The following is a 70,704-nucleotide window of genomic DNA, read 5'->3' on the forward strand; positions in this document are numbered from 1 at the left end:
TTCTAAACACAGCAGGCCAAGAGTACCAATGATAAGCTTATTGCTCCCATGCAAACTGTCAGTGCACGCGGTTAGAATTACTAGAATGAAGGAAAGCTCCATGTCATCATAACCAAATACACTTATCCGATACAGACAGGTGGTTGGCACCGGAGCTGTGGACGGCTTCCAGGTCGAGGTGACAGCGACCCAGGGCCTCCTTGGTCCTTGCATTTGCGAGCTCACCACTAGAGATTACAATATATACACATACTAGAGATGCTTCGTTTTGCCATTGTCTATGCTCAAGTGGCAACTTTGGTCGACCTGTATATATAAACTATAATCTGACGAGTCCCTCTATGAGACTATGACCGTACCTTTTTGAATAATACAGAGCGCAACTAAAATAGTGGGATCTGCTCAGGATCATCAGATCATATGGGCATATGTGTTCACAAAATATTGCCACTTGTCCATGTCTACATGCACCAGCCTTAAAAACTCATCAGACACAGGAAAAGGATGTAAGCTTTAGATGACATACGCACACCACTAGCAGCACTAAAAAGCGGCGGGCTAATCATGCTATAGAAAAATAAAAGGCAATCTGGAGCATAATATATGTCAATGCACTTGCTTTTGTCACACCTTAGTTCCACGCTGGCAAGCATTTTAGGACTGATAGGACGTTGAACACATTATAATTACTTAAGTGGCCAAACTTGATGCAAGTTGTGATCTGAATGCTGCAAGTTGCAAAACTGGGAAAGTTACCCTCGGTAAAATATATATATATATGTTTTTCAAGATGTAAAGGCTATCCATCGGGAACAAATCTCAATTGGTTTCAGGTCTGCCAGAATTTTACTTTTGTGCCAACAGTCCACACATAAGAGTAAGCTGTCAGCAGTCAGCACTTGTCTGATAAGTACTCTGGAGACAGAAGAACGAACCATGAGAGCAGCTGCATTGTGTGGCGCTCAATTTTTTTTAGTGTTTTACAGAAAGTTGTGAGAAAGATTTAGTCAAAGAGGAAGTGATGCAAAAAGCCATCCACTTTTCTACTGTTTCTTGTTTCTACGGCAGCTCTACTGGACAACTCGGCAGAAGGAGATTTAGACGGCCTTGATATCAAAGGGCATCTTTCGGTTCCCTTTTTATCTTCCCCAGGGTAAGGTAGTAGCCTTATTTCAAGGATCATGATTCAAGAAAAGAAACAAGTATCCAATGTATATCTATCCCAGTGATGAGTGGGTCTGGCATTTGTCAGTCCTATTGCTGCAGCAAGATGGGAGGCCTTTTGATGCTCCTTTACACGAGCGGGGAACTAGCATAAGCAATTCAGAGATATGTAAAACAGTCTTGTGGCTAAACAATTGTGTGCACAGAGAATTGTTTGTTTGATCACCATCCACTGGGCAAGCAAAAAGGTAGGTAGTACATGGAGCTAAAGTGGGTTATTAGTGGTACCAGGAAACAAAGAGTGCATTGGTCTTCGATATTATTTCACACTTTGTTCAGTAGCACTTCACTACAGAGTTTAGAAATTTTTTAGTCCATTCGTACCTTTAAAACACCTCAGAGTTCTGTTCCATTCTTGGAATTTCTCTCCACCTCCGTCCCTACCAAAGTCGACCAAAGGACCAGTTGGGCCAGGCCATGGAGGCCCAGGATAGCAGCAAAAATTTGACCTAAAAATAGATACTTCCTCAATTTCAAATTATAAGTAGCTTTGATTTTTTTGTTCGTCTATTTTGCTTATCTAAATACATAGCAAAATGGATGTATCAAAAAAGTCAAAAACGACTTATAATTTGTAACGGAGGGAGTAGCAACGAACACTAGTGTTAACCACCAATGATTTCCTTTTCGGCACCAGCAGACTATGGGCGTAGGAGATACCAGAAGTGACACCTTACCTGCCAATAGATCACACACTTGGAACGAGGGTCCATCTTTGTACGCTGTACGTGTAATCGGATGTAGCCGTAGCTTCATCAAAAGTCCCCACCTTTGGTTGCTTCATGACCAAGTTTTCAGGGAAGCTACAAGTCCTGAAAACAGTGCAGCTTTGGGCTTTTCTAACTTTGTCACTGCCTAGGAATGATGATAGAATGAAGAGCTAAGAGCAAATAGTTTTTTTTTTTTTGCAAGGAAAAGAGAGGCTTTCTTATTACTCAGGAAAGTTGTTACAATCCTGAGCTATAATTTGTTTGATACAACCGGCACCGCAGACTGCCAAATGGCAGAATGACCCGTTCTTAATGCTAGTTGTGCGAGCTCGTGGGCAGAATTACCATCTCTTCTCGTGTGGACTAATCTCCACTCAGCTAATAGACTCCTAGTCTGAACCACTTCATCTAAAATGAACCGGACTCTGGAACGATTTCCAAACGGCCGTTGTAGCATCAAACAGACAGAGGTACAGTCGGACTCAAGGATAACCGCCCCCCGTGCTCATCAGCAGCAAGGCGAAACCCTTCTGTCGCCGCCATTGCTTCCACCTCCTCCGCGTCCCTCGCCACATTCACTGCTGCAATGCAACTAAGAGGACCGCACCATTGTCATCCCTAATAACCACGCCAATGCCACCCTTGCCTGTTTCGCTGTTCAACGCCCCATGCATCCACGTTCACCTTGCGCCATCCTGGATCCAGCTTCCTCCAGCAGCAGGGATATTTAACTATTTGCCATCTTACTGATGTCACCTCTCTGTTTGTCAGCTTTAGACGTGCTCCTACAGATTTGTCATGGCAAACAGTAAACCACCTACGCTTTTACCACCTTTGCGATGTGGCACACCACGTTGGCAAGCCAGCGCGACAGCACACCTAGGAACCCCAACTTGACATGGGAAAAGACCTATTGAAAGGTCCTAAATGGCTAGAGGGGGGTGAATAGCCTATAAAAATTTCTCTATAAATTACTAGAGCAATTAATTAGATAGCTAAATGGCGAAATTGCTTTTTGCTCTAGCTCTAATAGGGTTGCAAGCCACGTACCCACAATTCTAGTTGGAATATGATCTCTAGGCACATAAGAACTAAGTCACAACTCTCTAAACTAGTGACCTAGCAAGAACTAATTACTTCTAACAAGACAACTAGCTAGCTAACTATTTCTACACTACACAAGAGAGCTATACTACTCAAACTACCTCTATACAAGATAAAAGAATGTAAATACAATGAGAGGCAGAGAGTGATATACCAAACGTGGCAAGTAACAATATATGATCACCAAGTGAAGACCAAAGAGCCAATTGACACACGGTTTGTCCCAAGGTTCACTTGCTTGCCATCAAGCTACGTCCTAGTTGTGACGGCCGATTCACTTAGTGGTTCGTGAGCCACTAGATGCTCAAGCTAGAATCACTCCCAATCTCACTTGGATGATGAATTAATGAAAGAGATGAGTGAGGGTGATTGGATTAGATCACAAGGATGTATAATTGATCAAAATGTCCAAGAGAGTGAGCCCAAGCCGACCAACATCTATTTATAGAGCTCAAAAGTCACACATACCCATTGGCCCCCTTCATGTGATGTTTGCGCACCGACTGGACGCACTACACGGGTGCACCGGATGCGTTTGGTGTGCCACGTGTGAAAGGTCCTAAATGGTTAGACGAGGATGAATAGCCTATAAAAATCTCTACAAATTCACTAGAGCACAAGGTTAGTAACCTAAATGGTAAAATATAATTTTGTTCTAGCTCTACAAGGGTTGCAAGCCACCTACACCAACAATTCTAGTTGTTATGATCTCTAGGTTCACACAAATGCTATGTCACTATTCTTTAAGCTAGCGAGCTCTCAGAGACTAACTAAAGAGCCTCACCAACCAAACTAACAAGCTCTCAAAGACTAACTACACTAAAGAGCTTGACTAGGCAAGAACGAAGATAAAGTAAATACAAGAGTGTGTAGGAAGATTATACCGCCATGGAAAGAGAGATGAACCAATCACAATGAATATGCAATCAATCACCGGGAGAATACCAATCACAATGGACATAAGATTTTTCTCCTGAGGTTTACGTGATTGCCGGCACGCTAGTCCCCATTGTGTCGACCAACACTTGGTGGTTCGGTGGCTAATAGGTATCAGACACCTAGCCAACACTTGGCGCCGCAAGAACCTACCCACAAGTGAGTTAACTCAATGACATAAGCAATCCACTAGAGTTATCTTTCGGCTCTCCGCCGAAGAAGGTACAACACCCCTCACAACCACCGGGAGATGGCCATGGACAATCACCGACTCATGCCAATGCTCCTCCGCTGCTCCAAGTTGTCTAGGTGTCGATAAACACCAAGAGTAACAAGAAATCCACGGCCACACCGATCCTCAAGTGCCACTAGATGCAATCACTCAAGCAAATGCACTATGAATCAGTCACAATCTCACTATGATAATGAATCAATGATGAAGATAAGTGGGAGGTGTTTGCTTAGGCTCATAAGGATGTATCACTGGTGAAAATGCCAAGAGAGTGAGCCCAAGGCGCCCCAAGTCTATTTATAGAGGTCCAACACCTCCACTAGCCGTTACACACTCGGGGCCGACCGGACCCTATGACCGGACCCAAAGTTCGGACCATCTATAGGGTGGATCCGATTCTTGGATTCGCGCCACATGTCTCTCCTTTGAATCTCCCTCATTGGATCTTAAAGGTCACTTACGCGTGCACTAAGGACCTCTGGACCGGACCTAGAGGACAACGACCGGACCCAGCGCCTCCTCGGGTCCGAATCTACACAGTGTGGCAGAACCGCCCGAAATAACTTACTTACGGAGGCACTTGTCTTTGACTAGACACTAAGCACCTCGAGGGTGAGCTTCATCAGGCAGTTCTATCGAGCACACCCTAAGAGAGAACTAAAAAATTCATAGTTTTCCGTCAGGATCACAAATGAGAAAATAAAACTTACAACATTCTTAAGTTATTTCTTACACCCCCCCTTCCATGCAACATCAAAGTATAATATTTATTGTTTATAACAGCGGAATATAACCATATTATCAGAGTCTCAGCAAAAATAAAATCATTTAATGACAAGTTAAACATTAACATGATGATCTGTTATATACATCATAGCAGGTTATAAGTTTTTCCATTGTAAAACATTTTGGGTGAAAGTTTTAAATAAACTCTATGTCCGCAACGTTAAGGAAATCCTTGCTGAGCCCACTAGGAGATTTCCACACATAAGTGTCAGCTCCACATGTTCCTATCACCTGCAACAGTGTAGAACAAACCTCGAGTACTCAATTGTACTTCATAAGGCTTACCCATCAGGAGGAAAGAAAAAACTCTAAGGATATGCAAGTCTATCTGGCTCGTGGGTTGTTGCATCTGCAGGAAGCATTACCAAAACGTACGTCCTTATATTCAATTTTATTAGCAGTCATCATTAGTTCGTTAACTAACAATTCTATGTAAGCACCAATGCTATTTTCAAGCAGGTGGTAAGCAATCAGGACCATTTTACCATCTTTTATCTCTCAGTTCTTACTATGATGCTAGATTATAGACAGGTCATACCGGATTACCCAGCGATTCGTGAATCAATATGCCTAGCTGGGTACCCCAAAACATACGTCCCGCTTGCACCCCAGGCACAAGTAGAACCAACCCACCACTCTCATGTCAAGGGATTCAGATCTCCGTCCAAACTTGGACTCCAAACCCCCACACCTGAGTCCCAGACTCATTGTGGTGCTTAGACCTCCACCGTCCCCGCCTCCAATCAGTCGGTTCAGAAAGAGCCGGAACCCACGATAAGAGAGTAACGAGCCTTCCCTGCTCCCATAAACAAGTATGTGCTCAGGATAATAAGTCTGTGACCTCCAATGCAACGGTCGGTCCTTAACCGATACAGGCGGAACACAGTGTAATCCGAGCCTCGCTCGAATGCCAAACTAAGTCCAGATCCAAAGTACCATTCCGCCCGGTCTCCAATATATATATATATATAATGTAACAACAACAACAATATATTTCTTATCTCTCGCGAGTGACAGGCAACCACTCAATTTTTATCGGAGTCCTGTAGCATAGCAATCTACACGATCCTGTCATACTAGTAAGGCTCATAAGATAAGGAGTTGAATAAAAAACCACTTGCATATATATATATATATATATATATATATATATATATATATATATATATATATATATATATATATATATGCAAGTGGTTTTTTATTCAACTCCTTAAAACTTAATGTACAAGCATAAAATAAAGTGTAGAATAATAGGGGTCATACACCAGGGCTTGCCTGGGTAAAATATAACCAAAAGTTAGCATTACATCGTGGTGACATGATCACCAAGGCACCATCTTTTCTGCTACTCCGGTCGACTCCACGATCCATCGTTGTTCCTATTATGATATACGTGGATGCAATGCAGAGACGCGTTTGTACCCTTGTTTTGTATCAAAATTATGATTTTGCCCCTATATTTTTTGACTTTGTGAATTTACCCCTACTGTGCCATTCATGAAGCACCGGTTTGCCCCTGCTCCGTCATCCACCCTTAACGGTGTTAAACTTTGTACAAAAGACATGAATGCCCATGCAATTTTGCCCCTTGTTTTTATGACTAATTGTGATTTTGCCCCTGTCTGGCGAATGAAGCGAGGCCGGAGGACGGGCGGGGCAGCACAGCTAGCCGACCGGCCGACCGAGCCCACGGGGCGGTGAGCTCATCGGCGCAGCGCAGCAGAGCCAGGCACAGTAGCCGGTAGGCGGCACCACGGCGTGGGGCGCGTCGGATCAGATCGATCAGCGAGCGCTAGCGTCGCCCAGCAGCCAGCGTTCCAGCAGAGCGGGAGCCTGCACCAGCCATCCAGCCCACAGCGCGACAGGGCGGGGTGGGCGTGGCGGCGTGGCGACGCGCGACGCGCGGCCCCTGGCTTTTGGCCGGTTCCGGGGCAAGATGGGCAGGCGCGGCCAGGCCGGCCGGCCGGCAGCGCGTCCGTCCGTCCGTCCACCGGTTGTCGTCATCGTACGCGCCGCGCCGCGCTGCACTGCCGCTGCAGAAACTCGCTCGGGGGCCCCCCGGCCCGCGCGCGCCCGGCCGCGCGTCTCTGTCACTGGCTCGCCGCACGTCGCGGAGCCGGGCGGGCGGGCATGAGTCACGACGGGCACGGGCAGGCGCAGGCCTATGGATGGATGATTAACGGCGGGGACCTCCTGAACCGCAGCGACGACGTGCTGCTGCCATTGCGATAATAATGCGGCAAGCCTAGGCCATCCCCGTCGCCATGCGTGCATGGTCCAGGAAGCCTACCTCTCGCGGTCGGTCGACCCGTCACCTCGGAGGAGGCCCCCCCTCTCTCGCTCGCTGTCGCGCGCTCGGGATCTCGTGACGGCGCGCTAGCTGGTCCAGGCCGGGCTTTGTCGTTGCCTGCCGGTGCCGACTGCCGCCGCTGCGCTGCGCTGGTGGCCCGGCCGGCATGTGCAGGTCCGTACGGGGGGAACGTGGCCGGCCGTGGCCCACTCTAGCTCTGTCGTTCTGCGTCGCGCCCGGCCGGCGCCTCGGTAGCTACTAGGAGTACTACTACCGGCCGGCGCTACTGTTGTCAAGTGCACCACGTACGTACTGCGTGCTGCTGGCAATGGCGTCCGTGCGTCATACATACCGGTAAGGAATCGATCTGCCTTCAACGGTTCCCCGGCTCTCCGGCCACAGGTACGCGTGCCGTGCCCCGGCTCGGTGGCCCCCCTCGCGCTGCTGCCTGCTTGCTCGTTGCCCGTTGCTGACAGCGTGCTCATGCATGACCTCATCGGCGCCGTACACCAACCCCACAACTCCTGGTGCCACTGCCCACTGGAGGTAAAAACAGCGTCGCAGTCACTGCGCAGCCACTTGCCGGCCGGCTCCCCTTTTTGGATTTTCCAACACTGGAATATCTACAGGAAATGAAGATAAGATGGGGGGCAACATGGTCTTTTTGCCTCTGTTTGTAGGGATTTTGATTTCTTTTAATTCATTTATTCCATATCCATCTAACAGACATTCAAACCAGGGGCAAACGGAGGGTTCGTTTTAAAATAACAGGGGCAAAATCACAAAGTTGAAAAAACAAGGGCAAAATCACAATTGGACTGCTGGACAGGGGCAAGAACACCATTTTCCCATTAATCAAAGGCAACCGCAACTCTTAAACTATGTTTATGCCTCTCACGCTAACAAGCTAGCTCTAGTGACTAACGTACTAGGCCATGTATCCATGTTGTTGAACTAGGCGCTAATTTCCCACAATATTTTAGTTATAAAATCCCTAGATGTTTCAGCATTTTATTGATTTAAACGTATATTTACGAACTATGGCTCATTTAGCTACCTTAGCAAACTAATCCTACGGAGCTAAAAAAATTATAGTGAGCACCTAATATTATTAGAAATCTACTGTAAAAATTTTAGGGCTAGTACTACTACCAATTCATTACAATAATTCCCACAACTTCATGTTTTGATAATATTAAGTACCTCAAATTAATTATATAGCTCCTAAGAATATTATAAAACTATGTGAACAAAATATACTAGCAGACAGATCATGATTTTAGGAACCTAACAAAATTAGTTTCATAATTTTTGGTCAGCTACACAAATTGATATTGAATTTACAAGTTTCTCTTAGAACTAAATTAGAAAATACTCGAGAAAATGAAAAGGGCCGGTGGCCGACGATTCGGCCCAACAACCTAAACGGGGAACCAGCGCGCACCTCCGCACCTTTTGCAGAAAAACCCTCAGCGTAACAGATTATCACGCGGCATCACTGAGCACTGTTACAGCAGAGACAAGCTTTGCACTAAGGACCCCGGATATTTTCGCCTTCACAACGGGAAGGTCCCTGCTCTACCCCGCGTTCGTCGGCATGGTGACCAGCGGCATGGGCGGCTGCGCTGGGCACCCCGAGCTCGCTACCACGGGGGCAAGGAGCCGACCTTTGCCTACTGCTAAGTGCGCACCCCTATGTAGCAGTGGTGAGCCGGGGGGGGGGGGGGGGGGGGGGGGCGCGGAGGCGCTAAAGGTCGTCGATCAGAGCGGCGACGACGGGCCAGGAGATCGGCGTCGGGACTGATCCTGACCAGGGGAGCTGACGCCGGCGGAGATGGAGGGCCGCTCGATTCCGGTAAGAAGGTTGTATGCGGCAGGGGAACGCCGGCGGAGACGAGGACAACGAGCGGTTCCTGCTCAAGCTCAAGGCCAGGGGCGCTGACGCCGGCGGTGGTGCTCGCATTGGTGCTGGGTTCACCTGGGCGCTAAGTGCTCGATGGAATGCCAAGTAGAGACAGAGAAGGGTAACGCTACCTTTTCTAGATGCAAGATGATCAAATCAATCTGTACATCCTATCAAACACAACCTTAACTCAGCTCGGCTCAATAGGAACATAAGAATCAAACACGGGAGGTTGCAGCATGGGAGCCAGGCTAGAGCTGGCCACAATGAATGTTTGCATAATAAATTTATGATATAAAATAAATTTAAATAAAAAAACTATTATCATTTATGATATAAAATAAGTACTATTAGATTAGTTATAGAATATATTTTCATAATAAATTCTGTTTGGAGACACAAAAACTAATATTATTTATTATAAACTAAGTCAAATTTGAGTTACTTTAACTGACACGGATCTCGTAATTGCATCCTCTGAATAGAAATAGAGAGGATTCCTCCTATCAATACAAATATTCCTTTTTTTTTTCCTCCGATCCAGTCTCGTGTTTAACTTTCAGCAGCATTTGAAAGGTTGCCAATAACATTCAAGCTAATTAAGTGTATCATTGTTCATACTATTGGACTAATTAAGTGTAATAGCCTAATAGGTATCACCTGTAACATGCTCATTTGGTTTGAGATGGAGCTCAATGGTAATAATACAGCTGATCTCAAGCTTTGCTTTCTCTGAAAGGACCTAGGGGATGATAATGATATGGCGCGTAATGGATGATGAAATAAAAGAATTTATTATTGCTGGCCATTATTCCTGGAGGAGGGGAGGGGAGGCCGGCTGGCTAGCTTTAAACCATGCTGAGATTCAGATTCTGCTTTGCTGTCGCTGGATTGTATTCATAGATCGATAGCTCAGACCAACAATGTCTGCTGGATCATACATACAACATACTGTCTCCGTCTGTCGCAATATGCTCCAAAGTATGACGCACGGACAATATAGTTTAGCTCACAAAATCAGCTTCCAGCAACCAACGCGATTACGCAAGCTTATCTCCATCGTCTGTACCCTGCCCTCTTCGCACACCTCTAATAATAACCTATATTAATATAATAAGATATAATCCCAGTCCCATTGTGCAACGCAAGCACGCAACCACATCCACATAGGCACCAAGACAAAATTTGCACTACATACTCTTCTATTTATTCATTGTTGAAAACAATAGCCTTGCCTTGGCCGTCATCTATCATACAAGGCATCGACTAAACAGCCACACACCATCACACATATCAAAACATCACACATGAAGGATCATCATAAGTTTTATCTTGTTTACCGTTTTCATCGTTCAGCTAGGAAGCTAATAAACTTGACAGCTCCTCATCCGTCAGCACCGAGGGAGCAACTTTCACCTTCTGTACTGCAAAGCCGGCCTCCTGGCAAGCCTTGTGGAGATGCTCCACCTGCGTATCCCCATCTGGGCAAAGCGCAACCACTGCGCCTCCACTGCCAGTGAACTTGGATGCTGCACCCACGCTGCGTGCCACCTCCACCATCCTTATGTTCACTGAACCAAGTACATCATCCCCAAACATTTCCCTACAATCACGTAACCAATAACCACATGTAACTCTGTCTTACTTTGCCATTCCAAGCATGCGTCCAAGTAGACACATTAATCTTACCTTCGCAGATCAAAATTCTTATTCATAAGCCTCGCTAGCTCAGTATAATCCTTCTGCAACAAAGCCTTGTGACCATTAAATGCTACCTGCGCTACTTCCTTCATACGTGATATTATAAACGCATCACCATCAAGCCATCTTTGTCTAACACTGCTGTGGACCTACATTAAAAAACATAGATGGCTGTTAACCAGCAGGACTCAAACATCTCAATATTACTCTGTGGCATGTGACAACATTAAAGGATGACTTGCAGTTTATAGATTTAACTTAGCAAGAACCTTGCCAGAATCACTGGGGTTCTGTGCATAGATGAGGTATAGAGGAGGAAGCAGATTCACGTCCAATGGCATGTATATGCCATGACCCAGCTTGTCCATATGCTCCTTGCTAAAATCCTGAGTAATACACAAACTGAAACATTAACAAAGAGAGTTCAAACTAGCTAGCAATACTTATGCAACAACTTATTAATGAACAGAGTTCACACTAGCTAGACTACAAGTATGTTTGCAAGAACATAACTGCCAATAATGAATGTTTGCATCACGTACCATATAAACCAGTCCACCATAAACCTGTGCCACTCGGTCCTGAAGTCCAGCAACAATTCCAAGCTCTTTCTCAGCGTTAAGAATTAGATTAGGTCTCATTTCAACTTTTATTAGATGTCTGACATCATAGAAGTCAAGAAGGCAGCTTAGAGAAGCACAGACAATCGCGCTCGAACCAGACAGCCCAGCCTACAGAACAAAAGAATCAAGATAATATGCTTTAATCTCCAACTCATCATCATATCAAGAAAATGTTATAGCAAGGATTATAGAGCTGCCAATTGTAATGCAAATATAAGAGGGAAACAACTGAAGTGGATTGCAGCTAGTTACCTGCCGAGGAATATTAGTATCATACGATAAGGTGAAATTTTCAGCTTTTAAACTGATATTATTCTGAATACAATGGTTGTAGAAAACTTTACAGATAGACATCAGCAGCCGGACGCCTCCATAATATCCTTCACTTTGCAAACGACTCACCTAAACAAAAAGGGAAAAAAATTAATACCAACATAGGCTATTTGTTCAAATAATGGTAGCGATAGTTAAATGCCTTGAAACTTGGCATATCTCAATATAATGTTCAGGTTGGCAATCGCCTGCCGTAGTTCCTCTAAAAATATAGTGAAATGCCTTGATGTTTCAGCAAGATTGTTCGTCTCCGAACATATTTCTTCCTAGCCAAAACGCAACCTGATTCAATTGTTTTGCCTATGGCTCATTTGTATTGGAAACAGTTCAAGAAGAATTTTCCTTGTGCCAAAATTTTTGGGAAGACCTTTTTCCCCTGTATTGTAAGCTCTGATTCTTTTCTTCTTTGATTGACGTAAAAGGGTTGGTTGTCCTGAATTCATAATTCATATGGAAAATTAGATATATCAGTGTGCAACTTGTTCCTTCTTGGCTCATATGGATCCCACAGATTGAAAATGTGCACATAAGAGAGATGCAGAAATACATTGTATGATTGGGTTTGCTCAACAGAATAGCAGCGCTTATCTTTAAAAAAACAGAATTGCAGTGCTTGATTCATTGCAATGATGCATGATGGTCATCATTGGGAGGGAACAGAAAAATGTTAAATGTAGCATGTTTCAGGCTGGATGACATGGCCATCTTGTTTGATATGGTGAAAAGAGGACTAAATAAGATAAGAGAAACATGAGAATATATTCGTTAATTATATAGGTTTTATGGAATGGAGTGGAATCAAATCAAATCCCACTGTGCAAGTTATTTATTAACTCCGTCCATTTGTTCAGTATAAAGTAATTGCGAAAGAAGAAAAGATTCTTATCTTATTTTAGATTAGAAAAATTAGAAAAGGAGAGGAAGGTGGGGTGGAAAAGAAGAGGAACGCTTATTCTCGAGTTAATGCCCTTTTAAATAAAGCACTAGATATATGACGAATTGAGGACTCGAGAGAATATTTAATTCAGTGAATGTAGCAGGAACACGTTGCCAATAAAATGAATGCCCCCCCCCCCCCCCCCCCCCCACCCCTTGTTGAAGGCAGTAGCTGTTTCGCCATCCAGATCAACCTAGCCTCGGAGCCGGAGTTAATATACTGTAATAAACACTAAGCAATGCAGTTGTTACTATGAGACTCGAACTCTTGGTGCTTCCTCAGTTTTATTGTTCTTCTGTTCTGTATATGCTATTGCTTCCTTGCTCAGTTATCTTGTTGTTTTGGATTTATTTAAACGATGTGACTAGTTGAATGGATTAGGAACGCACTTGTATTTTTGGATAGTACTGATAGAACTATCAGCGAATAGGGTGATGATAGATGGGTCGACAGAAAGAACTTAAAGAGAGCAGTGGTTTGTGCTTACAAGTTGACTGAGGGAGGGGAAGGCGACAAGATCGTGGTATGGGTGCGGCTGGATGAGCAGCTCGGGCGAAGGGCGGAGGCGGACCGTGGCAAAGAAGTCGGCGATGGTGAAGGACAGCGCCCTACCGCCGTATACGTCGCTAGGGTTGCCGAGGAGCCCCACCCGCGCGTACGCCCGCCGCTCGAACCCCATCTCCGCTGCCGCCATGTCCTTCACAGCCACAGATTAGGCGAGGTTAGTCGTTACTTGGGAACCATCATCTGTATGCCACATGTTTGCCAGCAACTGAACGAACCTGCAAGCAGCTAAAGTCCACTCTTCTAATATTAAGAATTGAACATTTGTCGATTGGGACAAACCTAGGAAATGATTCAACAATAGGGAAGCATAACTTATCTAATATTCAACCATTCTTTCAAGGTTTCATCAAGGCACTCTGAAGATTTACAACACTCAGCTCCAGAACCAGTTGACCCACAGGCAACTTGGTCTGCACTAAAAAGGAAAAACAATCTGCTTCCATATGTGTTTATTTTGTAACTCGAAAATGTTCAATGTGATGTAATCTCTGATTTAGTATGAGTAGTAAGTAAAAGCCTTGCTGGGACTGCACAATGTTTCGGTCTGATCTTTCCTAGGAACGAAATAAGGAATTTCTACGAGAAATTTTCGTAGTCCTATAATAAATGAGAACGCCAAAGTAGTAGCTATTAGTATCTCCCAAGCAATCCAATCCACCCTGGTGAAGCAACTGGCTACAACACCAGGAGCTCCGAGTTAGGCATGCAGGGGAGGATCTGGACAAGTGAGCCAACGACTGAAAAGGATCATATCTTAGCTACTTCTTGTTTCTAGAGAAAACAAATTAGTCTAGAGAAAAATTACATATGAACACATCAGCAAAGGGCCTGGCCCCAGAGCAGCCACCAGCCAGTGGCAGGAGGTCCACCTGCAGCGGCTCAAGGCCTAGCCCAAGGACGGCGGCCGTCATCCTTGACGCTGGGGACGCCCACGCCCAGGGCCGCCAGGTAGAAGACGCCACCAGCTGAGACGACTACTCTGGTCAAGGAGGTGGGCCGACACACCATCCAAGCAAGGGAAAAGGACGCACGCACATGTTCTTGGGTGTTTTTAGTAACTTATTTGATATATACTTTTCCTACATTGTGGATCTCAGAGTTTGGTTTTATCTAAAAATATAAGAACAAATTCTATCAGGAAGCTAGAGCAGACTTCAGTTTAGCATAAAAGGAATGCGATTGCTGGAACGTGATAAGAATTTCAAGTATCGTATTCAAGTGATTATCACAAGTAGTTACTTGAAATCATAGGGCTGTAAAGTAGATGTAAATAAACAAGTGCTAAGTGTGCTGCAGTGATTTTCAAGCGCTAGCCAACTTCTCCCACAGTCTTCTTAAGAGCGAAATTAGGGGATCTTTCTACCCTAGTTGAGTTTTTTTTTTTTTCAATCACTAATGGTTGGTTAGTTATTTCTAATGCAAAATTTACCTTGTCTGCAATCTCCTTACTTCTGACCACTCATTGTCTACATCTGAGGCAGAAGGAATTTTTGGCATCTACAGTATGGAGAGTAGGGATACCATTTGCACCCTTTGCAACATGATTACTGTCCAGCAAAGCCTATAGGTAATTTTAGAGGTTGATTCAATGAGAGATATTTTCAATCATTATTTGCAAAAGAAACATTTCCATCATACTGAGTGAAAATCATAGGAGTGAAAGGCAAACAATATGTGCAACCAATTGAACCTCCTGCAGCTCCATCATGCTGCTCAAAGTTTGCTTCGTTTTTTTTAGGTAATAAAAGGAAAACAATATGGCCTCTGCGTTCACACAAGAATGCATATAGCCAAAAAATCTCCTTCGATAAATTCAACAGATCATCATAACCTTGGTGTATGTTTATCATGGTTGCAAAAGCAAAACCAACCTTGTTCTGATGGGTTCCTGCAAGAGCACAATAAATAAAAAACTGGAGTTTAGAATTCAACTAAGCCACAATCCTGCCTCAAAAGGGGAACAATTAAGACGAACCAAGGGACCGAGACCGTGGTGCAGATGATGAACCGGAGGCCCTTGATCACTCGCCTGGTCCGGATCCGAGCCCTGCTGGCCGAGAGAGAACCACTGGATGGAGGGTGCCGGTGCGCCGCCGCCAGTTCCGAGGAATGGGGCCGAGTGTCGCCGGTGAGGAGGGAGGGGACCGAGCGTGTCACCGCCGTCGACCGGGGGAAGGGGGCCGAGCGCCGCTGCGCGTGGGGGTGGATCGCGGATCGGAAGGGAGGAGGGCAGCGGAGCAGGAAACAGGGATCAGCGACGGGCGAGGCGAGCGTGGGGTGGGGCGCGGAGGACGGGCAACGGTGACCTTGGGAGGGGCCCGGGCCGAGAGCCCGGGGATTATTAACTTTTTTATACAGGCAAAATTTGCTCCAGGACCATCTTCCTTTGCGGCTGGACATCGAAAACTAAGCGATTCGTTGGAAGATATTTTGATTCTTTGCAATTTTTTTGGTTGACACTTTGAGTCTTGGCAAATATCCTTTTTGCCCCTACCCTTTTTTCTTCCTCACTCCTGGTTCTTATCCCCAGCTCGCCCCGCTGGCCGCCGCCGCGCAGGCCGTGGGTGCGGACCCTGCTACCGCGCAGGATGAGCAGATCGTAGGATGAGCACGCAGGAGGCATGGGCGTGGGCACCGCACTGCCGCCCGCCACTGGCGGCGAGCATGCAGGAGGCCAGCCCGCCGTCCCGATGTGAGGCACCAACGTCGACTGCCGAGAGGTCAATTTCTACGCGAGCTCCGAGACGATTTCTGCTCGCGGATCCATGCGTCGCTCCACCTTAGCTGGTGGTGGTCGGCGGCTGGCCGTAGGGGCACAGGGTGCACGGGGGCAGGCCGAGGGTGGCTTTTGTGAAGTGAGGATGAGAGGTCTCAGAGGGGGAGTGGAGGTTAGGGATGCTAACCATGGCCTTGGATTGGAGGGAGCAGCCTTACCGTGGCCAGCGGCATGTGCCTGTCGGCGGTGAGAGCTCGGGGGGGGGGGGGGGGGGGGGCAGAATTGGTTGAGGGGAAAGGTGGAGGAGGGGCTAGAGGTGCTTTTGCGTGAGGGGAAAGGTGGAGGGGCTAGAGGTGCTTTTGCGTGTGCTTGAGGTCGGTTGAGCTCCATGGGCGGAAGCGAGAGCCGAGGACTCGCGCTAGGGTAGGGAAGGGGTAAAAAGGGCATTTCACTGTGCTTCTCTCTCCTCGAAAGCCAGAAATGAATATTTTATTGGACGGAGTGTCCACCAATAAATTTGCCAAGAATCAAAGTGTCATTCAGTAAATCGCTCCATTTTCGACGTCAAGCAGCAAAGAGAGGTTATGGAGCAAATTTTGCCTTTCATTTACTACTAACAAATACGTTCGTGCGTCGCAAGAGGAAAAAATTATCGTACGTTAATAGAAAATGAGGGCAAAATGTTATATATCTATTTATATTTTACCTTTTCTATAAATTTTAATGGCTATAATTTATTTTATAATGATCATGGCGTCCATAATAAAGTAAATCTTCCAAAATCTCCATATCGAGCTCCACCAGACGTATATCGTTGCACTCTCTCCTGTTGGATTTAGGTCCATGTTTGGCCTAATCTGATGAATTCCAAAGCATGCACAATCTATAGTCTCATATTGCTAATTCAAGGAGAGGTTGCCTTGCTTAAATATGTGAGTCTCCTCTCTATGCAAAATAGGTGAAAATGAGAGAGAATGAGACTGTTGCTACACGCACGCGCAGCTCGCGCGCATTTTTCGCGTGAAAAATCATGTGACTTGTGACTTGCGACACGTACGTGTACAGCAGGCTATTATTTATGCAGTTTCTAAGCGTAATGGCGCTTCAATGTGATTGAAACTGCCGTTTTAAACAGTAATAAGGTGTGTCAGTTTCTGCTGTTTGATTGCAGCATTTTCTGTCATTAAATTAGACAGTTTTTACTGCTTGATGAGGGGAATTGATGCACTATGAAGGCCTATAAAATCAGGAGACATCCTGGTTGAAGGCTACGGATTCACACGCTCACCTTCCCACTCGCTGTGCTGAGCTTCTCGCTGTTGCGCCTCGTCGACCTTTGAGTTCGGCGTGCACCGAACTTGAAGAGAGCGGGATCTTCGAAACCACTGCCGCGAGACTCATGCACGGGGCGGCAATCAGGTTTTTGGGCAGCGTCTACACGCGACCGCTTGGTGATCTGCAACATCTACTTCAACACGTTCGACTACATTCTGCGTGGGATCATTGAGTAATTTTCTTGCGCAATCCTGTTCTAGTCAGTATGTTGCCTGTTTACTTGCGTTATATGCTTGCATCATTTTTTATCTATGAGTTTTTCCTCCAAACAAAATCTGGAATGTATTTTAGGCACATATTTCCAACATCTCCTTCACCTCTCACCCGGTCCTTTGCGGCTATAAGGCACAAAAATATTTAGTCGCAAAATATATCAAAACTTTAATTTTCATATTATCCATCAGGTGATAGAGTTAGTATTAGTATTAAGTTCCACGACTTCTTTTGAGTTTTGAGAACCCATAAAGAAGATTTGCCTCTTTAATATTAGAATATAGATACATACAACTAAATATATATCTTTTGTTTCCGTGATGGACGGACACGGATAGGCACGTGGCCGTGGGCAATAATGAGGACGTACCTGAATACCACGTTCCCCGCGATGCAAAACATCCAGGCGACGCTGGTGAAGATCGGCCTGGGCGACAAGGTAAAGTGACGGTGCCGCTGAACGCCTACGTGTACCAGTCACCGACGGGGAAGCCGTCGGATGGCGACTTCCGTACGGACATCCACGGCCTGATGCTCACAATCGTGCAGTTCCTGGCGTCCACGGGCGTGCCGTTCACGGACCCCAACTGCTTCCTGCTGGACTACACGCCTTCTTCTAGGGCTCCTCGTTGCCGGTGGTCGATGGCGGCGTCACCTATACAAGAACACCTTCGACGCCAGCCACAACACGCTCGTGACCGCACTTCCTCGGAGTGGCTTCGGAGACGTGTCCGTCGTCGTGGGTGAGTTGGGTGTTAGGTTTCGTTTTAGTCATGTTCATCGGATCGGGATGTATTGGTAGTAGGAATAGGTGTTCAGGATCACAGAGAGACAGAGAGAAAGGGGTTGATAGGTTGCAAACCATCAAAAGCCGTAGTGGTCGAAGCTTCGGTCGGGGTTTCGTTGACGGACGCCATCTGCGTGCCGGCAGCGACGTTCGGTGGAGAGGGAGTCGATGCTGTGGCATCCTCAGTGGTGGCGTGTGCGTCGGGGTGGCGTTGCCGGTGTCGGTGGTGCTTCCCGTCGCTGGCAGCGCCCCTTCTCAAGATCGGGTCTAGGGTTAGGATGTCGGTGGGGTGACTGGCGGCGCGGTGAACCTCGTACTGTGAGCCCCAGCCCCCACCTTTCCTTTATAACGTTGTGCGACGGGGGCCCACCAACCATGTAGGGTTGGGCGCCCCCTCTCAGGGCACGAGAACAAGGTCCAGTTAGGCCCAACGGCCTAACTGGTGGGAGATCAATCCTAACATTCTCCCCCTTGATCTCTCATCTATTCTTCGTTCTTTAATTTTATACTCAAAACTTTCAATTCATATTTTTCTTGCTTCCATCCTATTTCATCACAGATTAGTGCATAGAACTATCCCATCGTCACAGCAATTAGTGCCGTTAGACTAACAGCCACAATATAATTCTCCATTTTAAAATGTAAACTTTCTTTGGGCCCTTCGTATGTTCGGGAATCATAGGCTTTCCCTTAAACCCATACCGGCTACGTGTTCTCTGAACACGTTGGGTGGTAAGCCCTTTGTGAGCGGATCCGCGAGCATTTTCTCTGTACTTATATGATTAAGATTTATTATATGATCCCGAACTTTATCTTTCATAATATAGTACTTTATGTCAATGTGTTTGGCAGCACCACTTGACCTATTGTTGTGAGCATACTGTACTGCTGGGTTGTAATCATAATACAACCTCAGTGGTTCATTTATATCATCAATCACTTTCAATTCGGATATAAATTTCTTCAGCCAATTCACCTGCCCCGTTGCCTCATAGCAGGCTACAAACTCGGCATACATTGTCGAGGATGTAGTTACGGTTTGTTTAGAGCTTTTCCACGATATAGCCCCTCCTGCGAGAGTAAATACATATCCTGACATGGATTTTCTTTCATCTCCCGCATAATCAGAATCTGAATACCCCTCTATCTACAGGGAGTCAGATCTTCTATACGTAAGCATGAGGCCTTTCGTACCCTGCAAATAACGCAGGACTTTCTTCACTAATTTCCAATGTTTAATTCTTGCATTCTTTTGACATCTGCCAAGTAACCCGGTAACAAAAGTTAAGTCAGGGCGTGTACACACTTGAGCATATTGTAAACTTCCAACAGCTGAAGCATACGGTACCGCTTTCATTCGGTCAATTTCATATTGGTTCTTGGGACACTGATGTTCCCCAAATCTATCGCCCTTGACTATAGGAGCAGGTGAAGGACTGCATGCACGCATACTAAATTTCTTCAGGACCTTTTCTATGTATGCCTTTTGCGATAATCCTAGAACCCCTTTTCTCCTGTCTCGGTGAATCTCTATTCCCAAAATGAACGAGGCCTCACCGAGATCTTTCATATCAAAGTTTGAGGACAAGAATTTTTTCATTTCCATTAGTAGATTAATATCACTACTAGCAAGCAAGATATCATCCACATACAAAATTAGGAATATGTACTTTCCATTCCTGAACTTTACATAAACGCAATTGTCCTCAATATTTTCTTCAAACCCAAAACCTTTTATCGTTCTATCAAACTTCAAATACCACTGTCTTGAAGCTTGCTTCAATCCGTAGATTGATTTCTTCAGGCGGCATCCCATATTTTCTTTTCCTTTTACGACAAAACCTTTCGGTTGTGCCATATAAACATTTTCTTCCAAATCCCTATTTAGGAAAGCCGTCTTTACATCCTATTTGATGTAACTCCAAATTATAGTGGGCTACAAGTGCCATTATAATTCTGAAGGAATCTTTACATGAGACTGAAAAAAACGTCTCATTGTAATCAATTCCTTCTCTTTGCGTGAAGCCTTTCGCCACAAGTCGCGCTTTAAATCTTTCTATATTCCCTTAGGAGTCATATTTCGTTTTGTAGACCCATTTACAGCCTACTGTTTTGGCTCCTTTAGGAATATTTTTTAAGTCCCAAACTTTATTGGTACTCATTGATTTTAATTCATCTTCCATGGCCTTAAGCCACTTTGATGAGTGGTCGCTTCTCATGGCTTCTTCAAATAAGGTGGGATCATCCCCCATCTAACATTCTTCTGTTTCATAAACTTCATAGTCATCAGTAATAGTTGATCTTCTTATTCTTTGAGACCTTCTAGGTGCCTCCGGCACTTGTTCCATATTTGGCTGTTGTTGTTCTTCCTCATGTGCAACATTTGGTTCTATAGGTTCCTCAAGGACAGGTTCCTCATGTTCATTCATTGTCGCCACGGGAGAACTTGCAATAGGTGTTGGCACTACAGTGTCCTGCACTGTCGGTGCAACAGTAGCAGGTAGCGTGAAGAATGGTTCTTCAACCATCGGAGTGGGTACATGTACCCGCTTCTCCTGTAGGCTGATTTTTCGTGCTACCATGCTCCCCCTGATCATGTTATCCTCCAAAAAACACAGCATGTCTTGTTTCTACAATCTTCGTATGTCTGTCAGGACAATAGAAGCGATATCCTTTCGATCTTTCTAGATAGCCAATAAAATGGCAGCTGACTGTCTTGGAGTCTAACTTTCCTATGTTTGGGTTAAACACTTTTGCCTCAGCTGGACAGCCCCACATATGCAAATGGTTGAGTGAGGGTTCTCTTCCTGTCTATAATTCATACGGTGTTTTAGGCACCGATTTACTTGGTACTCGATTAAGTATGTGAATGGCGGTTTTTAGTGCCTCCATCCATAAACTAATCGGTAATGTGGAGTAACTCATCATGCTTCTTACCATATCCATTAAGGTACGATTATGTCTTTCAGCCACTTCATTCTGTTGAGGCTCCCCCGGTGTGGAGTACTGAGCAACTATGCCATTTTCCTGTAGGAACCTTGCGAATGGTCCAGGAATTTAGCCATATGGGGTATGTCATCCATAGTACTCTCCACCTCGGTCTGATCGTACTATCTTGATTTTCTTATTGTGCTGATTTTTAACTTCAGCTTTAAATATTTTGAATTTATCCAATGCTTCCGATCTTTCTTTAATTAGATAAATATTGCCATAACAAGAGTAGTCGTCTGTGAATGTTATAAACGAGTCATAACTATCCACACTTTTCACAGGAAAAAGACCACATATATCTGTGTGGATTATTTCTAAAATTCCTATGCTTTGTTTGGCACCTTTTTTAATTTTCTTGACATACTTTTCTTTGATGCAATCAATACATTGTTCTAAATCTGAAAATTCTAAGTGCGGAAGAATTGATTCCTTAACCAATCGTTCCATTCTCCCCCTCGAAATATGGCCCAAGCGACAATGCCATAATTTCGAAGAGACAGTATCAATTCTCTTCCGCTTCTTAGTTACATCCGTAGATGGGAAATCATTCATATTCTCATCACATACATTGTTCGTATTCTCAGCAAGAAATAATAAATAAAGCTTGTCTTGTGGAAGGCAAGACCAACACATTTATTATTAACCAGTATCTTACACATGCCATCACCAAAATGGCAATCAATTTCATCATCATCAAGTTTCAAAACATTTATCAAATTTCTACGCAAAGAGGGAACATAAAGTACTTCTTTAAGTCTAAGTACAAAACCATTATTCAATTCTAAAGAAAAATCTCCAATGGCTTCAACATTGGCTTGCACTCCATTTGCAACTTTAATCGTTCTTTCTCCTCTTTGCAAGGTTCTCGTCCCACTTAACCCCTGTAAAGAATTTGCAACATGAGTAGTTGCTCCTGAATCAACCCACCAAGTGGATTTGTCATAACATAAATACAGGGATTCATCTACAAATGTAATAAATTCATCACATTTCTTTAGCAGAGATTTCAGGAAGTCTGGACAATCCCTCTTGTAGTGTCCCTTCTTGAAGCAGTGCTTGCACTGATCTTTTTCAGCTCCACCATACTACTGATTCTCAGAATCTTGGGGTTTATTTCCCTGTGAACTAGGAGGAAGAGGTCTTGTCCCACTTAGGTTTTCCTTATGGTTTAGAATTCTTGCTATTAAAGTTCTTTCTTTTGTTGTCCTTCACAAAATGAGAGATTCACCTTGTGAGGACTTTATCCTCTCCTCTTCTTGAGCACATGTTGAGATGAGTCTTTCTATGCCCCATCTTTCAGGCTGTATATTATAGTTCACAATGAAGGTGTCATATTCTTTTGGCAAAGAAGCAAAAATCAAATGAATCAGGAAATCCTCCTCCTTTAAATTCATTTCTTTTAGCTTAGATGCCATAGTGTTTATCTTCAAAATGTGCTCTCTTATGCTACCACCAGTAAATTTCTCATTCATAAGCTTTTTAATCAGTGAACTTGCTATGGCCTTGGTAGACCTAGTAAACTGACTCTTGATTTTCTCAAGATATTCTTTGGTAGTAGCACATTCAGGGATTGAGCCCCTTATCTGTTCTTCTATAGTGGCTTTGGCTACCAACAGGCACTTGCGGTTGGAGAGAGTCCATTGCCTATGTTCAAGGTTATATTTCATTCTTATTTCAGCATGATCACGCTTTCGAGAAGCGAAATCAGCATCAGATTTATTATCACCTCTTACCGGGTCCTCTGGCTCAGTAGGACACTGTGAGGTGATGGCAAAATCGACCTCTCCCAACGCAAGTTCCAATTCATACTTCTCCCGCCACACACGGTGATTGGTTCCATTGAGTGTCGGGATGTTGGCAATGTTCACAATACATTTGCCTTCTGAAATCACACCAGAGTAAGTAAGAAACATTTATACATAAAATTCCATGCTTTAATTCAACGTTGGTCAAATTAAAACTTATAATTCATCCATGCAAACATTTTACATCACCGTTGGGCAGAAGTAAAATTAATGCACAATTTCTCATGGATCAAAAATTATAATATTGTTATTAACAACGTTGGTCAGAAAATAACAATATCATAATCGCATCAAAATTATCAGAAATTCATTTATCTTAAAATTAAATTATCCCGTTGGTTCAAATTTAATCAAAGAGAACAATAATTATCATGCACAGCGGAAACATTAATAATCTTTTCATATTATTATTTTCTAGAAGCACTAAAAAATTCACTGTTTTCTGAGCAAAATATCGTTGGATAAAATTTGCACAGAAAATTGTATCAAAATTATTCAAATTCATCAAAATATGCATTTAAAATTGCTCCTGGAAAATAATAAGAAAAATTTTCTTCTTCTTCTTTCAGCCCAGCGCGGCCCAAGACGCGCTGAAACCGGCTCGGCCCGGCTGTCCTCGCGCGCACAGGCCGCACCCAGGCCGCAACCTGGGCCTGGGCCGGCAAAGCGCCGCGCGCCCTCGTGCCCGCCTGGGCCGGCGATGGCCCGAGGATCCATGGCCGTTGGTTTTGATCGGACGGTCGCGCGCCGTCTTCGGTCGGATCAAAACTAACGCCACGCGGGGGGCCTGAAAACCCTAGGTCATTCGGCTCTTCCCCTTTCTCTCTCTTCGCTCTTTCTCTCTTCTCAGACGCAGCGAAGACAGCCGCCACCGAGCAGCCGCGAGCGAGGAAAGCAGAGCGGGCGACCATGGCGAGCCTTGGCGCCGTCGCTGCCCCCCTCGCCGGCGCGCGTGCTCCCCAACGGGTGAGCACGCCGCCGTCGAGCGGCCTGGCCGCGGCGCTTCCTTGGCCGAGCCCGACGAGCCCGCGCCCCCGGCTCGGCTTCTTCTCCCGCGCCGGCGAAAAGGTTCATCCGACGCACCCTAACCCTAACGCATTTTCCCCTTTCTGATTTTGAGTTTGTTCTTTTTGGGTTTATCCGAATGGGAAAAACTAGGGTTAGGGTTAGGGTTCGTTCTTGCCGATTCGATTTCTTTGCTTTCGTTTCTTTCTTTTTCGTTCATCCGAATGGAAAACTGGGATTAGGGTTAGGGTTCGACCCTTCTTTCTTTCTTCTTCCCCTTTTCTCTCTTTCGGATTTGCGTCTAGGGTTCTCGGAATCTGACCCTCCCCTTTTCCCTCTTCATCCTTCTTCAGATTTGATTTGGGGAATTAGGGTTAGGTCTTAGGGTTCGGTTTTCTATTTTCTTTCCCGATCCGCATCAGATCGGCCGGTTTCACTTCCCCGATCTGATTTCTTGTCGAACCGTGGCTCCGGTACCATTGTTAGGTTTCGTTTTAGTCATGTTCATCGGATCGGGATGTATTGGTAGTAGGAATAGGTATTCAGGATCACAGAGAGACAGAGAGAAAGGGGTTGATAGGTTGCAAACCATCAAAAGCCGTAGTGGTCGAAGCTCCGGCCGGGATTTCGTTGACGGACGCTATCTGCGCGCCGGCAGCGACGTTCGGTGGAGAGGGAGTCGGCGCTGTGGCGTCCTCGGCGGCGGCGTGTGCGTCGGGGTGGCGTTGCCGGCGTCGGTGGTGCTTCCCGTCGCTGGCAGCGCCCCTTCTCAAGATCGGGTCTAGGGTTAGGATGTCGGTGGGGTGACTGGCGGCGCGGTGAACCTCGTACTGCGAGCCCCAGCCCCCACCTTTCCTTTATAGCGCTATGCGACGGGGGCCCACCAACCATGTAGGGTTGGGCGCCCCCGATCAGGGCACGAGAACCAGGCCCAGGGGCCTAACTGGTGGGAGATCAATGCTAACATTGGGCTGGCCCGACGACGACGACGCCAATGCCAACCTGGACTGGACTACGCGCGGCGGTTCAACAAGGGCTTCCTCTACCGCACGCCTCCGGCCAGGGCACGCCGCTATGCCGGGGCCCGTCGACGCCTACCTCTTCACCCTCATCCACGAGGACCGCAAGATCATCCAGCCGAGCAACTTCGAGCGCCGCTGGGTCGATCGATCTACTACGACGGCACGCCCAAGTACCCGTTCAGCCTCGTCGGCGGCAACGGCTCGCCTCCACGCTGAAGCCGGCCAGGGGCGTCAAGTACCTGGACAGGAAGTCATGGGTGCTCGGACCGTCGGCTAACCTCACCGACCAGAAGGTGGGCGACAGCGTCAGCTACGTGTGCAGCCTCGCCCACTGCACCAATCTAGGCTACAGGACCTTCTGCGTTGGCCTCGACGCCAATGGCAACATCTCCAACGGCTAAGACATCTACTACCAGACAATGGACCAGGACGACCACGCCTGCGACTTCTACGGCCTCAGCCACCACCACCTCCATATATATCTCGACCCATCCACCTGGACATGCCGCTTCATCATCGACGTCGGCGCCCTGCCCCGCTCTGCCATGGGTATCGTGGCCTGCCCGGGCAGCAGCCGTGCTCGCGGCCTTCGTGCTGTCCGTATTGTTGTGAAATTGAACGAAGGTTTAATTTCCCTCGTGTTCGATCGTCACCACGCCTTTTGTCTTTAGCTCGCTTATATGGTGATGATGAGTTGACAAGAGAGATCTATTTGGATTCCTAGCTGTAGACAAGAAAAGATCTCTTGTCATCATCATCATATAAGCGAGTTCTCTTGTCGTCACCATCGATATTTTCAAGCTGGTGTGAACGAAGGTAGTGGGCAGAGACCTGACTTTTAATTTCACCGCCACCCCTTTCTTCTACTACTGACCTAGGAGTATGTTTCATTTATTTATTTTCTAATGATTGTCAGCCCCTCTAGAGACTTCGAGGAGAAATCGGAGTAGAACTCGTAATCGAGTCTTTTTCTTCTTTATTACTAGAGCTAGCGACATGAAATGACTCCCAGGAAGTGCACGTGTTGGTGCAGTTCAATGGCATCTGTTTGCAAAGACCATGTTATTAGCCAGTGTTTACTTCCCCCACTATCTTCCTTCATAACCTAAGTGTACGCACTAGTGAAGCAAAGTTGGTGCTTAAACTTGTCCCTAAATAGGGATGTGCAGACCTTGAATTGTTTGTAATGAGAAGCTCTATAAACGAGGAATGACTGAACTGTGAAATCAAACATGAAAAGAGCTCTCTTTTCTTCTCTCCCTTTTGTTCCAAAAACATAAGGAAACTCAAACAGTTATACAAAGTTTCATGTTATATATGTATACAGGACAATAAGTATTTTCAGCATCTACTGTCATTCGTGCCTCGAATTCATGAGAGCACCAGTTGTAGAAACTTTTGGTAGAAGCAGTAAATAGGTCTCCTTCCTGTCAATCCTGTGATAATCTCCAGCAACAGAACGCTAAAGGTGAATATGTTGGTCTTCCATCAAGGAAGCAATGAATGAAGTACCAATGTGCCAACCTACTCAAAGCGATTTTTGGATTTTTGAAATTGCGGGAAAAATGCAATAGGGCTTGCATCATTATGCTTTAAAACGAGCATACTGTCAAATGAAAAAAAAAATCTGTCATTTATTAATTCAGACAAAAAGGAAATTCTGTCATTTATTAATTGCTATATCGAAGTTCACCGATATATCGGTTCAACTATGTATGTGTATCGTATATATATCGATATATCACGTAACAATTATATTCTAATATGTAATTCAGCAAACAAATGGTACAGAAGACTTAACGAGTAATCAAGCCACCAATTTGCAATGGATTAATAGCAATAACTAGTTCTTACATGGCTTGTGGCTCAATGGAGTTGGAGCTGCCGGCCTACTCGTGCCTCTCTCTGTTAGACCCATTGGCCGCTCCAACTTCATCTCCTCCCTCCACGCCTTCGTCTCCTCCCCCGTCCATCAGCACAAATAACAAAAAAAAAAAAAAAGGCACAAATCACAGCAGCAGCCAGCACTGCCCAGCCCAGGCACCACAGGCCAGCAAGCCGGCAGCCGCCAGCGCCAGGGGCAGGCGCAGCCTCAGGCGGGCAGCGCGCTGGCCGGCTGGCCGCCCGTGTTCCGGCAGTCTGGCCGCCCGTGTTCCGGCAGTCTGGCCGCTCGGGCGCACGGCAGGGCCGCGGGCCGCAGGCCGCCGCCTCCCGGCCTCCGCCTTGAGGCTTCAACGCTGCTGGTCTGCTCGCCGTCGAGACGCCTTGGAGACTTGGAGCCGTTGGAGGGCGGACCGGCGGAGTTGGAGGCGCTCCGCTTCCGCTCGACGACTGCCCACCGCGAGTTCCCCAATTCCCCGGCGCTTCTGCTTGCCTAAGGGCCAAGATGCCTCTAGGCTTGGGCCATTGGGCCTTGTTGGCCAGACGGCCCAGCAGCGCGCTGCATCGGCGTGCCCCGTCTTCAACCTCTCGCGGTCTTGCCGTCGCGTCGCTTTGCTCGGAGCCTGCGCGGACGCCGTCGATGGCCAGAGGTCGGGGCATTACTCGCGGGAGGGGAGGTACGGCGGCCGCCCCACCTCGCCCTATAGGTGGCTCCGCCTCCTTGTCGGTGTTTCCCTTGGACAGCCATGGCAAGAACTCGTCAGCTACCACCTTGAGGGTACTGGCTATGTAATGATAACGATTGTTTTATTGTCAGCTTAACATATTTTTGGAGTGAATTTGGTAAACTAAGATTAAAAAAGCAAGTGTCCAGCATCTACAAAAATTTTGTCTAGCGTACCTGGTTGAATGTGTGGATTGAATGCTTGAACTTGCATATTTCTCATCAATCTGTAGGACAAGCATAACTGTTAGCTTTCAGTCAACTCGTGAACGGAGAATTTACTTTCAAACGTCTTCATGGATGTTGGATGTTGGAACCGAGTCACACTAGCTCTCGCCGAACGGAGGAAGAAGATAAACAGTGGACAATGGAGGTTACCAAACGCCTATATCTTGGCTTTATAGCCCAGCACCGCACACCGTCAAGCAACGACTCGCTCGGGCCTCAATGCAAGCTAGCGCATGTACGCATGCACGCCGTCCATTTCTCCACGAGCCACGAACTCGAGTGCTGCGAGACGTCCGCGCCACCACGCATAGCATCCCCAAGAAGCGGTCCTCCGTGCTTACAACCACGCGGCCACACGCCTCTGCATGCTGCTGTTGGACTCAGGATCAACAGACCAATGCAATCCTCCAGTCTGATGACCCCGGCCACAACGTGAACTCATCACGTGTCCAGCCACAACAAAGCCAAACACGTTAATACATAACGTGACTGACATCTATTCTATATGGAAGACTCAAAACTAATTTAAGTCATGATTATTCCAACATTGGAGTTCATCAGAAGCAGCACCACATTGCTGCCATACTGCTTGTTGAGTAACTGTACGAGAAAAATGTTTGCCACCAAGTGTCACACTAAAAGATAGAAACAAGATGGAGTGGTGAAGTTTGCAGGAATGCTGCATCAGTCGTGATGTTTTAACCAACCTCAATCTGGATAACAATGAGGTCGAGGAAAGTAATTCCCTTGCGCATTTTGATGACCAATCTGCAAATAATGTTAGTTCTAGACAACATGTTGAGAGCTCTATGAAGCATGAACATGATACTGATATTCAGATATGATACCAGCGACATATGGAAGTGAATGCTAGAGCTTAATTTAGGTATTGAAACTAAAACAAAAGCAAATTTGTTTCAACAGCCTGTACTCCTGAAGTGACTAATCTGGACACAACTTACTTGGGTCTGGTGCATCCCATGGTCGTCCCAGGCCACCACTGAGCTTGAGCACGGCGAGCTTGTCAAGCAGCTTCTTGGTTGCCTTAATGACTGCATTTATTAGTTACACAAATCAGTCTAGGCATTCACATTCGCATGCATAGATTCAGGAATACGCAGAAGAGCAGCAAGGATTCAGGTTTACTAATACAGTGGGCACCTTCTACCTGGCCTTCCACTTCCAGGATGTGGTACGGCACCACCAACTCGTCCGTGGGCGTGGGGATCTTGGCCCACTCAATAAGCTCCTCGTCCCCGCTTTAAGTTTGCCGGCAGGACGCAAGCACGCATACGCGGTCATATCGATCGCCATTTCTCTCATTCGAGCAGTTCTTGGTCATGAGATGATGTGTAATGCTAGCTGCTTATAATTCGATTTATAAGTATATTAACTGAAAATGTCCATATGAGCAGTTCTTGGTCTTTCAGTTAAATGCCAGCAACCGACGCCTCCATGGAGGAAGGGACGCTATGCACCCACGTAGGGGAGGCGGACTAGCGGTCCAACGGAGGCAAGCAGCAATTGGGCTGTGTCGGTCGGGTCATACAACGGGCGGGCGCGCGTCATGAGTCTGATCTGGCCCGGCCCGATCTATATGATTACCAATAAGATAATAATAGTCTTAATAAACTGCACAAGCAACGACTGGAGTAATAACCTCATCTCATCAAGAGAAAGAGATGGCAGTGACGGCGGAAGCAAAGGCGGAGATGGGGTTGGAGCGGGCGGCGTACGCGCGGGTGAGGTTCCACGGCAAACCCAACGACGTGTACGGCGGCAGGGTGCTGTCCTTCACCATTGCTGACTTCTCCGCCACTGTCAGCCTCCGCTCTTCGCCCAAGCTGCTCATACAGCCACACCCACACCACGACCTCGTCGCCTTCCCCTCCCTCGCTCAACTCGTAAGCAAGAGCAAAGCACTGTTCTCTCTAGTTCCTGTCTCTCCGATCTTTAAATCTTTCTGTTGATCCATCTACCACACTATAGCTACCCAATTCCAAATCCATTCAATTAGTCGACATCGTTTGGTATTTTTAAATAAAAAAAAAAGATTACTAAGGAAGCACGAAGAGTTACCGGTCTGTTACTAGTAAAAAACAAAAGGCAGCGCAGTGCTTAGTGTTTATATTACCTGCGAGGTTAGATCGATCGTAATGGTGAAACTCGGCTACTAACTGTCTTTAGTTCGTTTTGTTTAACAAAAGAAAGGAGGGGACAGTGCTTTTTATTGGCAGGCTGCTCCTGCTACATATTATTCTCCCGAGACATCAACTCGTCGTCTAAGGGCACGTACAACGGACGTCTTTTTCCCGTCTCTTTGATGACGATTTTGCAGAAAGCCCCCCAATGTAGCGGAGAGACGAGCGCCCCGTCGCCTCGCCCCGTCGCCTCGCGAGGCGACGGGCTTGTCCTGTGCTCCCAGACGGAAGAGACGTCCGAGACTCCGTTGTACGGCCTCGTCGTCGGCGCGCCCAGATCTCGCGTGGGCAACAGCCTTCGGCGCGCGCGGGAGCAGCGACGATTTGGGCGCGCGGGATGTTTCCGCGCCAAATCATCTCCGCCCGCCATATCTCCGTGCTCCAGTTCGTCGCTTTCCCCAGTCCCTCTCATCCATCTCCACCTTGCCCTCCTCGCCTTCGATTTGGGTGCTGCAGAGATGTCTACGCCGGTCGGAGCTAGGAAGAAGAAGGGATCCACAGCTTCGGCGTTGGATGCGGCAGCGGCGGCCCCAGCCCAAACCCTAGGTCGTGGTGGTGGCTCGGCGCTAGGGGCTCTCTCCCTTGGGCGTGGTGGCGGCGCGGTGCTGGTGGCCCGCTCTCTCGGTCGTGGTGGACGTGGTGGCGGCTCCGCAGCAGCAACGACCCGCCCAACCTCCATTGGCGTCGACGAGGGCACGACGACGGCGCCAGTCTCCATTGACGACGGATCCAACGGAGGTGGCTTCCCATTTCAGTCTGCTACTCAAGGAAGCTGCGGCTGCACTGTAAGAATCCAACGAAGGTGGCTTCCCATTTCAGCCCTCCTCGCCGTGGCCGTGAGCTACCGCAGCTTCCCGGGCATCCCCTCCTCGTCACCAGGAAGCTGCGGCTGCCCTGTAAGAATCTCTCCGTTGGTATTGCGATTTGCTTAGCTGCTTTTGGGGGGTTTGATTTAGTTGATGCGGTTCGGACTTCTGAGGTGGCGGTGTGGTCCGTTTCAGGCTGCGAGGAAGTACACGGGGATTGTGGAGGACTGTTGCTGCGACTATGAGACGGTGGACGACATCAACGAGGAGGTCCTGCATCCAATCCTACAGGAACGCCCGCACTGTCAGCCTCCGCTCTTCGCCCGAGCTGGTCATACAGCCACACCCGCACCACGACCTCGTCGCCTTCCCCTCCCTCGCTCAACTCGTAAGCAAGAGCAAAGCACTGTTCTCTCTAGTTCCTGTCTCTCCAATCTTTAAATCTTTCTGTTGATCCATCTACCACACTATAGCTACCCGATTCCAAATCCATTCAATTAGTCGACATCGTTTGGTATTTTTAAATAAAAAAAAGATTACTAAGGAAGCACGAAGAGTTACCGGTCTGTTACTAGTAAAAACAAAAGGCAGCGCAGTGCTTAGTGTTTATATTACCTGCGAGGTTAGATCGATCGTAATGGTGAAACTCGGCTACTAATTGTCTTTAGTTCGTTTTGTTTAACAAAAGAAAGGAGGGGACAGTGCTTTTTATTGGCAGGCTGCTCCTCTGCTACATATTCTCCCGAGACATCAACTCGTCGTCTAATGCACTAACTCAAGAATAAGTCTCTCTTTTCCAGCCACCTTCCTCTCCTTTTTCTCTCCTTTTCTTAAGAAGACTGAAAAAATAAGTCAAACAAGCCAAATTTAAGACAAGCGAACGGGGCCATAAGATATAAGAATCTTTTTTATCTTTCATAATTACTTTTTATTACTGAACGAACGGATGGAGTTAATAAAGTCCTTACACCGTGGGATTCAGTTGCCGGTAATTATTAGGCATGTCCCCGACGGTAATTATTTATCGAACCAAAAGATAATAGTAGTAATACACAATTATTCTTACCCACTGACCGGACGCCACGCCACAACAAAGTTTACTCTGCATGGGCCTGTCCAGAATTATTTATCCAAAGTTCCAAACAAATGATAGTAATAAAAAATTTCTCATCCAGAGACTGGACGCCTCGATAAGCAGCATAGCCAAGTTTACTGCACCATGAGCCCATCCGGAATTATTTATTGAAGCGAAGGACAACTGTAATAAAACATACATTATCCAGAATACAAACGCCTCGATAAGTAGTATAACCAAGTTTACTGCACAGGGGCCATTCATAATTATGCATCGAAAGAAATAACAGTAGTAATAAAAAAACAACCACAACAACAAAGCATTATAGTCCGAAGCAAGTTGAGGTATGTTACAGTTAAATGTCAACATTCACGGTTCAGGCACATCAATAGCTGTTTTCAAGCACTCATATCCAAACAAAGATATCTTGGTATATCACAACCCTTTAAATTTCTTTTTATTGCCTCTTCCAAGTCAGCTTCGGTCTTCCTCTACCTCTCCTCACATTATATCCCGACTTAGAACTCCACAATGCATTTGTGCCTCTAAGGTTTTCTTTGGACATGGCCAAACCACCTCAATCGATGTTGGACAAGCTTTTCTTCAATTGGTGCTACCCCTAGACGGTCACGTATATCATCGTTGCGAACTCGATCCAACCTTGTATGACCACAAATCCAACGCAACATACACATTTTCGCGACACTCAGTTGTTGGACATGTCGTCTTTTTGTAGGCCAACATTCTGCTCCATACAACATAGCGGGTCTAATCGTCGTTCTATAGAACTTGCCTTTAAGCTTTTATGGTACCCTCTTATCACAGAGAATGCCAGATGCTTAGTGCCACTTCATCCACCCTAGCTTTAATCCTATGGCAAACGTCTATATCAATATCTCCATCCTTCAGCAGCATCGATCCTATATAACGGAAAGTATCTTTCTTAGGCACCACATGACCTTCCAAACTCACATCTCCCTCCTCATGTGTAGCGTTGCTAAAGTCGTATCTCATGTATTCTGTTTTAGTTCGACTTATTGTAAAACCTTTAGACTCCGCCACAACTCCAGTTTCCTATTTACTCCTACCTGGCTTTCATCAACTAGCACTACATCATCTGCAAAACAGCATACACCAAGCGATATCCCCTTGAATGTCCCTAGTCACTTCAACCATTACCAAGGCAAAGAGATACAGGCTCAAGGCTGACCCTTGATGAAGTCCTAATCTGTGTTACCATCATTTGTTCGGACACTAGTCACGGCATTGTTGTACATGTCCTTGATAAGGCTAACATACGTTGTTGGGACTTTATGTTTGTCCAACGCTCACCACATGACATTTCTTGGTATCTTGTCATAAGCCTTCTCTAAGTCAATGAAAACCATGTGTAGGTCCTTCTTCTGCTCCTGAACCGCTCCATAACTTATCTTATTAAGAAAATTGCTTCTATGGTTGATATTCTGGACATGAAACCAAATTGGTTCATAGATACCCGTGTCATTCCTCGCAGTCGATGCTCGATAACTCTCTCCCACAACTTCATCGTGTGGCTCATCAACTTAATTCTCCTATAATTAGTGCAACTTTGGATGTCTCCCTTGTTCTTGTAGATTGGTACCAATATGCTTCTTCTCCACTCCTTAGGCATCTTGTCGATCGATAGATATTGTTGAACATCTTCGTTAGCCATACTATAGCTACATCCCCGAGACACCTCCACACCTTGATTGGAATACCATCAGGGCCCATCGCTTTACCCACTTTCATCCTATTCAGAGCTTCTCTAACCTCCTGCACTTGGATCCTACGCACAAAGCGCCTATTGGTGTCATCAAACGAGTCGTCCAACCGAACAGTGAAGTTCTCATTCTCCCCATTGAACAACTTGTTAAAATACTCTTGCCATCTATGTCTGATCTCATCCTCCTTCACCAAGAGCTGCTCCCTCTCATCCTTAATGTACTTGACCTGGTTGAAGTTCCTTGTCTTCCTATCACGAGCCCTAGCTATCCTATAGATGTCCTTCTCCCCATCTTCGTATTCAGACCTTGGTAAAGACCCTCGTAAGCCTGCCCCTTCGCCTCTCCCACCGCATGTTTTGCAGTCTTCTTTGTCACATTGTACTTCTCTACGTTGTCTGCACACCGGTCTTGGTACAAGCGCTTGTAGCATTCCTTCTTTTTCTTGATAGCCTTTTGCACATCTTCATTTCACCACCAAACGTCTTTTAAGTCGCATCCATTTCCTTTGGTCACTCCAAGTACCTCTGCCGCTACCTTCCTAGTTGGCTACCCGTAATAAAAAATAACAGTAGTAAATATTTGTTACTAGTGGTAAGTATTTGTTTGAGCAAAAGATAATAGTTGTGATAAAAAATTGTCACCAGCGACAAATATTTACTACTGTTAAATAAGGGTAGTACATATTAGTAAATTTCTAAATATTTGTCAATTTCTAAAGATAACGATATTTGTAAATAACAGTAGTAACTTTCATATAAAACGTACAACTGGACTATAGTAACCCAGAACACTCCTAAACGTCTCCGCTGAGCTTGCATAGTAATAAAACTTTGAACGCTGGAATAAAGTATTTTCAATTTTACTCCAATGGACACGTCAAACTATAATAATTTGAGTTTTTAGCCTACTAGGTGCCAGCCTATTTTTTTAAAAATACAGTTGAACAAAATTTGTAACCGTTGAAAAAATTAATTAATAAAAAACTCCCTTCGGATGGGGACGGCAGGATAAAACATATCTTAACCGCACCAGGTCCGCGCCAATAGTAGTAGTATATAGAAACAAATAATACATTAATTAGTAAAATTACTGCCGGAAAGGCAACCTAGATGTCCATGCAGCTCGTTGTACGATGGCCCGACACGAAGCACGCTATTTTAGCTCGGCACCCCAGGTACGTGGGCTGGCACGGTATGGCCCGTATTTTATGCGAGGCCCGATGGAGGCCCGTTCCCATTCACATAACCCTATCTCATTTTCCCATTCACTGTAAGCCTATTCCAGAATGCGCCCCCAGTCGCCGCTCTCCCCTTTCCCACGCGCGTCGCGAGCAGCATCGCTCCCTCTCTTCCCACACGGCCGCGCCGCATCACCTCTCTCCCTCGCCAGCCAGGCGCGGCACCGGCACACGCCGCACACCGCGTGCTCCCCTTCTCCGCGACTCGCCAGCAGGATGCGCCGCCGTGGGCTCCTCTCCTCTGCGAGGCCGCGCCACTGGAGCGAGCGCGGCGTGCCCGAGCTCTGTCCCGCCGCCGCCTTGAACTCGGCCCATTGAATCCCCTCTGCCCACCTGCAACAATAAGTTCTCCCAAGAGAGGATTTAATCCCAAACCGCCTTTGCAATACCAGGAAACAAAGAGTGCATTTGTCTTCAATATTATTTCACACTTTGTTTAGTAGCACTTCACTACAGAGTTCAGAAATTTACTAGTTCATTCGTACCTCTAAAACATCTCAGAGTCCTGTTCTATTCTTGGAACATCTCTCCACCTCCATCAATACCAAAGTGGCAAAAGTCCATTTTTCCTCCCTCGTCTCTTGCAGTCGTCCGAATTTCCTCCCTCAACTACAAAACCAGGAATCTATCCTCCTTCATCTATAAAAACCGGTTATTTTTGCACCTTGGTTGGTTTCACAGACTATTTGTGCCTACGTGGACCGCCGACATGGCAACCACGCTGACGCCGTTTCAAAGGATGCGGCCAGCGGCCGAGTGAAACCCTAGGCCATTCCCGTCGCTCCTTTTCTCTCTCTCTCTCTCTCTCTCTCTCTCCGCTCTAGTAAGACGGTGACGACGACGGAGAAGAAAGATTCCCAGTAGAGGTGGTGGCACTGAGGTTCCCTGCCGCGGCGACACTGGATCCCGTCAGTGGGCAGGCCACGACGCTGGGATCTAAAGACAGCGGAGAGGTTAAGCCAACTAATCCCCAAATCTTTAGATTTTATATTCTGATGCTTTGGAATTGGTGTGTACTGTAAGGTTAAGAATATGTTGGGGGCTTAGTTAGGGGTTTGTTTATTCGATTGCCTAGGGCACACGGTTGATTTGGAGGCTAGTTTATTCAACACAGTTGCTTAGTTTATTACTTGTGCTGCATAGTTGAGATCCAAGTGATTTGAGTGTAGGATGTACTTATGCATCGGGAGTTGGTTATGTCAATGAGTTTTTAAATAAGTAGATGCATGTTCTAAGCACCTGATTGAAGTGCATTCTACTTGCAGTGTGGACATGGATGTTTTAAGCACCCTTGTTGTGAGGTTCCATTTCAATGGTCAATTTGTCAAAATTGGTAACAGATTGGACTATTTTGGTGGATTGGAGGCAATGTCTCACATTGAGAGGGATAAAGTGTCTTTGCCAGAGGTTGTTGGTCATCTAAAAGATCACTGCACTATATCAGAGGGGGCTTTGCTGCACTGGTTATTCCCTGGTAAAGAACTTGATAGTGGACTTCGCGTTCTATTGGACGACAATGCTTGCATTCAAATGTCAGATGCTATCGAAAAAGGAGTGGTGGCTGATATATATGTTGAGGATCCACAACAAGATGAGGCTGTAAATGAAGAGTACTACTCAGAAAAAGCTAAGAACAAGACGCATGAGGAAGAAGAGTCAAGTGCAGACAGTGACTACATGCATGGAGACTCCTGCTCTTCTGAAGACGATGATGAAGCTGCAGAAATTATCAAAAAGTTCAGGGATTTAAAAAAGAAGATGAAGGAGGGACAAAGTGCAACACTAGATGATGTGGTGCTGAAAGGCTCAACTAGTATGCTTGCCGGATTTGAAATTATTGAAGATGGGTATGGTACTCCATATGTAAAGAGCAGTGAAGAAGAAGCCTCTAAAGTGGAAGCTCATAGTGAGGGAGAATTAATAAGAAACAATGATGGCCTACCAAGGTTTAAGAAGAGCCCAGGTACTCCAATTTTCTCCTTAGGCATGAAGTTCAGAAGCAAACAACAATTTAAGAAGGCAATAATTAGATATGGCCTTGCTGAGAGGAAATGTATCAAATTCGTAAAGGATGAGCCAACAAGAGTGAGGGCAAAGTGTGAATGGAAGCACTGTCCATGGATCATTTTGTTATCAACCAACACTAGGACTGAGAGCTGGCAGATTGTCACATTTAATGAATTCCACACATGTCCTCCTAGGAGGGACAGCAGGTTGGTTACTGCTAGAAGGATTGCAGAGAGGTATGAGAAGTTCATAATGGCCAATCCTACATGGAATTATGGAAGCATGAAGCAGACTGTGCAAGAAGAGATGTTTGCAGATGTTAACATTGCTAAGCTCAAGAGAGCAAAGGCCATGGTCATGCAGAAGGTACTAGACTCCACAAAAGGACAGTACCAGAGACTGTATGACTACTAGGATGAGCTACTGAGAAGTAATCCTGGCAGCACTGTCATAGTGGTAAAAGAACCACATGTGGAGCCTCCAACTTTTCAAAGAATGTTCATTTGCCTGGATGCCTTGAAGAAAGGTTTCATTGCAGGTTGTAGGAGAGTTGTGGGACTAGATGGATGCTTTTTTAAAGGTGCAACTAATGGTGAATTATTGTGTGCTATAGGGAGGGATGCCAACAACCAGATGTACCCTATTGCATGGGCTGTGGTTGAAAAAGAAACAAATGAAACTTGGGATTGGTTTTGTGGTCTGTTGTTTAAGGACTTAGGTGTTGGTGATGGCTCTAATTGGGTGTTTATTTTAGATCAGCAAAAGGTATGTGTGCTACCTTCATCATATTGAGCTTTACTGCATTACATGTGTTACGAAAAAGTATGTAACTCTAGGTTGGTTTATTGTAGGGAATTTTAAATGCAGTGCAAAACTGGGCTCCAAATGCAGAACACAGAAATTGTGCAAGGCATATATATGCTAATTGGAAGAAACATTTCACTGAAAAGGAGTGGCAGAAGAAGTTCTGGGCTTGTGCCAAGGCCCCTTGTCTGATGTTGTTCAACTTGGCTAGAGCAAGGTTAGCTAGGGCAACAGTTCAAGGAGCTCAAGCTATTCTTAACACTCATCCACAACACTGGAGCAGGGCATGGTTCAGGTTAGGATCAAATTGTGATAGTGTGGATAACAATTTGTGTGAGTCATTTAACAAGTGGATTGTCGAAGCTAGATATTTTCCAATAATCACTATTTTAGAAACAATAAGAAGGAAAGTGATGGTTAGGATCCATGACAATGTTACTAAATCACATAGGTGGTCTACCTTCATATGCCCTAACATTTTGAAGAAGTTGAATTCTTACATCACAATGTCAGGCCACTGTCATGCAATATGTAATGGGGCAGAAAAATTTGAAGTGGTGCACTGGGAGAATAGATTTACAATTGACTTAGATAAAAAAGAGTGCTCATGTAGATACTGGCAACTATCAGGATTGCCATGCCCACATGCCATATCCTGCATATATTTTAAGACTAGCCGCTTAGAGGAGTACATTGCCAACTGCTACTCAGTTGATGATTTTCGGAAGACATATGCCTACTGCCTTAACCCAGTTGAAGGCATGACCAATTGGCCTGTATTAGATAGACCCCCACTTAGAGCTCCAGGATATGTGAGGATGCCAGGTAGGCCCAAAACCGAGAGAAGGAGGGACCCAACTGAGCCACCCAAACATACAAAAATGTCAAAAGTTGGGACTGTCATCAGGTGCTCCAAATGCAAGGTTGCGGGGCATAACAAATGTTCCTGTGACAAAAAACAGCTGCAAGTTCTTCCAATCCTGGGCATACAGGAATAGGTACTGCTGCTTCTTCCAATGATGGCTATGCACAGTCGATGGCTCCTATTCATGGTGCTTCCAAAGCCATTGTGATGATGTCAAACACTGATGAAACCTGCTCCACCTCAAAAAAAGGAAGAATCCTACAGTGACTACATGCCAAGGCTCCAAATCGAACGTAACAGATGTCTTCCTTTATATTGTTTCTAAATATCTTGCATACTATGTTGCCTAACACTCTTCCTGGTTTCTTGCATTCCAGAAGATGGTCACCAGTAAAGCAAGTGCAAAGGTAACAACTACAACCGGTGGTTCTGCTACTATGCAGCTTTCAGCAAATGCGCTAAGACCTCATGCAAGTGCAAGTGTTAGCATCAACATCACCTTTGGGACAACATCTGCACAAGTATCTGCCACTGCTCCACGTTTGGGGAAGGCTAAAAAAAGTAACCCACGCCCAGGACCTATGCTCATGCTTCCACCATGGGAATCAGCAAATCTGTGATGCTCTAGTTCATGTGCAAGCAGACTTATGTATGGATGTGTGCTATTTGTAGCTAAACTTATGTATGTGCAACCAGACATGCACGTGTTTGTGTAACCAGACTTGTGATATTTGTGCTTCAGACATTTGCAGACTTATGTATGGATGTGTGCTTCAGACATTTGGAGACATTTCTTGCTGCCATGTTTTACCGTCTTTTGGTTAAAGTTCCATTTTTTGTTAATAACTATTTTACAATAAAAATTACCATATTTCAGTAAAACACAAACACCATATTCTCTTCACAGATTATAATGTGCCAAACAATACATCAGTACTACACATTACATTAGAGATTAACATTACATTATGGGGTACCCAATCTAGGCAGCATTTCTCTTCCTTCTACACTAACCTCATACCAACTACTACCATGACTAGTCCCAATAACACCAGAAACAACACAAGCCTCTGCATCTCCATCTTCACTTTAGCAAGGGAGGCAACAGGTTCTTCATCCTTGGCTAATAAGCGTGCATTCTCTGTTTTCGCTTGCTCAAGCTGCTTCCCGACAGCAGCAAGTAAGCGTGCATTCTCTGTTTTCTCTTGCTCAAGCTGGTTCCCGACAGTAGCAAGATCTTGTTGTAAATTGCCCCTCTCCCTTTTTAGATTCCACACGGCATCACGCAAATCGACTAGAAGATCTCGTACAAAATCATCATGCGGAGGTTCATACCACCCACGGAAGGAACATCCACCACTCTGTGTAGAAAATTTTCCCCAAATTACCACCCAAAACCAGAAATTGGCAACCAAAATCAAGGATTCAGAACACCATCAATTCAACATTCACTCACCCGAGCACGATAGCACTTGAAATACCTACGGCCTGGATTATCGTCGCTCCATGAGATCCAGCGAGCAGCCTTCTGCCCGCAGTAGCACAGCACCGCTGGCTCGTAGGCGAGAGGACCGACCCGGTAGGGTATCGGCGACTGCCGTACGCCACCATCGCCGGCCCAAGATGCGCACGATGAGCTCGTACTGGCTGAGGCCGACATCAATGGCAATGGTGGAGCTTTGGTTACGTTTCAGTGGAGAATAACGGGGGAGAGAGGAAGCGGAGAGAGAGAGAGAGAGAGAGGAAAGGAGCGACGGGAATGGCCTAGGGTTTCGCTCGGCCGCTGGCCGCATCCTTTGAAACGGCGTCAGCGTGGTTGCCGTGTCGGCGGTCCACCTAGGCACAAACAGCCTGCGAAATCAACCAAGGTGCAAAAATAACCGGTTTTCATAGATGGAGGAGGAAAGATTCCTGGTTTTATGGTTCAGGGAGGAAATTCGGACGACTGCAAGAGATGAGGGAGGAAAAATGGACTTTTCCCTACCAAAGTCGACCAAAGGACCAGTTGGGCCAGGCCTTGGAGGCCCAGGATAGCAGCAAAGATTTGACCTGAAAATAGATAGCAACGAACACTAGTGTGAACCACCGAACACTAGTGTGAACCACCAATGATTTCCTGTTCGGTACCAGGTGACCAGCAGACTATGGGCCTAGGAGATACCCAGAAGTGACACCATACTTGGAATGAGCCTCCATCTTTGTACGCTGTACGCTGTAATCGGATTTAGCCGTAACTTCATCAAAGTCCCCACCTTCGGTTGCTTCATGACCAAGTTTTCAGGGAAGCTACAAGTCCTGAAAACAGTGCAGTTTCTTCATATATACAGCCTGTTCGGGAGGTCGTATCGTATCGTGGATTATTTACTGCTGGCTGGTTTGGTGTGAGAGAAAAACACTGTTCCCGGCTGAAAATTTACGATCGTTTACGAGCAAGCGAACAGGCTGTAACACTGTCCCAGATATTGTTGCCACGAACTGCTGTCCATAAATTCGCACAGCATAGAGTTCTACCAAAAAAGTAGCTAGTACCATAAAGAAATGTTTCATACAACATCTTGCTGATGATTACCACATAAGTAGATTTTAAGAACAACATAACAGAAAGTAACTCTCGTGAGGAACAAAGAATGTCTCCGGTATCAGATGACAAGCAGAGCCCTGCGAAGATCCTGAAATGATCGTTCGGTTTTACACTACCTAATAACTTTGACACAAGACATTGTCAAAAGACATACATACATACAGAAACAGGACAGCAAAACCTGGCTTACGTCAAACAAGATGAAAATTGAAAATTAGACTGAGGTGTGAACTAAGCCACCTTGTAACTTATAGGAAAAGCAAGCTGAAAAGACTGGTATTTGCACTCATGTAAGGAAGAATGTAATATCTGATGCTATTTGCAGCCAGGAACCCAGAATTTCCTGGTCCAAACAAGACTCTAGTAATGAAGAAGAATAATGTACAAAATCAGCTTCAGCTTTAGGCAAACTGAAAATCTAACATAGGGTGAATGTATCTCTGGTCAGCAATTCTGCAACTGGTCTCCCATATACTTGGAACATAATATCTTACAAGTAAACTTTTCATTACACATAGCCAGTAAATTAAAATAACATGTGAATACAATTATACAAATACAATTGAACCTGAAGCGACATTGACTAATGTCCAAAGTTCCAGAATTGACTAATATGGTTAGTTTCATCACCCTGCTGGTTACATATCACACAACTTTGTTATACAAAGGTGAAGACGAAAAATACTTTAGCACAAAAGAGTAGAAGCATGTAAAATGACAAAAGAATTCCTATATCCTGATTTGATCAAAACAAAAACATAATCCATTGAAATTGCCAATTGAAATCATTCTAACTTTTCTTTTGTGCCACCGTCCGGAAGAATTCAGCTGTGTTAAAGGTAAAGAAACAATGATCCAATGGAGCACTAAACAATTCTGTATTCTGTATGTGAGTAATTGTATTGGCAAGCCCAGCAAAATAAACTCAACCTACGGGGGAAAGCCCGCCCCCACAGTATTGCATTGAGAAGAAACTTCTCGCGCGCTGGCCGAGATGTGCCACCGAGCACCCAGGACACATGCCTGCGGCCATATATATGCATCTCACCGAAATCGACTCAAGTGGTTAGACATATAACTCAGGAACACAGCTGACGACGGGTGTTTTTTTTAACCCCAGCCTGTCTAAATTATAACCCCAGCCTATCTAAATTAGCTCCCATGGGGAGTCGAACTCAGGACCTAAGGTGTTACTAAGGCTCTTGTGAGGCTGTGACAATAGGCTACAGACCTGTTTGCAACAATAATGCTAATGATATCTGGGAGACACACTATCTAAGTAAAGTAAAACGACTAGGTGCCTATTATATCCAAAGTTAGAGATAGTGGTAGTTTCGTGCTTCTGTCTGGTTGGATGGCAAAACGAAAAGGTTCTGCCGTTCCCGAAAACCATTTTGATTCAGCAAGGAACTTTGTGAGAAATGTGGAGAGCTTCCGTAATGGATATTATGACATTTTGATCTACCGCATTTCAAAATAGAAAACAATTTTCTTTGTTCAGTTTAGCGATCCAAGAAATAAAATGACAAAAGGTCACCCATCAATCACAAGGAAAAATGGAAAGGATATTATGGCACATCCAGTCCCACATAGAGCAATTGGCTGGTTTCAGAAAACAGTATGGGCCATTGTATGGCGATCCAGATTCATATAGCAACAAACCATAGAAAACACACACACATTGTTGTGCATACCAATTTAGCTATCTGGTGATTATCTTCAGAAAGCACGTTCCAGTTGCACTTCCAATTTAGACATTTTCATCACCATGAGACTGCTCATAAGATCGTGCTTCTTGAGGATAGAATGGGGACATAAATAAGCTTGACATATCCCAGCATTCATCAGATGCCAGCGTATGCTGTAAGCAAAGCTGTCAAAGAATAATTAGATTCCATAGACATACCGCATGCAAGAATTAACAATTTAAATGAACAGTGAGCATCAAAAAATGAGGAAAGCTCAAAAAAGGTATCAGTAACACCGCAGATAAGATAGAAGTAATGTTTGGAAGTGTTAAAACAGAAATGGTTTAAAATGATAGCATAAATAAATCACACAAACAATTGAAATTTACCCCCAATTATAAATAGGCATGAAATTCAAACAATATGCATAGCGGGGCAAAATCCATGAAGTTATCTAACTTACATTGTCATATTCAGGAGTTATCCCTTCTGTGCAGGCCTGATAGTATCCTGAATTCAGAGACCATGAAGGCCTATAAGGTTCAAGTTGATCATAAGGGATGTCCACATAGGGTTGTATCTCATATGATTGTCTTGAACTCTCCAAATTATCAACATCATTTTGGCTGTTGTACGTCAAGAAGTTCTACACCAGGACCAAAATATAACTTAGTTCAGAATAGTGAGGACTGATAAACACAAGATGTGTTACAGATACATAAGGTCCTCCTGAGGAAGCATATAATTTATCAACAAAGATAATCCAGGAAAGTATGTTCCTTAAAACCAAAATGAAACACTAAGTAATGGGGCTGCCAGATCAATAACAAACCTCATAGTACTCCAACTTGTGAGAAGAAACTGTTTCTGGAGGCTCAACATGAATATGAAGTGGTTGCTCACCAAAATGCTGATTGTAGCTAAAAATAGGTTGAGACGAAATTTTACTATCTTCATCATAAGACAAGAATTCCTACATGTAATATTCAACAGTTATTAGAAGGATAGAAAATATGCTGCATCAGTTTGTAAGATTCAAAAGTAGTTGGTCATAAGCTGAAACTTCAAGCACCTAGAACATAAAGAATGGTTATATTTATTTTGGCGCTTTTGGCTACTGCGCTTCTTGCTACAGATAAAACTCTTTTGTTGTGTATAATTTAAAATTGCTTTGTTGTGTACAGCACTGGCACGCAGATGGCAAAATCGTTCACTGGAGGATAAATTAAACAATTGTACTTCTCATAACTGAAAAAAAAAAGATTAAAATGACAATGCAGTAATGCATAATCGAGCTAAGTGCTCATGTTAGCGACATAATCATGTGTGATAAGCACCTGGTATTGAGATTCCTCCTCTCTGTAGACCTCCTGGGATTGAGATTCCTCCTCTCCATAGACCTCCTGGTAGCTCTGATTAGGAAACCAAGTAGTCTCATCGGGAACACCATGAAAACTGTAGGGCTGTTCATTGGATTGGCCATATGAAGTGTAGGCAGTCTGTTCATAGGATCGGTCATATGAAGTGTAGTTAGGCTGTCCATAGGATCGATCATATGAAGAAGTGTAGGTAGGCTGTTCATAAGATCGATCATATGAAGTGTAGGTAGGCTGCTCATATGAATGCGCCTCCTCTTGTGCATGACCATAGCAAGACGATCGCTGTTTCCAAACACCAAAATAGAAGGGAAATCCCCCCATCCGTCAGTAACAATGCAGCACAGCACTCGAGAGAGTTGAGGAAAATCCAGAACGGCACAGCTTGCATATAAATTGCTCACGTTGCTCTGAAACTGCTCCTCGCCGGTGTCGTGCCACTGCACAGTCCCGGTGGCCGGTGGCGCCACCTCGACGACGACGGCGTCCTCAACGCCCCCCTTCCTGTTGGCGTAGACGGGGACCCCGAGGGAGTCGACCTCGATGCGGCGCTCCCCGTAGCCGTCGCAGTGGCCGAAGAGGTAGTCCAGCCCCCGCATGCACTGCCTCCAGTAGTCGCGGTGGTGGGCGCACGCGGAGCGGCAGCGGCAGTGCGGCGCCGGTGGCGGCGGCAGGAACGGCCACCCGCGGAACACCTCCGGCGTGGGGTACAACGGCTGGTGACGCGGCGCGTCCCCGTAGTCGTACGGCTTGGGCCAGTAGTACGGCTCCGCCGTGGGCGCCGGGGCCGGGGCTGGTGGCGAGCTCGGCTTAGGGGGCTGTGGCGCTGGCGCCGGGGCCGGTGCGGGTGCGGGCGGCTGAGGTCGCGGAGGTCGCGGCACCGGCTGCGGGGCGGTGGGGGCGGGCGTCGCGGCGGGAGAGGCGACGGGGTGGCAGGTGGCGGGGGAGGGCGGGAGAGGCGAGCCGTAGGTGGCGGTGATGTCGTAGCCGCCAGCGTAGGGGTGCGGGTTGTAGTCGTCGAACTCGTTGTCGTCTGGGTAGTCGGCGTTGGCAGCGGCGGCCGCCATTGGGGATGGCGGGGGTTGGTGGGTGGCGAGGTGGAGGTGAAGTGAAGGGGGGCAGACTCGTCGAAGTGGGAAGAGCGGGGGGCTGGGGAGTGGGAAGAGCGGCAGGAGGAGGCGGAGGCGGCGGCTGTAGCAGCTGGTGGCATGTTAACCACTCGCCACTTTTTTTTTTTAAACTCAGAGCACTTTATAAACCAGCTGCTCGAGGTTGGTGCCTGGCGCCAGAACGCTTGCCCACCCTCGGGGAAATACGATCGTAGAGAACATGCTGAGTATCAGTTTTGACTTTTCTTCTCTTTAGCCACTTTCGAGGTGACGGCGACGTGAGAGCGAGAGGCGTAGGCCAGAAGCGATTGTGGCGTTGCGTGATGGCGGGGAAGAGGACGGAGGCCACCGCCGCCACCCAATTCCATTATTGCGCCGCGGCCGCACTGTGGGATCAGCATCGGGATCACGAATTCACGATCATCGTTATATGGAGTGGGGGTGGGGCCGTCTCTTTCTCTCGCGTGCTGCCGTAATGGAGGCCGTGAGGCTTCGACCCTGCCTGTCAAAGTCAAAACCGCACGGTGACGGCACCACGTGGCACGTGGGGAGCTCGCCTCGGATCGACGAGTCAACGGTGATCCAGTGCGTGCGATCGGGAGGAAGAGGACTAGGCTTTGCGTTTTGCGCGAGGCTGATGAAGTCAACCAGAGCATGAGTGAGGCGAGCGGCATCAGCTCCGGGCCTTGGGGACGTTGACGTGGTAGATACGTTTGACCTTTGATTCACCTCAAATCAACGAATCTCGAGAGAACTGTTTGGGATGGGTGTGAGGCCTCCGGGGTAGAGATTCCTCCCGCAGGGGTGTTCTGGTCCGCATTGTGTGGTGATTCTTTTTTTCTTTTTTTTTGGACTTTCATTACGATAAACCGGACGAGGCCTCCGACATCACCAAGTCGGCTACACATGCTGGAGTTACATGCCACATCTCCGGTCGATGTGTATTGGTGGCTTGTTTAGCTAATGTATGAGCTATATTATTACATCGTCTATTAACCTAAACAAAAGAAAAATCTTGAAAGGCAATCTGCAAATCCTGAATCTCCTTCAAAGCCGGGTCTACGACAGAGCGCTGAACTGTTCTTTTCTTCCACAGATTGACTAGCTCCAAGCAGTCTGTCTCCGGAATCACTCGCTGTTCGCCATGTTGCAGCGCCAGCCTGAGCCCATCCCGGCAAGCAAGGGCCTCCATCACACAAGCATCGAGTGCCCTGTCATACCAGCGAGCTTGAGCGGCCATGAAACCACCCGGCCTGATGGTCCCGGATGATGCACGCTGTCGCACCTGCATTGCCAACCACCTGAAACGCGGCATCAGAATTAACCGTCACCCATCCAGGACACGGCGGGCGCCACTTTGGTGCGTCTTGTTCTCCATTTCTCTGCTGCATTCCACTCGCCACTTTCAGTTAATAAATCCGCCACCATCACCACATTCTGATCATCATGTGGAGTGATTGGTCGGCCCTCAAAATGGTTTGCAATCCATCTGTCCCTCCAGATCCCTGTGTTGTTGCCATCGACCACTCTTTTGATCAGTCCAGATTGCAGTGCTTCTCTTCCAGCCATGATAGCTCTCCATGTGCTACTTGCATGTTTTTTCCTGGTTGCGTCTATAAACTCTGAGTCATGATAATACCGTCCCTTCAATACTTTTGCACATAGTGAGTCAGGCCGAGAGATTAGTCTCCAGCTTTGTTTCCCAAGCATGCCAAGTTAAAGCACCGAAGATCACGAAACCCCATTCCTCCAATATTTTTGGGGCGAGTTAGGCGCTCCCAGCTCATCCAGTGTATGCGCCGGTTGTCAGCCGAACTCCCCCACCAATAGTTTGAGATTGCAGTTTTCATTTTCTTGCAAATATTAATCGGGAGGAGAAAGCAACTCATTGAATAAGTTGGGACCGCCTGTGCTACAGATTTGATTAGCACCTGTCGGCCCGCACAGCTTGCCTCTCTACCACACCAGCCATCAATCTTGTTTCTCATCTGAGCCGGGAGGAACTCAAATAAGCCACTCAAACTCCTACCCGATTCAGTTGGAAAGCCCAGATACTTTTCTACTAGCGCCTCCTTCTGAATATCCAATTCCTGGCACACTTCTGTTTTCATATCTTGAGAACAATTCTTACTAAAAAAGATAGCAGACTTGTCTCTGTTAACTAATTGTCCAGAGCCTTGGTTGTATCTAGTCAGAATCTCCATCAATCTACCAGCCCCTCTTTGCGACGCTTCTGAAAAGACGATACAGTCATCCGCAAAAAGCAAATGCGATATCCAGGGAGAGTGTACACCGACTCTAACACCCCTGGCTACGTGCACCGGGCCAATCGATCTCAAGAGACAAGATAAACCTTCCGAGCAAAGAAGAAAAAGGTATGGTGAGATGGGATCACCTTGCCTAATACCCCGAGAAGGCCTGAAGGAATTTGTCAGTACACCGTTAACTCTGATGGAAAAGGAAACTGAACTAACACACCTCATGACCAAGTTCACAAAGTCCGAGTGGAATCCCAGCCTCAACATGATGCCTTTCAAATATGCCCACTCCACCCGATCATAGGCTTTTGCCATGTCCAGCTTGATAGCACAAGCGCCGGCCTTCCCCTTTTTTCTCTTTAGATAGTGAATACATTCATAAGCAATGAGCACGTTGTCAGAGATAAGACGGCCCGGCACAAAAGCGCTTTGTTCCTCCGCAGTAATTTCGTCCAGGAACTCCCTCAATCTCAGTGCTAAAACCTTTGAGCAGATCTTGTAAAGGACATTGCACAGCGATATTGGTCTAAATTCCTTCCCGCCCCCCCCCCCCCCCCCCCCATTGAGAAAGCGAAGCACCGCTGAGGTCATACCCGAGCCGAGAAAAGATCTGTATAGAAGTCAGTCGCCACTGCTTCCATGTCTTCCTGTGTTACAGCAATAGTACCATCATCCCGGAGTAACTTGATAGTGTTCCGCTTAGCTCTCGCTCTCGACTTTGCCTGGAAAAGTGATGTATTTCGATCACCATCTTTGAGCCAATCCATTCTTGATCTCTGTTTCTCCATCACCTCTTCCCGTGATAATATTTCAGAGATCCTCGACATGAGCTGTTTTTCCTTCCGGGATGGACCAGAGCCGATCGACCGCCCCCGTTCATCCGCCAACTCAGCGCGCAAGGAGGCCAATGCCTTCCTGACCGAGCCGAAGACATCCCGATCCCAATCCTGGAGGGTGCTCTGAATTTTTTTCAGTTTGCACTGCATCTCCCCTAGCCCCTCATTTCCTGAGTTCGGTCCCCAAGCATCGCGGATGAGTGCCATATAGGATGGGTCACGCTGCCACATATTTTCATAGCGAAAATTCTTCTTCCTCCGCCTGTTACTTGTGGAATTCTCAATGCACTCAGCAACTAGACAGCAATGATCCGACAATGTTGTTTGGACATGCCAAATCTTCACTTCCCTGAAAAGATCCAGAAAGGAATCGGTCGCCAGGCCCCTATCCAATCTCACCTTAATATTGTGATGTTCATCTTGCCGATTACCCCATTGTGTGGTGATTCCGGGAACTGTGCTAGCGCGCCAATAATGCGATGGTGTTGGTGGACTTTGTGGTGATTGCTTCGCGCATTACACTCGGTTTTTAGAGCCTATTTGATATAATAGCTCATCGCTAGCTAACTAAAAATTAGTCTAATATATCAAATAAGAGGGCTAATAGGCACCGTTCGCTTAAACGGTCGTTTAACCCGTTTAAACACCGTGTAAACGCTACACAGTGGTGCGCCGTTTCTGTTTAATCACCCGTTTATCCCGTTTAATTGGCCGTTTAGCCTGTTTAATGGGACGTTTTGTCTGAATAATGGCTAAACGGTAGGTGACCGACTGTTTACCGTTTAACGTTTAGGAAAACACTGCTAATAGGTGGACTGATTTTTTTAGTGAAGTCTCTAACTAGTTGTTAGCGTATTAGCTAGCCCATCTCAGCTAATTTAAGCTAAGTTTTAGCCTAATAACTACCTCAAGCTTATCCAGATAAGCCTTAGTATTGTTGTCCAATAAAGCAAAAAATAATAGTTTTCGCGGATCCTAGTGATGTTGATCTGTCTGCCGTCCTAATGCGCAAGTATTAACTTTAGCCTAGGAACAATTATTCACATGGAGATTAATTCGTCACACAGAGACGGGAATGAGGACAAAATCTCCGCCATAAGGGCTTGTTTGAATATCCATGTATTCAACTCAATCAATGTGTGTTGGAGTGGGTTGTGTGAATTGAGGTAGATACATGAGCATCTAAATAAGGCTTAAGTTTTGACAGGGTTGGGGATATAGAATTTTTCCTCCTCGTGGAAATAAAGATCGGTCATGCTATTCGCAGGGCGTCCGTCCGTAGACGGACCGACCCGCCCGCGCCGCTCACCCGTGCTGCACGCCGCACGCTCCCACCCGCACCTCGCGCCCTCGGCACACTCCACCTCGCTGCTGGCGCCTTCCCCAATCATGTCCGCGACCATGTGCGTAGCGACCACCGCAACCTGCTTGGGCCTCCGACCAGCCTTCCTTCCACCAGATCCACTGCATGGCAAGAGATCCGGTGGTAGTAGGGGTTGTGGTGCCGGCAGCGGGGGCTGCGTGTCCTACGTGGAGCCCAGGATACCGATGTCCACGAAGGGCTCCCCGCTGGGCCTTGCGGTAGGTAGAATTGATTTGGTCGACGGTGGCGACGTCGCGACTGCCTCCGGTGAACTCTACACGTCGACGAGCCTTCATTGTCCTAAGCAACAAGTAGATGTTGCGCTGAAAGCGCATGTTCTAAGCATATGTTTTAATTGTTTCAGATGTTTTAGTAGTACGTTGCAAGTGTTTCATATGGATGTTGCAAAAGTAGATCGGGATGTTGCTTATATTGCAATGTCTATACACGTATCTTGCAAGCGTCTGTTCCAAATGTTTCATCAGGCGTATGTTGCAAGTGTGTTTATCTCGATGTTGCATATATGTTTCACACATATGTTACAAATGTTTCATCTAGATGTTGCGTATATTTTGTAATGGCTTTTTCAAGTGTTTTTAGGTGTCTTTGCAAGTGTTTCAGAGATGCAAATGTATTATCTAGATGTTTGAAAAAGTAGATGGAGATATTGCATGTTACAATGGATCCACCTGTCACAGTTACCTACTGCAACTGTGTGAGAAGCGGAAGGGGCTCGAACGTCCCCGCGCAGGCGAGCGAAAATGCAGGCACGGGACGTGGGCGTGGGTGTGCTGGTGCTGGTGTGGGGTGTAGACGCGCTGAAAATGGTGTGTAGACGCGTATGTCCGAGAGCTAGCACTACCCAATAAAGATACGAGGCATTTCCCGACGGAAAAGTTTCTGACCTGTTCGCTTGAACTTATCAGCCGGCTTATCCGCTAGAATCTACAGAATTTTTCTCTCACAACAAAACAGGTTCAGCCGGTTTTAATACCAGCCGAACAGGCCCCCATGTTTCCATCTCTAATAATCGAGGCGTTGGGCTGCCTGCCATCCGGTGAGCCGGCATTAGCTTTAGCGCCTCCTGCTTTTGTTTTGTTTTTTTCAGCAAATTTAGCGTCTCCTGCTGGGGGCCTGCGAGCTACAGGGTCTACGACCCTGCATTTTTTTTTTTGAGAGGGTCTACGAACGAGCTTTGCCTTGGAGGGGCCTCGCGGCCTCAGGTAACGCCTTGGGCTTAGTAGGCCCAACAAAACCTGTTACGAGCAGGCGAGCTGCTAGAGACATAAGTCTTGGCCCAATACAAGACTAGCTGCCCCTTACCAACATTGTAATAAAAAAGACCAACGCCCCACACTGCCCATTCGCGTGCCGGTTTTCTACAGTTTGCTAGTCCACCGTCTGCCTAACCTTTGCTTTTTTAAAAGAAAGTCGTGAGGAGTACTTCATCAACTCCTGTATTGCGAATTGCGGATGCCGTATGCAAGGTTTGGCAAGATCTTCTAACGTTTTGGCGTCACCGATCCGATAGTCCGCAAGCTTGTGCTACGATTTTCATTTTTTTTTCCATCTGAACCAGGTGGAGTTCTCGAGCACCTGATTCTCGGACGAAACACATGGCCTAGCTAGCTGTATAGAAAATCCGTTCGCAATCCATCAACGTGACAAAAGCTGTGAATCGCGTATACGTTGTGAACCAGTCACAAGTCTTCGTACCAAACACACACGCGTGGACCCAGGACGGAGTCCCCGGGTTGGTATTCGTTCGTCCACGCCGCCGCAGCCCTTCCCAGCCCGGGAGCCCCGGTGCGGTGCCCGGCCAAACTCTGAAACTCCAATCCCACCAACGCGACGCGCGCCTCCGGCACCGGCACCGGCACGGCGAACTCGGGCAGCAGCACGCGCACGCGCACGCACCGTTCCATTCCAAACCGCCGGTTTCCCACCCTTGGATTCCGCACACCACAGCCTGCCGAGCGGTTCGGCAGGCAGAGCACTTCCCCTCCCGGTCCGGCCTCCCCTCCCCGCGCAGCCGCGCTTGCACTCTGCTGTCCGTCCGCCCGCGGCAGATCCCGAGGAGGCTCGCATTTCCGTCCGCCGCCCACCCGTCTCCAACGGCCGCTTGCCCACGTCCCGCCCCGACGACACGCGATCCCAATTCCCAAGCCCGAGCGAGGTCAACTCAAAGTACCCCCCGCGCCCGCCTTAAGCGTTGCCGCGTCTTCCCTTGCCAACCCCCCGCCACGACGCAGTCGCAGCAGCAGCAGATCCACCACCGACGCGCGCGCCGCGCGCCCCGACGCGGAGCGCTGGATCCCGCGCAGCAGGAGGCGGCCAACCCGTCGCCGTCGCCCCCGGCCCCCACACCCGCCGCAACCGCAAGCGGCGGCCGCGGCGTCCGCTACCGCACGCCCTCGTCCCCGGACCTCCTGCTCCTCCCCACCGACGCCGCCAAGATGCGCCGCTACTCCGCGCTGCCCAACGGCGGACGCCAGGAGACGCTGGCAGACCGCGCGCACCGCTACCGGGGCGTCCTGCTCGTGGTCCTCGCCCCGCTCGCGCTCGTCTCCCTCGTCCTCCTCCTCATGCCGCGCTCGCCCACCGCCACGGGCGTTGCCAGGAGGCCCGGCCCCGCGGGGGCTGACAAGTACGCCGTCATCTTCGACGCCGGGAGCTCCGGCAGCCGCGTCCACGTCTTCCGCTTCGACTCCAACCTGGATCTCGTCCACATTGGCAGCGAGATCGAGCTCTTCGTCCAGGTACGCTACCTGTTCGTCAATTGGATCTGGATCTGGTTCGCGTCTCGTGATCTCAAAGCCCCCTCCCCTCTCGCCTGCAGAAAAAACCGGGACTTAGCTTCTATGCCAACGACCCCCGGGAGGCCGCCGAGTCGCTCGTCTCTCTCCTTGATGAAGCCAAGCGAGTGGTGCCCGCGAAATTGCGCGATCAAACGCCTGTCAGAGTCGGGGTGGGTGGCACACCGTACCACTAGGTTGTGTAATTGATGCCTCATGGTGTTCTTACTGTATTAGCTTCCTTCTCTATGCGCAGGCCACCGCAGGGCTGAGAAATTTGGGTGCACAAAAGTCCGAGGCAATATTGCAAGCGGTAAATGGTTCTTCTAGCATAACCTTTCAATAATGTCGTCACTGCATTCATCAGTGGATGTAGCATGCTTTCTCTAAATGAATCTGTGTTGTTTTATTACCATGGTCATCAAAATTCTGTTTAACTCAAATTTGCTGCTGTTGTTTCTGCCATTGGTGCAGGTTAGGGATCTTCTTCGCGAAAAGAGTTCCTTTAAAAACCAAGAGGATTGGGTTACAGTTCTTGATGGAACGCAGGAAGGCACATACGAGTGGGTATGATTCTGTTCTTATCCATCTGTTGCTCTCGTAATTTTGTCCAACTGATTCTCAGAAATGTTTGGCACTATCCAATGTTGCCAAGGCTCTAGACTGACAAGATTAGCTAGTGTACCAGCATTCTTTGATTTGGACAAAAGTGCATCCCTTATTACAAAAAAATGCTTCTTTGTGCAATCTATCTGTCAATCCGTTCAGAACTGCTGTCTGCCAGGCTGCACAATGTAATAATAGTATCATATAAGTGATAGTTTAAACCAATTCAGGTTCATAGAATCTAATTAGTTTTAATTCATCCAAATCTAATGCAATCAGTCAGCGTGATAGAGGTTTTGTTTTGACAAAATGACATCTCATCAAACATTCCTATGACCCACACCAAACATTCCTATTACCCATATCACTTCAGAGGTTTAGGAATTATTCGCATGTGTGAGAGCGTTCAGGAATTGCTCATGATTCGTGCTTCTATCTTCACACTTCAGTCCCGCAACACGTAACAAGTATTTTTTTCTATCTACTTATAGGTTACTATCAATTATCTGTTGGGAAACTTGGGAAAGACTTATGCAGACACGGTTGGAGTAGTTGATCTTGGTGGTGGATCTGTCCAAATGGCATATGCTATTGCAGAGAAGGATGCAGAAAAGGCTCCTAAGCCATCCGATGGGGAAGATGCATATGTGAAGAAACTGTTCCTCAAAGGAACCACGTATTATCTTTATGTCCATAGGTTAGTGTTATAAATTATTGAGCTTTGAATTGTTGCTACCGTTTTAAAGTCCTAATTTATGTCACCTGTGGCAAACCCAAGGCATAGTAACAGACACCAGCAGTGTGAAACCAATTTAAGCACCTGATAGTGGTTCCAATACTGCAAATCCCTTGTTTCTCCTTTTTTTTTTTGATTCAGAGGTCATAATCCCCAACAAAGCTGAAAATTGTTTTAGTTCTGAAAGTAGCAACTTAAGAGAATTGTTATGTAATGAAAAAACAGAAAGAAAACGCTAGTCCTGGGTAGAATAACCTTAAGTGAACGACATTAAAGATAACAGTGTTTTAGTACTATTTCCTGGCATAAAGTCATGCACTGGTCATTTGTATGATTCTTTTGGGCAGTCTGTCGGAAATTACATGATGTGATTATACCTGCCCATAACATCATAAAATATTGCTGGAAACATTTTTTTTGCAGTTATTTGCATTACGGGTTGCTGGCTGCTAGAGCAGAGGTCTTAAAAGCTGGCAATGGCAATGGTTACAGCAACTGTATGTTAGAGGGATTTCAAGGTATGGTTGCTTCTACCCCTGTCTCTCTATCATGTATGTTTCCTGCCTGTGTATACAGTCTTGAGTACCTCCCGCCCAATGAATTGATGTTCTTTTTGTTAAAAAGATGAACTCTGTCAAGTTGCCACAATGTTTTGTTTGGGAAAGGGTCGTTGCTTGATGTCCCACAAATTAATTCTCTGTCAGCAATCATTCTCTATGATTAATAAAACCTATGTCTTATATTACCTTGATAGTCTAGTTACAGTGCTGGTCACAACTGTGCTTAATAGACACATGATTAATACATGGACAGATAAGAGATTTTGGACCCAGTTGGATTGTTTTTTTTTTTAACTTCTACGTTCCTCACCATCTGATATTTTGCTGATTTCTCTCAGTAGCAGTGTGGGCATGTGGCACCTGATAAAATTGTGTGTAATGATTGTAGGGCAATACAAATATGGTGAAGATACATTTGAAGCATCTGCTTCACCTTCTGGTGCTAGTTATTCGAAATGCAAGGATGATGCAGTGAAAGCTCTTAAAGTTGATGAAGCATGCACCCACATGAAGTGTTCTTTTGGTGGCATTTGGAATGGTGGTGGTGGTGCTGGACAAAAGAATCTCTTTGTAGCATCCTTTTTCTTTGATAGGGCTGCTGAGGTAAGGTTATGGAACAAATGGTTCTAGTAGTTTTGTGGTGTGTCTCATCTGAACTTTGAAATTAATTCTGTTGTTTGCCAGCCCTTGTTACATCTGTAACCATTTACTGGTGTCTTTTCAGGCTGGATTTGTGAACGCCAATGCAGCTGTTGCTAAAGTTAAACCCTCGGACTTCAGACAAGCTGCCGAGCGTGCTTGTTCGTTGAGCGTCAAGAATGCCGAGGCTACCTTCCCTGGTGTCCCAAAGGATAACATTCCATATATCTGCATGGACCTTGTTTATCAGTACACATTACTTGTGGACGGATTCGGTATGACCTGATCAAACGAAACAAATCAGAACAGCATAAAGGTTTTTAAGTCTGTTCTCACTTATTTTGCAAACATTCTTGCAGGCGTTGATCCAGACCATGAGATGACCTTGGTAAAGAAGGTCCCTTACAGCGATGCATATGTTGAAGCCGCATGGCCGCTTGGCAGTGCCATCGAGGTGGCATCTTCATCATAGGACGGAAACACAGTTTAGCAAGGTCACATCGGACGGCATTGTTGTCATGAAGTTTTGCGTTGAGAGGTTTTTTTTTCCCCTTGATCGCTTACTGAATTCTCACCATTTTGTCACTCGATCCATTCATCCTTCTATACGGTACGGTAGCTCTACACATAAGGGAATTCTCTGTTGTAGTGTTGTACTTGGTCCAGCGGCCATTGTAAACCCTATTGTTATTAATATTTTTATACTACTAATGCAAGTAAGATGAGAGCATCAATCATTCTTTTTGACCTCTAATATACTGGGATTCGCATGATATAAGTGCCATCATTCGCTCACTGAAAATGCATACATGTTTACTGGCTGCCCTTTGGATCTGAAACCATTATCACCGTTTACTGGCTGCCCTTTGCATGGTTGCTGTGGGAAAAGAGTAATAAATGTGTGGGCCTGAGCTGCTTATCTATTGCTGGCTTGCTTCCTCTACATATCCATCCGGATGCTGCGGCAATTTCGGGCTAGATGGTGTATTGGGCTTCGGCCCGGTAAACATGGACTTTACTGTACTGCTACTGCCTACGCAATTTTGCCAGTCGCATTGCATGCAGCCTGCTACAGTGCTGCTAATGGGCACGGTCTAGCTTTCAGAGGTGCAACTCCTGAGAAATGCAGGATGCGTCATGAGTGAGGTAAAAACAGGAGTACGCAGTGCCATCGAGGTTGCATCTTGTTCATGCCGGAAACACAGTTATCATCACGAAAGTTCTGGGGCGGGAGGTTTTACTTGATCTGCGGGCTTGCTGAATTCACCATTTTGAAGCCCACGGAAGATGTAGGGGCTGTTTGGTTGCAGCACTGCCAACTTGCCAAGTAAAGCAGGTGTCAACTCTGCCTCGTAAACAAGCAAACAGACTCCCACGAGTAGGCGGCCGGTTAGTGCAGACTCTGGATAACTAATAAGCCTGTTCGCTTGTTGGTTTCAGCCAGCTCAAACCAGCCAGCCAACAGTGTTTTCCTCTCATAACAAACCAGCACCAGCCAGCCCAAACCAGCCCAGAAACCAACCAGCGAACAGGCCGAATGTCACTGGAGCCTGGAGGCAGGCACACAACACAAGCACGATTAGCGGGGGGGCGTGGAGGGGCAACACCCGCGGATGAATATCGGTGGGGGAATACCGAAGAGGGAATTACATGGGCACGGATATGGGCTTGTTCGGCTAACCTCTAATTCTAAACCCTTCCTAATTCGCTCGGATTAGAGACTATCTGAACAACGCTGATTGTATACAGGCACGAGCCTCGGCGGCCGTCTGGTGTTGTGCCTCTGGCCACCACAACCATCGTCGTAGCCTTGCTCTGTTGGGTCGGAGAAGACAAGGAAGACGGACGGTGGCGGATTGTTGATTTATACTCCCCAAACTATTTTACTTGATCCAGTTTACCTGCAAGGGACCATGACGTCTAGGAGAGAGATGAATTAGACAACTTAAAACTCTAAACTATGATATCTTTTTCTATTTTTAGCAAAACCTATGCAAAAGATAAGATATCTAAATGTGCAACTACGGTTTTACTAGTATGTTGCTATCTCTACCGCAAAAAAGAGTCATACAACCTAGGTTCTAATCCTATCAACTAGCATATTACTAAGCTAGAAAAGTAAAGTACACACCAAGATAGCAATGTAAATGCGAAAGCTAAAGAGTAAGGTAGAGATATGTAAACTCCCGTCGACGACTCTGGTATTTTTACCGAGGTATCGAGAAGCGCGCAAGCTTTCCCTAGTCCTCGTTGGAGCCCCTCGCAAGGAATCCCTCGCAAGCGCCAAGCTTCCGGTCGGGTAACTCCGTGGATAGCCTGGGGTCTTCCCCACGCGCAAGTAGGTCTTCGATATGCCTTTCGGCAAGCCTCTCCCGGACCGCTCCCCGCCGTTTTCACTATCAAGCTTCCGGCCAAACCGCCGTGGGCCTTATTCCCTTCGGTACACGATGACGGCCACACCACAAACGCGGTTGGTGTGATCTCGCAAGACTACAAGCCCCTTCGATGTACAACAATGGTGCGCGCAAGCACCGAGTGATAAGAGGTGTGCAAATCTCACTAAACACTAGGCCTAAACCTAGAGCAAGTGCATAAGCGATGGTCTAATCAACCTAAGCACTTCGCAAAGCATCTACACTAATCACCTAATGAATCACTAAGCACTATGCAAATGGATATCACTAAAATGGTATATCAACACCCTTGGTATGTTTTCTCAACTCTTCACTTCGCAAATGGCCGGTTGGGGGTCAATTTATAAGCCCCATAGAGAAAGTAGCATTTGGGGGTGAAACATAGCTTTTTGCTATTGACCGAACGCTGCTGTCGTCTTGACCGGACGCGTCCGGTCGTTCCGACCGTTGAGCGCGGGCGTTGATCGGACGCACTGCCGAGTCCGGTCATCATCGATCGGACGCGTTCGGTCGCATTTACGCCACTCTAAAATCTCTATGGACATGATCGGACGCTGCACTTTTGTGCGTCCTGTCATCCAGTGCCGCTGTGTTCGGTCCTCACTGAGTTGTTGCCGCGACGATGAACAGTGAAGTCCATGATTCCGGTCACTGCCTCGCTTAGCGTTCGGTCGCTACTGCTGACGCCTGCTGTTGCCGACCAACTGATCGGACGCATCCGGTGCTCATAGGGCCGCGTCCGATCACCTCTGCCGAGCTCATTTCTTCGCGATCTTACGTCCGGCTTGGTTCCCACCTTCGTGCTTGCACTTTGCTTGATATCTTGGATCTTCTCTTGTGCTTCTAGGGTCTTGCTTATGGTGTTGATCGTGGGATCATCATGTCGCATTCGTCCAAGTCACGTCTTGTACCCTATTGAACTACAAAACAATTACTTACAAATTCATTAGTCCAATTTGATTATGTTGGTCATCAAACACCAAAATCCAAAGTGAATGGGCCTGGGGTCCATTTTCCTTACATTACCCCTCAACAAAATTTGTTATTTTTCTCTCTCTGTGTGTGTTGAGTTTTAGTTCAAATTTTGTGAGATGATAGAATCATAACTAATGTTACAAGAACACATCTTGAATTTTTTTACCATTATTTTAATAGGTTAGGAAATTTAATATAAATGAACATTAGAGATATGGAATTGTACTCATAAAGTATTTTTTTAAGACAAAACACGATGCCCTGTTATAAAGTTTAAAATCGAATTTTATATGTAGAGAAACAAAAAAGATAAATCGTGTTCAGGTGTAAATTGGACATATTAAAAAAATACAGAGAGAGAGTAAATCGAATGTAGTGTTAGTTTATGGGTTATCTAGACGTCGACCAAACTTGGGAGAATAATTTGGACATTTTTCTTATATTATTATACGAAACATAATTTCATGGTATTTATTTGGTGTCACAAATGTCAATAATCTTCTCTATAAATATCATTAGTTCGAGTTAGCACGAAGCTAAAATGTCAGGTGGTTTTGTCTATGGACATTTTTCTTATATTATTATACGGAACATAATTTCATGGCACTTATTTGGTGTCACAAATGTCAATAATCTTCTCTATAAATATCTTTAGTTTGAGTTAGCACGAAGCTAAAATGTCAGGTAGTTTTGTCTATGGATTGAGATCTGACTCACGTCGGTATTGTAACAGAGCCTGCGCTTTGCATTGCCCTCTGGATCTGAAACCCTTCGTTTTTTAAGAGAACCCGACGGGTTAGCTGCGAGTCTCATGTATTTTGATAAAGAAGATGAATGATGAAAACATGAAAAGCAAACAACATTTTAACACAAGAACACCAACACACTCTAAAACCATTCAGATTAGGTGCGTTTACTCGAGCAGTAGGGTAGTCTCCTAAGGTAAGCGTCCACCCCCCCAACTGCCGGTGGCCACTCCGGCCCCGGCGTCCACCCACTGTGTTCTTCCCGGCGCTCTTGTCCGCCTCCGGGATCCTCATGGAGAACGGCTCCCCCTCCCGCCGTTCCTGGGCAGATGAGGCCGAGGAGGAGCTTCCTTCGCCGCGGTCGCTTGGTGCGGGGTCGCCCAGTTTCTTTCTGGAGCGGGTGTCCCTCAGTGACTCAGAGGACTACTCCGACTCCGAACCCTCACCGCCGCCGCCGAGGAAGGGTAAGGCCATCGCGGAGGAAGGCGGTCGCCGCCGCCGCCCGCGTTGCCATCGTCACCAATGCCGGGTTGTTGCTGGGGACTTCATGGCTGCAGCTCGACGCTCCTACCCCTAGCTAGATCTGAACCTTGTCGTCTCCTCTCCACGTCGTCGGGCCTCCCCTATGGCGCATCCTGCTCGTGCATTCGAGGAGCCAGATGCCGATGGCTTCTATGAGGTGCGCAGTTGTCGTCGTTGGCGCCGCCGCTCGCAACCGAAGCTAGCAAGGCCCGTTCCCCCAGCCTTGGTCGGCCTATGCTTCAACTGTTTGGCAAACAACCATGTCAAGGTCGACTGTGTCTTCCCGGCGCGATGCTTCAACTATAGGTGCAAAGGTCACCATGCCTTCACCTGCCTGCTGCCTCTAAGGCCTTCGGCTGGCAAGCGGGGGAGCTCGCCATCGTGGACACGAGGTGGTCATCGTGTTGCTCCACGGAGGGCGGCCAGGCGTCACCGGGCATCGGATGTCACAGAGGATACGGAGTCTATGTGGTTCGTCTCCACGGGCCGATCGCCGTCTGTCCCGCACTATTGCGCTCCACCGACACCGCCTCTGGCGGCCTCCCCTAGGATGCTGAGGTGCGCGGTTCGCCCTCGGTTTTGGATGTGGCCGAGGTGTGCGGGATGGCCCCAGGGATTGACGCCGCGGGGTCTGAGGCGGGTTGCTCGGCGTGGTCGTGCCACACTGAGTTCATCGTAGTCCCTCGCTCTGTTGAGCTGCAGACTACCGAGGAAGCGCTCAGACTCGCACTAGTCGCTGTTGTTGGTGGCACCCGTCCACCGGTGTCGCCAACCATGGTTAGCTGGTACCTCTTCAAATGTTTTGGCATGCTGGCAGAGGACGTTGATGTCCGTCACCATGACTCAGAAGACTTCATGGTGCGCTTCAGGCGTCGTGAGGACAGGGACCATGTCCTTGCCGCGTCGGCGATAGGGGCTCTGCTTCCCTTGGTTGTCGATGTCGTTCGGCCGAGCGATGTCTCGGCGGATGACGACCGTGAGTTCTTTGTTGTGGCGTGGTGTCTGCACCCACGCTTCATCCCGGATGAGAAGATTGTTTTCATTCCCTTTGTCGACTCCCTTTGTCTATGGCCTAGCAGACAACTTCATTGGGTGACTTCATCTACTCCCTTTGTCTCCCCTTATAGGAGTCGCTCATCTCCTCTACCCCTCTGTGTCGCATCTCCCACGCGGGTGAGCCCAGTGGTGCCACGATGGAGTGTGCGAATCACATCGTTGACGTACCTCCGTGATCCAAACCCAAAGGTCCAAGCGAAGAAGGTCATGTTGAGGAAGTGGAGGCCAACGGGGAGATCATCGCCGCCACGGAGCCCTAATCCATCCTATGCTGAAAGGTTTCATCAAACCTTCAAGGAGCCGCTGTCGTCCTCCAAGCGCATGGCCATGCGTGAACTCTTCCCCAATGGACACCGATGGAGCGCAGCCTCGGCGCTCGACGACTGAGGGACAGTCGCTGCTTGTCGCACTATCTTTTCTTATGAATTACAACCAGTTTCTTGTCTAGAACGCCCGTGGGCTCAATAGCCGGGCACGTCGCACTGTTGTTAGGGACATCATTGTCCAAGAACATGTTTCTGTGGTTTGCCTTCAGGAAACCAAAGTCGTAGACTTCTCTGTACCCATGATCGACTTCAATCTACAGACCTGTCACAAAAAACGTAAGAGCTACATACCGACAATAAGCCATAGGGGCCAGACCTTCACCTCAGAGGAGGCAAAGTCGGGTGCAGTGTTTGATTACTATGATGGCCTCCTAGGGACTAGGTTTCATTGCCTTCACCGAATTGACCTGGCACGTCTTGACCTGCCGACGCTAGATCTTCAGGAGCTTACGGTCGAATTCACGGAGGAAGAAATCGCTAGGGTGGTCCAGGAAACCCCGACGGATCGTGCACTAGGGCCGGATGGTTTTACTAGAAGGTTTTATCATGCTGCTTGGACGGTTATAAAGGGGGACATATGCGCCGCTTTCCACTTGCTCTGGTTGCAAGATTGGAGGAGTTTTTACCTCCTCAATTTCGCCTGCATGGTGTTGCTACGCAAGAACGATGCTCCAGTGAGCCTCAAGGACTATAGACCAATTAGTCTCATTCACAGCTTTAGCAAGTTGGTCTCCAAGGCCTTAGCGATGAGGCTCGCCCTAGTCATGGACTCGCTGGTCCACCCGAACCAAACGGCATTCATCAAGGGGCGCCAGATACATGACAACTTCCGCTTGGTCTAGCTATACTATAGGTGGTTGCATGCACGGTGGCACCCATGCATCCTACTCAAGGTAGACATAACATCGCCAAGGCCTTCGACTCGGTCACGTGGCCTTTTCTGCTCGAAGTACTGGAGCGCTTAGGTTTCCTCGGGAGATGGAGGGATTGGATCGCGGCTATTCTTTCATCCATGAGCACTAAGGTGCTCGTCAATGGCCGCCTGGGTCGGCACATCTGCCATGCTAGGGATTTGCGGTAGGGTGACCCGCTCTCCTCTTTGTTGTTCATGCTGGTGATGGAGGTCCTTAATGCCATGATACTGGAGGCTGACCGCAGCAGGTTACTGTCGCCTCTCCCCGGTGACCACTTTGGTCATCGGATGTCGCTTTACGCCGATGACTTGGTTCTCTTCCTTGTCCCCAAGTAGGAAGATTTCAGCTGCATTCACACCATCCTTGACTTATTTGCTGGGGCCTCTGGATTGCTAACTAATGTGGACAAATGCCTAATCTCACCGATCCAGTCCACTCAGGAGGGCGTTGCACTTGTACAGCAGGTGTTCCCTTGCCAGGTCTCGCCCTTCCCATGTCGCTACTTGGGAGCTCTACTCTCGGTGGTCAGGCTGCAGCGCTCTGAGGTGTATCAACTGGTGGATGCCATGGCTAGGCACATCCCGACCTGGAAGGCAAGCCTGCTCAACACGGTGGGTAGGCTCACTCTCACCCATGCGACGCTGTCAGCTATCCCGGTCCATGTCTCCATCATTTGCTGTCTTTTGGCTTGGGCGATCAAGCAGATTGACAGGAGCCATCATGCATTTCTGTGGTGTGGAACGGCCTCCACGGTTGGAGGGAAGTGCAAGGTGGCTTAGCTGATTGTGTGCTCCCCAAAATGCTATGGTGCCGGACATCAGGATTCTTGGGTTTGCACTTCGGCTCTGCTGGGAGTGGCAAAGGAGGGCTGCTGATGCGCCAGCTTAGACAAAGCTTCCCTCAAAGCCAGAGAAACTGGTTAGCGTCATGTTCAGCTATTCCGTAGTGGTGGAACTTGGCGATGGGGCATCTTCACGGTTTTGGTCCGACTCATGGCTGCCGGCTGGACCAATTGCGTCCTTCATGCCTCACTTGTTCCGTCCGATTGGTCACCGCTTCCTCAAGGTGTCCGTCAAGGAGGCGCTTTCTAGGCGTCGTTGGGTGCACCATATCAACGGGGCGCATACGCGCTGGTGCTGTGCGAGTATGTTGAACTCTGGGCAAAGCTTGAGGAAGTCCATCTACAGTCGCTTGTGACTGATCGATTCATCTGGCGATGGATGCCTGATGGCTCCTACTCGGCATCCTCGGCTTACCGCTCCTTTTTCCTTGGTATGTCATCTCTATTGGGGGCCAAAGAGCTCTGGAGGGCCTCGACGCCGCTGAAGGTCAAGCTCTTCTTCTGGTTGACCCTTCATGGCCGTATCTAGATGGCCGAACGCAGTATGAGGCATGGACTTTAGGACTCCGCTGAATGTGCCCTCTGTGGTCAAGAAGATGAATCGGTCGACCACCTCCTTGCTTCATGTGTCTTCGCACGAGGACTCTGGTACCGTTTCCTATGTCCCATTGGTTGGGAAAGGATCACACCGGCGCCAGGGGGCGGCGATCTCTGCTTGGTGGATGGATGCAAGATGTCTGTGTTAGGTTAGAGTTCTTAGGCATATTCATCAGATCGGGATGTATTGCATAGGAATAGAGTATTCGGATTTCACAGAGAGAGAGAGAGAGGGGTGATAGGTCGCAAACCATCGAATGCCGTAGTTGTTGAAGCTCTGGCCGGGGTTTCATTGACGGACGCCATCTGCACGCCGGCAGCGATGGTCGGTGGAGAGGGAGTCGGCGCTGTGGCGTCCTCGGCGGTGGCGTGTGCATCGGGTGGCGTTGCCAACGTTGGTGGTGCTTCCCGTCACTGGCAGCGCCCCTACTTTCGATCGGGGCTAGGGTTAGGATGTCGGTGGGGTGACTGGCGATGCGGTGAACCTCGTTACGCGAGCCCCGGCCCCCACCTTTCCTTTATAACGCTGTGTGACGGGGGCCCACCAACCATGTAGGGTTGGGCGCCCCCGATCAGGGTGCGAGGATAAGGCCCAGTTAGGCTATTGGGCCTAACTGGTGGAAGATCAATCCTAACATTCTCCCCCTTGATCTCTCATCTATTCTTCATTCTTTAATTTCATACTCAAAATTTTCAATTCATATTTTTCTTGCTTCCATCCTATTTCATTACAGATTAGTGCATAGAACTGTCCCATCGTCACAGCAATTAGTGCCGTTAGACTAACAGCCATAATACACTTCTCCGTTTTGAAATGTAAACTTTCTTTGGGCCCTTCGTATGTTTGGGTATCATAGGCTTTCCTTTAAACCCATGCCGGCTACGTGTTCTCTGAACACGTTGGGTGATAAGCCCTTTGTGAGCGGATCTGCGAGCATTTTCTCTGTGCTTATATGCTCAAGATTTATTATATGATCCCGAATTTTATCTTTCACAACATAGTACTTTATGTCAATGTGTTTGGTAGCACCACTTGACCTATTGTTGTGAGCGTACTGTACCGCTGGATTGTTATCACAATATAATCTCATTGGTTCATTTATATCATCAATCACTTTCAATCTGGATATGAATTTCTTCAGCCAATTCACCTGCCCCGTTGCCTCATAGCATGCTACAAACTCGGCATACATTGTTAAGGATGTAGTCACGGTTTGTTTGGAGCTTTTCCACGATATAGCCCCTCCTACGAGAGTAAATACATATCCTGACGTGGATTTTCTTTCATCTCTCACATTTCCTGACGTGGAATATGTACTTTCCATTCCTGAACTTTGCATAAACGCAATTGTCCTCAACATTTTCTTCAAACCCAAAACCTTTTATCATTCTATCAAACTTCAAATACCACTGTCTTGAAGCTTGTTTCAATCCGTAGATTGATTTCTTCAGGCGGCATCCCATATTTTCTTTTCCTTTTACGACAAAACCTTTCGGTTGTGCCATATAAACATTTTCTTCCAAATCCCTGTTTAGGAAAGCCGTGTTTACATCCATTTGATGTAACTCCAAATTATAGTGGGCTACAAGTGCCATTATTATTCTAAAGGAATCTTTACATGAGACTGGAGAAAACGTCTCATTGTAATCAATCCCTTCTCTTTGCGTGAAGCCTTTCGCCACAAGTTGCGCTTTAAATCTTTCTATATTTCCTTGGGAGTCATATTTTGTTTTGTAGACCCATTTACAGCCTACTGTTTTGGCTCCTTTAGGAATATTTTCTAAGTCCCAAACTATATTGGTACTCATTGATTTCAATTCATCTTCCATGGCCTTAAGCCACTTTGATGAGTGGTCGTTTCTCATGGCTTCTTCAAATGAGGTGGGATCATCCCCCATCTAACATTCTTCAGTTTCATAAACTTCATAGTCATCAGTAATAGCTGATCGTCTTATTCTTTGAGACCTTCTAGGTGCCTCCGGCACTTGTTCCACATTGGGCTGTTGTTGTTCTTCCTCATGTGCAACATTTGGTTCTATAGTTTCCTCAAGGATAGGTTCCTCAAGGACAGGTTCCTCATGTTCATTCATTGTCACCACGGGAGAACTTGCAACAGGTGTTGGCACTACAGTGTCCTGCACTGTCGGTGCAACAACAGCAGGTAGCGTGAAGAATGGTTCTTCAACCATCGAAGTGGGTACATGTACCCGCTTCTCCTGTAGGCTGATTTCTCATGCTACCACGCTCCCCCTGATCATGTTATCCTCCAAGAACATAGCGTGTCTTGTTTCTACAATCTTCGTATGTCTGTCAGGACAATAGAAGCGATATCCTTTTAATCTTTCTGGATAGCCAATAAAATAGCAGCTGATTGTATTGGAGTTTAACTTTCCTATGTTTGGGTTAAACACTTTTGCCTCAGCTGGACAGCCCCACACACACAAATGGTTAAGTGAGGGTTCCCTTCCTGTCCATAATTCATACGGTGTTTTAGGCACCGATTTACTTGGTACTCGATTAAGTATGTGAATGGCGGTTTTCAGTGCCTCCATCCATAAACTAATCGGTAATGTGGAGTAACTCATCATGCTTCTTACCATATCCATTAAGGTACAGTTATGTCTTTCAGCCACTCCATTCTACTGAGGCTCCCCCGGTGTGGAGTACTGAGCAACTATGCCATTTTCCTGTAGGAACCTTGCAAATGGTCCAGGAATTTGGCCATATGGGGTATGTCGCCCATAGTACTCTCCACCTCGGTCTGATCGTACTATCTTTATTTTCTTATTGTGCTGATTTTCAACTTCAGCTTTAAATATTTTGAATTTATCCAATGCTTCCGATCTTTCTTTAATTGGATAAATATTGCCATAACGAGAGTGGTCGTCTGTGAATGTTATAAATGAGTCATAACCATCCACACTTTTCACAGGAAAAAGACCACATATGTCTGTGTGGATTATCTCTAAAATTTCTATGCTTCGTTTGGCATCTTTCTTAATTTTCTTGACATACTTTCCTTTATTGTAATCAATACATTGTTCTAAATCTGAAAATTCTAAGTGCGGGAGAATTGATTCCTTAACCAATCGTTCCATTCTCCCCCTCGAAATATGGCCCAAGCGACAATGCCATAATTTTAAAGAGACAGTATCAATTCTCTTCCGCTTCTTAGTTATATCCGTAGATGGGGAATCATTCACATTCTCATCACATATATTGTTCGCATTCTCAGCAAGAGATAATAAATAAAGCTTGTCTTGTCGGAAAGCAAGACCAACACATTTATTATTAACCAGTATCTTACACTTGCCATCACCAAAATGGCAATCAATTCTATCATCATCAAGTTTCGAAACACTTATCAAATTTCTACGCAAAGAGGGAACATAAAGTACTTCTTTAAGTCTAAGTACAAAACCATTATTCAATTCTAAAGAAAAATCTCCAATGGCTTCAACATTGGCTTGCACTCCATTCGCAACTTTAATCGTTCTTTCTCCTCTTTGCAAGGTTCTCGTCCCACTTAACCCCTGTAAAGAATTTGCAACATGAGTAGTTGCTCCTAAATCAACCCACCAAGTGGATTTGTTATAACATAAATACAGGGATTCATCTACAAATGTAATAAATTCATCACCTTTCTTTAGCAGAGATTTCAGAAAGTCTGGACAATCCCTCTTGTAGTGTCCCTTCTTGAAGCAGTGCTTGCACTGATCTTTTTCAGCTCCACCATACTGCTGATTCTCAGAATCCTGAGGTTTCTTTCCCTGTGAACTTGAGAAAGAGGACTTATCCCACTTAGGTTTCCCTTGTGGTTTAGAATTCTTGCCATTAAAGTTCTTTCTTTTGTTATCCTTCACAAAATGAGCAGATTCACCTTGTGAGGACTTTATCCTCTCCTCTTCTTGAGCACACATTGAGATGAGTCTTTCTATGCCCCATCTTTCAGGCTACATATTGTAGTTTACAATGAATGTGTCATATTCTTTTGGCAAAGAAGCAAAAATCAAATGAATCAGGAAATCCTCCTCCTTCAGATTCATTTCTTTTAGCTTAGATATCGTAGTATTCATCTTCAAAATGTGCTCTCTTATGCTACCACCAGTGAATTTCTCATTCACAAGCTTCTTAATCAGTGAACTTGCTGTGGCCTTGGTAGACCCAGTAAACTGACTCTTGATTTTCTCAAGATATTCTTTGGCAGTAGCACATTCAGAGATTGAGCCCCTTATCTGATCTTCTATGGTGGCCTTGGCCACCAACAGGCACTTGCGGTTGGAGAGAGTCCATTGCCTATGTTCAAGATCGTATTTCATTCTTATTTCAGCATGATCACGCTTTTGAGAAACGAAATCAGCGTCAGATTCATTGTCACCTCTCACCGGGTCCTCTGGCTTTGTAGGACACGGTTAGGTGATGGCAAAATCGACCTCTCCTAACGCAAGTTCCAATTCATACTTCTCCCGCCACACACGGTGATTGGTTCCGTTGAGTGTCGGGATGTTGGCAATGTTCACAATGCATTTGCCTCCTGAAATCATACCAGAGTAAGTAAGAAACATTTATACGTAAAATTCCATGCTTTAACTCAACGTTGGTCAAATTAAAACTTATAATTCATCCATGCAAACATTTTACATCACCGTTGGGCAGAAGTAAAATTAATGCACAATTTCTCATGGATCAAAAATTATAATATTGTTATTAACAACGTTGGTCAGAAAATAACAATATCATAATCGCATCAAAATTATCAGAAATTCATTTCTCTTAAAATTAAATTATCCCGTTGGTTCAAATTTAATCAAAGAGAACAATAATTATCATGCACAGCGAAAACATTAATAATCTTTTCATATTATTATTTTTCAGAAGCACTAAAAAAATTCATTGTTTTCTGAGCAAAGTATCGTTGGATAAAATTTGCACAGAAAATTGTATCAAAATCATTCAAATTCAGCAAAATATGCATTTAAAATTGCTCCTGGAAAATAATAAGAAAAATCTTCTTCTTCTTCTTTCATTTTCAGCCCAGCGCGGCCCAGCTCGCCCAACAGCGCAGCCCGGCCAGCAGTGTGCGCTGCAGCGGCCCAACACGGCCCAACGCCTGCGCACACGCGCTGTCCCACGCGCCCAGGCCGCAACCTGGGCCTGGGCCGACAAAGTGCGTCGCGCCCTCGCGCCCGCCTAGGCCTCGACTTGGCCCAGCGCATCTCGGGCGTTCGATCTGATCCGACGGCCGAGCGGCCGTTTCGCGCGGATCAAAAGGCTCGCCGCGGCCGGCGCCCTAGAAAAAACCCTAGCCATTTCATTCGGTCTCTCTCTCTCTCTCTCTCTCTTCGCCTCACTGCTCTCTCTCTTCTCCTTCAGCGCAGCGCAGCCGCAACCGAGCGACGACGAGCGGAGCGGGCAGCCATGGCGAGCCTTGGCGCCGTCGCCGGCCCCCTCACTGGCGCGCGTGCTCCCCCCCGGGTGAGCACGTCGCCGTCGAGCGGCCTGGCCGCGGCGCCCCTTGGCCGAGCCCAGCGAGCAGCGAGCCAAATCGGCGCTTCTTCTCCCGCGCTGGCGAAGAGCCGGTTCGGCTCTTCTTCTCCCGCTACGGTGGCGGTTCATCCGACGCACCCTAACCCTACCCCTTCTTTCCCCTTTCTTTCTTTGAGTTGTTCTTTTCGGGTTTATCCGAATGGGGAAAAAACTAGGGTTAGGTTTAGGGTTTGTTCTTGCCGATTCGGGTTAGGGTTTGTTCTTGCCGATTCAGGTTAGGGTTTGTTCTTGCCGATTCATTTTATTTGCCTTTTATTTCTTTCTTTTCGTTCATCCGAATGGAAAAAATGGGATTAAGGTTAGGGTTCGACCCTTCTTCTTTCTTCTTCCCCTTTTTCTCTCTTTCGGATTTGCGTCTAGGGTTCTCGGAATCTGACCCTCCCTTTTCCCCTTCTTCAATCCCTTGTTCAGTTTTGATTTTGGGAATTAGGGTTAGGTCTTAGGGTTCGGTTTTCTACTTTCTTTCCCGATCCGCATCAGATCGGTCGGTTTCACTTAGCCGATCTGATTTCTTGTCGAACCGTGGCTCCGGTACCATTGTTAGGTTAGAGTTCTTAGGCATATTCATCAGATCGGGATGTATTGCATAGGAATAGAGTATTCGGATTTCACAGGGAGAGAGAGAGGGGTGATAGGTCGCAAACCATCGAATGCCGTAGTTGTTGAAGCTCCGGCCGGGGTTTCGTTGACGGACGCCATCTGCGCGCCGGCAGCGACGGTCGGTGGAGAGGGAGTCGGCGCTGTGGCGTCCTCGGCGGTGGCGTGTGCGTCGGGTGGCGTTGCCGGCGTCGGTGGTGCTTCCCGTCGCTGGCAGCGCCCCTACTTTCGATTGGGTTTAGGGTTAGGATGTCGGTGGGGTGACTGGCGGCGCGGTGAACCTCGTTACGCGAGCCCCGGCCCCCACCTTTCCTTTATAGCGCTGTGCGACGGGGGCCCACCAACCATGTAGGGTTGGGCGCCCCCGATCAGGGCGCGAGGACAAGGCCCAGTTAGGCCGTTGGGCCTAACTGGTGGAAGATCAATCCTAACAGTCTGGTGCCTAGAGCGATGCGCAAGGGGTTCGACTCGGCGGTACTCCTTCTCTCTTGGCGTCTTTGGAAGGAACGTAACTCCCGCGTCTTCGACAACGCGCCCAGCACGGTGTCTCAGGCAGCACGAGGGGTGCTCGAGGAGGGTGACCAGTGGGCCGCTGCGGGCTTCGCGGCGCTCTCGGTGTTCGTGGTGGCTACGTCAACGCTGTAGTGTTCTTCGTTTCGCTCTTCTTGTCGCAAAATTTGTTCTCCACGTAGTCCTTTGAGTGCAGCGCGGGTTGGTTGTTGCTTGGTCTAGGCATCTCACCTTCGGACGTATTTATACTATCTTTTTGGATTCTCCCCTTAATAAAATACACGTGCAGTCGTGTTCTAGTGGAAAAAAAAAGGT

At 46.9% G+C, this 70,704-nt stretch overlaps 3 protein-coding genes and 2 pseudogenes across 8 annotated transcripts; 3 read left to right on the forward strand and 2 right to left on the reverse strand.

Moving 5' to 3' along the window:
* Positions 1-10,335: 10,335 nt before the first annotated feature.
* Positions 10,336-15,802, reverse strand: LOC136550600 (glucuronokinase 1). 3 transcript variants are annotated; one of them, XM_066542223.1, is made up of 10 exons: positions 15,325-15,802; positions 15,221-15,237; positions 14,779-14,910; positions 13,565-13,628; positions 13,270-13,479; positions 11,765-11,914; positions 11,432-11,620; positions 11,159-11,275; positions 10,878-11,038; positions 10,336-10,791 (listed from the first exon to the last, which is right to left on the reverse strand). In XM_066542223.1, exons 3-10 carry the CDS (start codon positions 14,844-14,846, stop codon positions 10,545-10,547), a joined length of 1,206 nt encoding a protein of 401 aa, XP_066398320.1. In that variant the 5' UTR covers positions 14,847-14,910; positions 15,221-15,237; positions 15,325-15,802; the 3' UTR covers positions 10,336-10,544. The 3 variants fall into 3 exon arrangements, with proteins under 3 accessions (XP_066398320.1, XP_066398321.1, XP_066398322.1); XM_066542224.1 differs by lacking the exons at positions 13,565-13,628; positions 14,779-14,910 and having other exon boundaries at positions 15,325-15,771; XM_066542225.1 differs by lacking the exons at positions 13,565-13,628; positions 15,221-15,237; positions 15,325-15,802 and having other exon boundaries at positions 14,779-14,916.
* Positions 15,803-17,971: 2,169 nt separating this feature from the next.
* On the forward strand, positions 17,972-25,835 carry LOC136549242 (glucan endo-1,3-beta-glucosidase 6-like; annotated as a pseudogene).
* A 10,557-nt stretch (positions 25,836-36,392) lies between these two features.
* On the forward strand, positions 36,393-38,929 carry LOC136549244 (uncharacterized; annotated as a pseudogene).
* Positions 38,930-41,828: 2,899 nt separating this feature from the next.
* On the reverse strand, positions 41,829-45,585 carry LOC136552935 (uncharacterized protein At5g39570-like). 4 transcript variants are annotated; one of them, XR_010782891.1, is made up of 6 exons: positions 44,846-45,585; positions 44,403-44,726; positions 43,898-44,038; positions 43,529-43,711; positions 43,072-43,250; positions 41,829-42,008 (listed from the first exon to the last, which is right to left on the reverse strand). XR_010782891.1 is itself a non-coding variant. In XM_066544508.1 (5 exons), the coding sequence occupies exons 1-5, from the start codon at positions 45,506-45,508 to the stop codon at positions 43,128-43,130; spliced, it is 1,422 nt and encodes a 473-aa protein (XP_066400605.1). In that variant the 5' UTR covers positions 45,509-45,585; the 3' UTR covers positions 41,829-43,127. The 4 variants fall into 4 exon arrangements, 2 of the variants coding, with proteins under 2 accessions (XP_066400605.1, XP_066400604.1); XR_010782892.1 differs by having other exon boundaries at positions 41,829-42,011; XM_066544508.1 differs by having other exon boundaries at positions 41,829-43,238.
* A 6,159-nt stretch (positions 45,586-51,744) lies between these two features.
* LOC136552936 (probable apyrase 2) lies at positions 51,745-56,080 on the forward strand. Its single transcript, XM_066544510.1, has 9 exons — positions 51,745-52,766; positions 52,847-52,975; positions 53,059-53,115; positions 53,277-53,369; positions 53,900-54,105; positions 54,568-54,662; positions 55,093-55,307; positions 55,429-55,618; positions 55,703-56,080. The coding sequence occupies exons 1-9, from the start codon at positions 52,464-52,466 to the stop codon at positions 55,813-55,815; spliced, it is 1,401 nt and encodes a 466-aa protein (XP_066400607.1). The 5' UTR covers positions 51,745-52,463; the 3' UTR covers positions 55,816-56,080.
* The last annotated feature ends 14,624 nt before the right edge of the window (positions 56,081-70,704 follow it).

Source organism: Miscanthus floridulus, chromosome 4, assembly GCF_019320115.1.
Source record: "Miscanthus floridulus cultivar M001 chromosome 4, ASM1932011v1, whole genome shotgun sequence".
Lineage (NCBI taxonomy): Eukaryota > Viridiplantae > Streptophyta > Magnoliopsida > Poales > Poaceae > Miscanthus > Miscanthus floridulus.

Bases quoted from the DNA above. Each gene is read 5' to 3' on its own strand.
- LOC136550600 (XM_066542223.1), bottom strand. From the start codon at position 14,846: ATGCCAAAAATTCCTTCTGCCTCAGATGTAGACAATGAGTGGTCAGAA. The intron at 13,480-13,564 runs GTTCGTTCAGTT...GTGGCTGTGAAG, and splicing joins TGGACTTTAGCTGCTTGCAG to GACATGGCGGCAGCGGAGAT. The intron at 10,792-10,877 runs GTAAGATTAATG...ACGTGATTGTAG, and splicing joins AAGAATTTTGATCTGCGAAG to GGAAATGTTTGGGGATGATG.
- LOC136552935 (XM_066544507.1), bottom strand. From the start codon at position 45,508: ATGGCGGCCGCCGCTGCCAACGCCGACTACCCAGACGACAACGAGTTC. The intron at 44,727-44,845 runs GTGAGCAATTTA...GTTTGGAAACAG, and splicing joins AGGAGCAGTTTCAGAGCAAC to CGATCGTCTTGCTATGGTCA. The intron at 43,712-43,897 runs GTTTGTTATTGA...GTCCTGGTGTAG, and splicing joins ACAAGTTGGAGTACTATGAG to AACTTCTTGACGTACAACAG.
- LOC136552936 (XM_066544510.1), top strand. From the start codon at position 52,464: ATGCGCCGCTACTCCGCGCTGCCCAACGGCGGACGCCAGGAGACGCTG. The intron at 52,976-53,058 runs GTGGGTGGCACA...CTCTATGCGCAG, and splicing joins AAACGCCTGTCAGAGTCGGG to GCCACCGCAGGGCTGAGAAA. The intron at 54,106-54,567 runs GTTAGTGTTATA...TTTTTTTTGCAG, and splicing joins TATTATCTTTATGTCCATAG to TTATTTGCATTACGGGTTGC.